This window comes from Lytechinus pictus, chromosome 8, assembly GCF_037042905.1.
Source record: "Lytechinus pictus isolate F3 Inbred chromosome 8, Lp3.0, whole genome shotgun sequence".
Taxonomy (NCBI): Eukaryota; Metazoa; Echinodermata; class Echinoidea; order Temnopleuroida; family Toxopneustidae; genus Lytechinus; species Lytechinus pictus.
The window spans coordinates 37,100,628-37,162,426 of NC_087252.1; the positions used below are offsets into that span (position 1 = coordinate 37,100,628).

The following is a 61,799-nucleotide window of genomic DNA, read 5'->3' on the forward strand; positions in this document are numbered from 1 at the left end:
CTTCAGGATGTCTTGCTCCCCCCTCCCTCCCCCCCCCCCCGTCCCAGGCGCGTAGCCAGGGGGGGGCGGTGGGGGCGGTCGTCCCCCCACAACGTCCCCAAAAAGAAAAAAAGACGGGGAAAAAGAGAGGAGAAAGGAAAAGGGAAGGGAGGAAAGGGAAGAAACGTAGCTTTGTGTTTTTTTTTTTTTATTCTTTATTTTTTTTTCTCAAAAGAGAAACTCCTTCACTTTTGCTCTAAATTTATATATGAATTTTGCTTCCGCGCTACGCGCGGTTAAATGACAATATTGAAGATCTCCATTGTTTCCCCCACCCTTTCTCTAACCCTGTTTTTCCACCTCAGCTATATGTGTTTCTTGCCAGTTAAAGTTCAAATGTATACAATTTGCATTAGGGCATGGAATTAGAGTAAGGTTAGGCCGAAGTATATGAAGTTATCTTTTTTTTTAATTGATCGCGCAACTTCTGGTCGGGTCGGCTCCGGGCGGGTAAAATCCTTACATCAATTTATGCCGTCACCTCCATAAAGTCAACTTCTCCCGCTTTTCAGCTCATTACTAAACAACCATAATTTTGGGGCAAACAGGTTCCTAATTTAAAAAGAGGAAGGTATAAAATTCGTGTCGTATTAAATAAAAAAAAAAAGTACAATTTTTTTTTATCAAATTCTATTAAACTTCATGTCATTTCCCTGCACATTCATATCCTGTCCTGTTTTGCGCCCTCAGTTTGAAATTTTGAATGACACTTAAGTTTCTTTATAATTCAAAATGAAGCGCTTCAGGATAAGTCCAAGAAATTAGGCATCCTTTTTTTTATATAATTTCAATAAATCACAGAAGTTTCAACTTTTTGCGCACTATTTTCCTTGTAATGAAGTTCAATAATCTTAGAAAATTAATTGAATTAGAGCCGATGGGGTATTGGAGATATCTGCATTTGATGAAACGTCCGCCCTTTGAAATTTCAAAGTTTCGTTGCTCTGCGCGGGGAGGAATATCTTCCTCCCGGCATATACACTTCTTCTCCTCTGTTATGCGAGTTAAAGATATGCACTGTTGCCAAATTGTTTGTAATCAAATCTTATCTTTCCAAGGGAAGTATTCAATATATCTTTGAGAATACCGTTTTCTCGGGACCCTTTTCATGGCAAAAAAATGATAAAACGCTTTAGCTTCCGCGCTTCGCGCAGGGTTATTATTATTTTAATTTCCTCCATTGTATTCCTTTTTTGTGCGTTCACAATCTTTTTTAAAAACAAGGTTCAAAATCACAATTTAGTCAACTGAATTGGAGCTGATATAGGTACTAGAGACAAGAGAGACGGCTCCTTTTCATTTTAATTTATGAAACACCAAAAGCTTCGCGCTTCGCGCGGGAGGGGGAAACTCCCCCTCCCTACACCCACCCCATAGGGAGCGCGCTTCGCGCGCTCTGTAAGTGTTAGCACGCTTTGCGTGCATTTACCGTCCCCTCCAAAATGAAATCCATCAAAATACTCCAGTTGGGGTCGTCACGGAACATTTCAATAGGATGGTGTGACAGCGATATACCCCAGGCGAGTGACGCGATATCGATCATTGTGTGCGGTATAATTTGTTAACCTTGTTTTCGCGCGCATTAGCTACGTACGCCCTCCTTACTTGCGATCAATTTCGGCAGGGTAATTATGAAGTTCAATAGATTAGCTGAACTCACTGGTTGGATATATACGAATAGTGTGCATCCAGGACATAATTCTCTCTAATTTGCTCCATCGTATCAAGAGTTTGCTTCAAGGAATGTCAACCAGGGTTAACTCGCTCCCACGATGGGCAGTTTATTAGGAATACTGATTCTTATTTGGATTTGTCATATTTTTCGATTTACACATGGAAGTGGTAAGTTGTATGTTTTGGGGTTTATTTTCTTTGTGCTTCGTGTGAGAGTTCTGTTGAAAAAAAATTTTGGTTTAGTTAGATCCGTGGAGTATGGTATGAAACACCGTTTGTAACAAAATTATATAGACCAATTATTGGTAATATAGGCCCTACGTTATTTATTAAATGATAACAATGATATAATTTTTTTTTCATTATTTCTTTATAATTTCATTATTTATAAAATATCAGTATTGTGTTCTTGTATTTAAAATAATGAATGATTTAGTTCCAAATTATTTAAAACCTTTAGTATGTAAACGGCCCGTGAAATACAGGACACGGTTTTCTTTACGATGCCCCCTTCAGCTTACCAAAGCTAGAATTGAACATAAAAGAAAATCTTTCGCATATGTCGGACCCAAATTATTTAATGCACTTCCTTCAAATTTACAAGTTTGTACCTCCTTGTTAGTTTTTAAAAAAATATGCAAAGCCGTTCATACGAATTGATAAAGAGCGAAATGATATTCCATTGATTTACAATGCTATGTATGTTTAAATTGTCACTTCCCACTCTATATTTTGGTGTTAATTGTTTCTGATGTTAGATATTTTGTATTTTGTATTTTTGATGTTGTTTGTTGTTGTTGTTGTTGTTCATAGTTATCTTGACATGTATTTTAAACTGCAGGGCGCCTTTGTAAAGCAGTTTTAAGAACTGAACAGGCCTACCCTGCAGTATAAAATAAATAAAAACAAAATAAATAATATAAATAATAAATGAAATACAAAAAATCATTATTCATAAATAATGGAATGTTGAACTGCTATTGTTTATAAATGATGAAATGATGAAGTGAGACTTGTAATTATATAGACCTTATAAATAATGAAAAATGTAGGTATTATTTTTAAATAATATGTAAATTTTATGTAAATAATTGTTATTTTTTAATGAATAATGATTATATAATAAATGATTGGTTTATATAATTTTGTTACAAACGGCGCTCATAGTATGGTAGCAATCATATAAAACTTGTTTGCATTTGATTAGTTTGTTCGTGGGGGGGGGGGTGGACCAGGGGCATGGGTGTCGATCACGGGGGGATGGGGGGATATATCCCCCCAATATTTCAAGTGGGGGGATGGCCTGTATTATCATCCCCCCCCCCAATAATTTAGGGTAGAAAATTTATAATAATGATGATTAAAAAATATAAAGGTTTGATCATGATGATTATAGTGATGATTATAGTATGCCATCAATCAGTTTGTTTCCCTCGCAATTTGTGTATATTGTTATTAAATAAAAACATTCTTTTCCAGGACTTTTAAACAGATGGGTGGAGGTTCAAGATGAAAAAGAATGAAATGTTTACGTATATGATATTTTTTAACGCATGACATAAAAGGACCCCGACGAAAAACAACTTTTGTTTACCAGTGGTAATATGATCATATTTTTACAATTTTTTAATAAGTGAAATCAATTAATGGTTTCAGAAAGAATAATCATTCATTTCTCCTTAAGCGTATCTTCGGATATGAACATCGGATTTTTTCCCATGTTATTCTTGTTATTGTTATGGACTTGAATAACTAAACTTGATTGGCTCTTTCTTATTTTGGCAAAAAAGACATCTCTTTTGAGTTTGGAAAGGGATGACAGTTTTGCATTCTATATGAGCACACTCATGCGGTACGTAAATTTCATTTTAACACATATATTAGCTGATATTACACACTGATGGTTCAAGAAAATGTTGGAGAAATATCATAACATGACATTTGAGTTTTGATTGTTTTTATGTTTGTTTTTGTTTTATGCACTTATAAAGCATTTAAAACATGTTAAAATCCAGGGTTAAAATCGTCTAAGGAATTAAGGTAAGCCCGATGGCGCACGAGAGGTTCCATGACAATTGCTCCGCCGACATTTGCTCCGCCGACAATTGCTACGCAAAATACGACAACTGCTCCGCCGACAATTGCTCCGGACAGTTGCTCCGCCGACAGTTGCTCCGCCGACACTTGCTCCGCCGATATGTGCTCCGTCGACACTTGCTCCGCCGATATTTGCTCCGCCGATATTTGCTCCGCCGACATCTGCTCCGCCGACATCTGCTCCGCCGAAAATTGCTCCGCCGACAATTGCTCCGCCGATAATTGCTCCGCCGACATCTGCTCCGATTATACGACAATTGCTCCGCCGAAAATTGCTCCGATTATACGACAATTGCTCCGCCGATATTTGCTCCGCCGAAAATTGCTCCGATTATACGACAATTGCTCCGCGACAATTGCTCCGCCGATATTTGGTCCGCCGACATCTGCTCCGATTATACGTCAATTGCTCCGCCGATAATTGCTCCGCCGACATCTGCTCCGCCGTAAATTGCTCCGATAATGCGACAATTATTTTTTTATTTTTTTATTCGTACTTTCATACGCATAACAATTGTAGCACAGGCTGAAGGCGTCAATTTACCATGGAGCATAGCTCCATGAATTTACAAAGTAAACTTAAACTATGCTTGCATGATATATTACATGTCATACACAGGGGCCGCGAAACGGTTTTCAAAGTGAGGGCTGAGTCAAAAGTGGGGGCTGTCCATGCTAAAAATCACAATCATATGGTCATTCTTACGTTTTTTGTACACGGCTTTGGAAAATTGGGGGGCTAAAGCCCCCCAGCTCCGCGGCCCCTAAAACATGCATATAGAAAGAAATAGAAAAAAATGGGTAAGCACAAAGGAGGGATAGATATTCTTAATGCTTATTCATGGTGGGGGGGGGGAGCATTTGTGTAAGTTTTATTACGTGCCTGGCGATTAAAATATAAAAAAAACGCGTTTTCATGTAATTATTATAACCATATAGCTCCATGTTATAACAGTAGAAACAAATTAGACATACCCCATTCTTAGCGTCAAAATCGCTCAGACTGGCGAAATATGCTCCGAAGTGGAGACATTTGCTCCAGGTGAAATTCAACGGTATACCCCACCTTATTTTGTCGAAAACCTGTACTGTAGTCACGCAAAATGTTTACTGTCGGCAAATTTTGTGCCACACAAACATGACCAAGACATTCAGTAAGTAAAAATTAATATTCAAGAAAATACCAACTTGTGAAAGGCTACATGTCGTGTCACCTTCTCGGCACAACCCTCCACTCTGGTTTCCATATCCTCTCGTACACACAGTGCTCTCAGTCTGGTCTCCACATCCACATCATGTCATACACACCGTAGGTTTTTAGATTATGATAATACTGTATATAATAGTGAGTTGCTTTTTTGTTTTATGTTGATCATGATTGTTTTCTTCACTGATAGAAAAAGGATAATTAAATTTTTAAAAATAATCAAAAAATAAAATCCATATGTTCTGTTTTATATAGTTATTAGTCAAGGTTACTTTAGTTCGCATTAGTTCTCATTGTTTGTACGTTCTAATTCTTATGCATTATTCCGATTATATTGTACTTTAAATTTGACTATGTATTGTTACTTTGATTTTGTTGTGCTTTGTGAACGGAAAATGAATAAATCTTAATCTAAATCTAAATATGGTCCGCCAATAGTCGAATTATATTCATTATGATGTTATAATGTAAGTAACAATTTGTTGTTGATGGGGGATATAATTTTACACGTAGTTTCAAAAAATAAAAAAAAATCAATCAAACAAGATTTTCTTCTATAAATGATATACCTTCATGTGTATATGGCCGCCTATGTATTTTCCAAGAATGAACTATATGAGAAGAAAACGTGTGTTCATGTACTTATTATCATTATCATTGTACCACCATTATCATCATCAGCATCATTATCAGCATCTTCATCATCACCATCATTATCATTGTCGTCGTCGTTTTGCTTATGCGGAAATCAAACAAAAATGATTGTGAAAAGGATTATGGAGGGAAAGAGAGAGAGAGAGAGAGAAAGAGGGGGAGTGAGTGAGAGCTTGAGGAAAAAAGGAGGTGTATGACTTATTATTTCTGAATATCGCGATTTCTGTTTATTCATGGGATTGAAATAGAAGGATAAACTTAACAAGTTCTTGTCATTATAATTTTTTTATTTGATTCACTGATCAGAACATGAGATAAATGAAATCATGAAGACTGTACGTTCTCGACAGTTTTATTAACGTTTTCCAACCAAAACTACACTTTAATGACTGCAAACACCTTCATTTTCACACACTCACAACTATGGACACAGTATACATGTAATTGAGAGTAGTGTCATTTTCAAAACCTTTCTTAGCTGCAAGGAATACTGAATCTCATTTCCACAATGTGCATCTGAATGCACAATGCCTGTGTTTCTAACATGTACCCAAATTACAAAATTTAAAGAACACATGTTAAGATCTAATGAATCAGCAAAATAATCCACATTCTATCATAATCAGCAGGCATAACAGCATATATACTCTTCAATACTTCAATTACAGTTTGTCGAAAGAAATAACATAAAGAAAAAGAAATATATAGAATTGTAACTCTGGTAAATATATCAAAAATATTCAATTAACGCATCGTGCTCTCATTTCTTTTACGAGATATCTCCCCCCCCCCCCCGAGATATGCTTCATGTTTACAATTTAAAAAAGGCGTATAAATGTCCCCTTTCCATGTCAATAACAGCTCGTGCTTTGTGCTCGCATTATAAATTCAGTGAGATGCGTATTGGGTTTCATGAATTTGTAACTATATTATTGCTGGTATATATATTATTGTCTTTTAAAAATAACATTATTTGTTTAGACGTAATGAGAGAGATACATACATATATTCATTTATTATGATATATTTATATTGTCGCTATTGCACAGAATAGAACAAAAATACAACCGAAGTCTAGTTTTATAGTAACTCACCAGTAGCGTCATGAGCCAACAACAAAAAATGGAGGGGGCGAGACAAGGATGACATTTATTTTCCTTTCCTTTATTCTTTTTTTTTCATTGGTAGGGAGAATGGGGGGATCCGTGACCCCTAGCACGCCCCTCCCCCATCTGTACGCCAGTGATGATCATACTTTCGTTTGAAACAAATTGAAGGAAAAAAAAGTGCAAGGGTAGATAAGGCCGAAGACGTAAATGAAAATTATTGATAAAAATATTAATAATTATAATACTGATAAATATACAATAAATCAAGCGGTCATCAATAAAAATAAACAACGTGAAAGAACAAAACGAGAAAGAGAGATAGAGAGAGCCCGCGCGAATGTATGGTGTATAAGTTGCTGGAAAGCAGAAGAGATATCGTGTCCAGCACCCCCCCCCCCCAAATTCTCTCCCCGCTCAAGACCGGAGTGAAACCAATGATAATAATATATGAACAAAAATCCAGATTCACAATTACAATGGGGAGTGGAGTGTGTCATTCCCCTTCTCCGTTACAATTTGTCAAGTGGCAGCGGCAGGGATTTGTTTTGTTTTTTAAGCAGAAAGCTGTGATGATAGGGGGAGAATAAGATAAATAAAACATTAACGAATAACAAGAACAAAACAACGACAAAACAATTTGTATCAGGATGAATTTCTTATCATTTAACATAGACCAACTTGGAGAAATAAGATGTTCATGCAATTGTCGTATAATCGGAGCAGATGTCGGCGGAGCAAATAACGGCGGAGCAATTGTCGCGGAGCAATTGCCGTATAATCGGAGCAATTTTCGGCGGAGCAAATATCGGCGGAGCAATTGTCGCGGAGCAATTGTCGTATAATCGGAGCAATTTTCGGCGGAGCAAATATCGGCGGAGCAATTATCGCGGAGCAATTGTCGTATAATCGGAGCAGATGTCGGCGGAGCAATTATCGGCGGAGCAATTGTCGGCGGAGCAATTTTCGGCGGAGCAGATGTCGGCGGAGCAGATGTCGGCGGAGCAAATGTCGGCGGAGCAAATATCGGCGGAGCAAGTGTCGACGGAGCACATATCGGCGGAGCAAGTGTCGACGGAGCAACTGTCGGCAGAGCAATTGTCCGGAGCAATTGTCGGCGGAGCAATTGTCTTATTTTGCGTAGCAATTGTCGGCGGAGCAGATGTCGGCGGAGCAATTGTCGGGTCACCGCACGAGAAGCCACACAGTTTGTAATTTGTGCTAGTCTTAATTTGTCCGAATCTGCATTTTATCATCATGCATTAAGAAGAAAAAAGATATCGCCTGTCGGGTTAGATTTAAGAGAGAAGTTGTATACATCATGTCCAATAAACAGATCACTTTGTACATGGTCCAGACAATTTTTGTCATTTTTTCTTTCGTATGAGTTTAGAATAGGCTTACTTGTAACACAAATTGAATTTTCAAAAAAAATGTATAAGTACAGTACACTGCAATAATGAAAGAATTTCCAAGAACACAATGGCGTTACTACGGGGGGGAGGCATGGGGGCACGTGCCCCCCAATCGGCTGGCCCAAAAAAAAACGGGGAAGAGGAGAAAGGAAGAGAAACGTAGTGGGAATGAAGAAATTATGTTAAATTATAATAATGTTATGTTATAATACATAAGAAACATTTTTTCATAACTTTATTTTGCTCAGGCCTAGTTTTCTTCATTGTTCCCGGTACTCGCATTGTCTGTTTAACGTTTTTGTCTCGCCTGCATAGCAGAGCGAGACTATAGGCGCCGCTTTTCCGACGGCGACGGCGACGGCGGCGGCGGCGTCAACATCAAATCTTAACCTAAGGTTAAGTTTTTGAAATGACATCATAACTTAGAAAGTATATGGACCTAGTTCATGAAACTTGGACATAAGGTTAATCAAGTATTACTGAACATCCTGCCTGAGTTTCAGGTCACATGACCAAGGTCAAAGGTCATTTAGGGTCAATGAACTTAGACCATGTTGGGAAAATTATTTTCAAAATCTTAACCGAAGGTTAAGTTTTTGAAATGACATCATAACTTAAAAAGTATATGAACCTAGTTCATGAAACTTGGGCATAAGGTTAATCAAGTATTAGTGAACATCCTGCTCGAGTTTCAGGTCACGTGACCAAGGTCAAAGGTCATTTAGGGTCAATGAACTTTGGTCAAGTTGGGGGCATTTGTTGAATTACTATCATAACTTTGAAAATTTATGGATCTAGTCCATGAAACTTGGACATAAGGTTAATCAAGTATAAGTAAACATCCTGCCTGAGTTTCAGGTCACATGACCAAGGTCAAAGGTCATTTAGGGTCAATGAACTTTGGCCAAGTTGGGGGTATTTGTTGAATTACCATCATAACTTTGAAAATTTATGGATTTAGTTCATGAAACTTGGACATTAGGTTAATCAAGTACCACTGAATATCCTGTGTGAGTTTCAGGTCACATGACCATGGTCAATGGTCATTTAAGGTCAATGAACTTTGGCCGTGTTGGGCGTATATGTTAAATTACCATCCTAACTCTGAAAGTTTATGGATCTAGTTCATAAAACTTGGACATTAGGTTAATCAAGTACCACTGAATATCCTGTGTGAGTTTCAGGTCACATGACCATGGTCAATGGTCATTTAAGGTCAATGAACTTTGGCCGTGTTGGGCGTATATGTTAAATTACCATCCTAACTCTGAAAGTTTATGGATCTAGTTCATAAAACTTGGACATAAGAGTAATCAAGTATCACTGAACATCCTGTACGAGTTTCAGGTCACATGACCATGGTCAAAGGTCATTAAAGGTCAATGAACTTAGGCCATGTTGGGGTAATTGTTGAAGTGCCATCATAACTTTGAAAGTTTATGGATAGAGAATGAATGAAATGTGGACATGGGTGTAGTTGACAAGTCTTAAGTCACCGTTCAAATGTCATCTATGGTCAATGAACGTGGTATTATATCATTATATGAATGGTGTTTTTGTGAATGATTATTTTATAGTAGTTTTCAAAGTTAGCACTGCTGCTATGTTAAATTGCGTAATGCAGGCGAGACTGCCAGAGGCGTTCCACTTGTTAAGTCAATATACACCAAATATATTTCCTCGCACTTCGAATTATTATTGTTTTATGTAGTGACATATGGTTCTTTTTCATGACTACTTAAAGTGATTGCCCCATTTTAAAGGGGAATCCAACCCAAATAAAAACTTGTTTTTATAAGAAAAAGAAAAATCAGACAAGTTGATAGGTGAAAGTTTGAACAATATTGGACAAATAACAAGAAAGTTATGAATTTTTAAAAGTTGTAAATATTGGTAATCACTATACCCATGGAGATTTCAAATTGGCCGCTTATGTGATGTCATAGTGATGTAAGGCAAGGACTACTCTTCCATGTACTCCAATACATATTATGGCTAAAATGTCATTTTCCCCAAAAGTTTTATTTCAAATTATATTTTTCTTTTATGAGGACATTAAACAATATACTACCTGGGTTATATTTAGATCACTGCCCCAGGGGAATGGGTACCACAAATCCCTGATAATAAAGTACATGGCCTATGGGAAAGTTGTCCTTGCCCCTTATCATAATTTATTTACCCAGTTGCCAATTTGAAATCTACATGGTATTAGTGATCTCAATTTTAAAGCAGCTATAACTTTCTTATTGCTTGTCCGATTTCTTTCAAACTTTCACCATTCTGTTTAATTTATTTTTCTCCTTCCCAACACAACATTCTATGGCCAAGGCTGGATTCCCCTTTAAGGCGTTAATATAAAACATTTCCTGTCCGTGCTTACGTTCGCACTAGTAGATTGGTGAGATATGACTGCTCTTCATGAATTCCTAAAAATCAGTCCTTAAAATGTCCCTTTTTCTGATCTGAATATCAAAAATTTTCGATCGCATCATTTGTTTAGTGAAATACGTATCGTATGGTCTTAGTGAATTCTTACAAACAGGCCTTAGAATGCCTCTCTTCAGGTCTGAATATCCTAAATTTTCAGCTCGCGCTCCGCGCTCGCAATTTTTGATGAGTGAGATGCGTATTATCATGATTACAATGACTACAAAAAGTGCTTCATGTGTTTAGATGTAGCAAAATCAGCAAGCGCTTTGCACTCGCATTAGATGACTATGATGAGATATGTATACTCTTAATGGATTCCTAAACTATAGTCCTTAACATGTCCTTGTTTGGGGTAAATATTTACAAAAATTTCAGCTCGCGCTTCGCGCTTGCATTGTTTGTTTAGCGAGACAGGTATGTATCATGATTACAAAAATTTGCTTATAATGTCCTTTTTTGGTTTGCATATCAAAAATTTTCAGCTCGCGCTTCGCGCTCGCATTATTTGAGCAGTGAGATACATATCCGTTTAATGGAACTGTCCTTAAAATGTCCCTATTAGGTCAGTATACCTGGCAACTGAGCGCGCTTCGCGCGCTCACTAAGTGACTCAAAATTTTTGCTGGTACCCCCCCCCCCCAATGCCGTGACTCACGGTACGCCACTGCAAGAACACCATGCATATCAACCACTCCCACATGTCCTAACTTGTGATTTTAGTGGGGGTAATGTTGAAAGATCCCCATCCACAAGAACATTTGTGTCAATGATCCCCCCAACCAAGAATACCGATCGACACCCATGGCCAGGGGTGAGTGTGGGTGTCAGTGTGTGGTCGTGTCATTATTTGTTCTGAGGCGAGATGCGGTGGCCGAGTGACTACACAGTTTGATTCCCGACAAGGCTCTTCAGCAAGGTATTTCATTTATAATTCCATTGTTTGAGAGCAGGTAAAGACTAACTATTATCTTGTCTAACATCATCGGATGATACCAGGGCCGTAGCCAGAAGCATTTTGTTGGGGGGGTGTACCAGCTAAATTTGCCAACTAAATTTGGCGTGACAGCGCCAACGTGAGCACAGGGGGAGTCTGATGGGGGATGTGCCCCCCCCCCCTACAATAATCACATGCTAAAAGATTTTGAATTTTTAGAATTGAATTAGTGGCATTTGGTGAATACTTTAAGGTAAATTATACAAAGATATACAAAGATATTTGCACTTAAAAAATAAACATTTTGGATCAAAATAGAAAGGCTAGTGTGCCGTAGTTGCTAACTTGCAGTATAATGATATACCCTATGCATTAATAATATCAAAATCAAAGATTTTTTAATTTTTAATTGACCTTCTGTGCAAGATGTCTCAACTAAAATTTCAAGAGTGCTACCGATAACAGTGGCGTACCGTGGGTCACGGCATGGGGGGGGGGGCACCAGCAAAAATTTAGAGTCATTAAGTGGGCGCGCGAAGCGCGCTCAATTGCCAGGTATACTGACCTGATAGGGACATTTCAAGAACTGTGCCATTAAAAGGATATGTATCTTAGTGATCAAATAATGCGAGCGCGAAGCGTGAGCTCAAAATGTTTGATATTCAGTCCTAAAAAGGGACATAATAAGCAAAGTTTTGTAATCATGATACGTACCTGTCTTACAAAACAAACAATGCGAGCGCGAAGCGCGAGCTGAAATTTTTTGTATAACTTAACCCTAAAAAGGGACATTTTCAGGACTATCTTTTGGAATTTATGAAGTGCGTACGTATCTCATCATAGTCATCTAATGCGAGCGCCAAGCGTTTGCTGATTTTGTTAGAATTACACTGGCACATGAAGCACTTTTTGTGGTCATTGTAATCATGAACATGATACGTATTTCACTAATTAAATATTGCGGGCGAGAAGCGCGAGCTGACAATTTTAAAAATTCAGACCTGAAGAGGGGCATTCTATGGCTTGTTTGTAGGAATTTACTATTTCACTAATTAAGTGATGCGAGCGCGAAGCGCGAGCTGAAAATTTGTTATAATTAGATCAAAAAAAGGGACATTTTAAGGACTGTCTTTAGGAATTCGTGCACTGCAAAAACGCCGGTGTTGATTTAACACCAGCCCGGTATCTATATCGGTCCACACCAATGCGAACGTAAGCACAGACTAGAAATGTTTTATTAAGGCCTTAAAAGGGGGCAATCACTTTAAGTATATAGTCATGAAAAAAGCATACGTCACTACATAAAACAATGATAACTTGAAGTGCAAGGAGATAGTTTGGTGCATAATCTTTATGGGCTTAAAATACAACAGGACTATATATCTCATTAGTCAGACAATGCGAGCACCAGGAATGATGCAACCCCAACCTGCCCCCATCCCCACCCTAAGCACCTTCTGAAACCATAAATTAAAAAAAAAGTTTAGTAAAAATAACTTAGAACATTTTTGTGTTTTTTGCCAACTGCAAACTTGTAGACAAGTCTACAAGTTGTAGACTTGTCTTCATGAATTTGCCAACTTCAAAGTTACCAGTTTTTTTAAGTCATGTGTTCTGTTCTTTTAGTACTTGTACATCACTTTGCTGACTGGTAGGGCGTATAGTGTTCTGCCACTTTAATAGGCCCACTTTATAATTTGCCAACTATACTTTGGCTTTGATTATTCAACTTAAACCTTGGAAATTCATCCCACCCTATATTTATGTAGCTAGCTAGTCTTGCCTCTAATTTTACAAAACTAATGTGTTTGTTAAATCGTCAATAATTGTGGTATAATTTGCAAACTAACAAGCTTGTTCATATTGGGGGAGGACCGGGGGCTTACTTTGTGTGTTATTATAGCTCCATCTGTTTTGTACTTAGTATTTTGCTGACTAGTAGGGCTCTAAGCCTGGCTACATGGACTTGGATTTGCCAATTGGTTGTCTTTACTCTAAAAGTCGTAACCTTCTTCGAAGTTAGTACCCCTATTTTTCTTTCCTTTTCTTTCTTTCTTTCTTTCTTTCTTTCTTTCTTTCTTTCTTTCTTTCTTTCTTTCTTTCTTTCTTTCTTTCTTTCTTTCTTTCTTTCTTTCTTTCTTTCTTTCTTTCTTTCTTTCTTTCTTTCTTTCTTTCTCTCTTTCCCCCCTCTCTCTCTCTTTCTTTCTTTCTTTTTCTCCCCTATCCTCCATTTTGCCAACTGGTACATGATTTTGCCGACTGCCACGAATGTTGGGGGGTGTCACACCCCCCCATACCCCCCCTCTAGCTACGGCCCTAAATTCGGATCCCGGGGAGCCACTTACATTGACGAGTGGATACCATGCGCGACCAAAAAAAAAACACGTAAAAAGGATGTCTTTTTCAAGATAGGGCACGTTACGTACGTAACGTGATAAGGGTGTCAAAAACACAAAAATATTGAAAAAAGGGTATCTATTTCGCTCGGAAAAATATACGTGTTTAGGGTCAAATATGCGGGGATGATAGAACAAAATCAAAATGTTTTATCAAGGATGTCCTTTTTGCCCCAACACTACGTGTTTAGAGTCCGATTTGCGCGAGGTGTGGAAGGTGGGGCCGTACTAAACCAAAATAATGGTGTCTAAAGGTAAAACCGACGACCGACGGACGCGTGACATAACAAGAAATATCTCTGTACTTGTTTAGGGGTTCATTTCAAGGAATCGTTTTGTTTCCAATACTTGTTAAGGGGTGCATTTTCAGAATATGGAAAATACATCGCTGTACTTGTTTCGGGGCTCAGTCCTGGGAATACTTACCAATAGTATTTGTTTCCAACACTTGAAAATACGTGTTTAGGGTGCTTTTCAAGACCTCGTGGTCGCGCATGGTATCCACTCGTCAATGGAAGTGGCCCCCCGGGCATCGGATGAATACTTGAGTGAGACGGAGAGCGTCAGACGCCTGACCTATACACACTCCGATGATGGATGTCTAGGCTACATGAGAGGCCCGGTTTTCTGGGTTCTAAACCTAAAATGCCATATCATGAATTCGTTGAAATGTACGAAACACATGCTACATCAATTTGAAATAGCGAAAAAGAAAACTTTGAAAACTCCAATTTCCAATGCAGATGAGTAGATGGCGTATAAAACTTGGCAAATACATACTAAATACTCCTGCCCGGAAACGTAATTTCGACCACGTAATAATGGGCAGAGTTTTCAACTGTGAACACGGTTTTTTTTTATTCGGTTTGCTTTAATTATTTTATATACCCCCGTCCTACGGGACGTATTATGGTATCAAACTCTCTGTCCGTCTGTCCGTCCGTTAACTTTTCCTTGTAAACACGATAACTTCAGTTTAACTTAACCTATAGGCGCATTATAATTTGGTGTGTATGACACTAGCATGGATCCTAGGAAGCCTCTTGATTTTGAGGTCAAAAGTCAATGTATCAGTGACATGCTTTCATCTTCGCCTTCTGAAGTCCTTGTAAACGTGATAACTTCAGTTTAACTGAACCTAGGCTCATATAATCTGATGTGCATGATACTAGCATAAATCCCATGCAGGAAGCCTATTGATTTTGAGGTAAAAGGGTCAAAGGTCAAGGTCACGGTGACATGTTTTCAAGTTACCGTTCTGAAGTCCTTGTAAACTGAAGTCCGTATGATACTAGCATGGATCCCAGGAAGCCTATTGGTTTTAAGGTCAAAAGGTCAAAGGTCAAGGTCACAATTATATGTTTTCATCTTACCTTTCTGAAGTCCTTGTAAACGTGATAACTTCAGTTTAACTTAACCTAGGCTCATATAATTTGGTGTGTAGTATGCTACAAAGGATCTCAGGAAGCCTATCAATTTTGCGGTCAAAAGGCAAAGGTCAAGTCGCCACCTTACACTTTTCTTGCTTGACCAATAACTCCATTTCCGTTTTACAGGCGAACTATGTGCTCGCCCCAGCGACAGACATTCTTGTTCTGATTTTCAATGTATTTTCGTAAATCAGGGCATGGAAGTTTTTTTTTCATCTTGGTTTATATTGTTTTCATTGTTTGTTTGGTATTTGTTTATCATTGGCGGATCCAGGGGGGGGGGGGCACAGCCGGCCCGAGCCCACCCCCCGCCCTTTTTGAGAAGCAAAATTAAAATTTGTAATGTAAAAATGCCGTCAAAACAAACTGTGCCCCCCCCCCTTTTGAAAGTGAAGACTTTTTTTTCTTCTTTCTTTTTCTTCGCTTGTCAAATATTTTTCGAAAACGAAATATCCTTAATTTTTAGTCAAAAACTTTTTTTTCCTTTTTTTTGCTTGTCAATTTTTTTTCGGGGACGAAATATCCTTCATTTTTGGTAAAAAAAAAATATTTTTTTTTTTTGCTTGTCCAATTTTTTCCTCGGAAAATTGTGCCCCCCCCCCTTTGGAAAATCCAGGATCCGCCCCTGGTTTGTATTTTTTTATTTGTTTGATTTGGGTTTTTAGGGGGTAGGGGTTATATTTATTTATCTGAACACCCCACCCCTATCTCGATAGCTGCATTAGTACAGCAAAGGTGAGGAATAAAAAGCTCCGAAACTGACAGCTTTCTTTTCCAAAGAAAGATCGGAAAGGTACATGTAGGAAAAGTCGATGTATTCATTTGTTTGTTTGCTCTGCGATAAGTTCGACTATAACTTCTTATGTCGGGTAATATAAGTTTAACGGGAACATTTCAGCAAATTATGGGAACAAGTATAGGTTATGCCGTGGGGCAAGTTAGAAGTCTAGAGAATCAGCTGCATAGAAAAACGATTTTTTTTTTTTTTTTTAAATAATAGAAATATGTCATATCACATGAGGGGCTCTGTATGCAGAGGTGTATACATAGGCCTACTTTACCATCTACCCCGCTCGCGTGTTCAATATTGATCATCTATACCCCCCCCCCCCCCCCATGCCGGATATAACGAAGATGTACCCGCTCAGAGAGTTTTCTAGTTTATTGATTTCATACCCAAGCATAAAGGATTTCAATCAAAGAAAATAAACCCTTTTTTCATTATTTTTTTTAAATGACCAAACAGAGAGTTACATCGATAAAATAACACTCTCTTTTTACAAATTAACAAAATAGCAAATAAAACAAGCAAAACAAAGGAAAACATTCAAATTTATTTATTTCACTTCCATCAAACAAAAACAAATTGTATACCATATATAAACATAAATATTTTTATCCGTTGCAAAAAAAAAATTAATAATACACATGTTGTGAAGAAGAAGAAAAAAAACTTAGACAATTTGGGCAACACATTGTAGGTTTTAAATATGTATACTATTTTTCAATAGAAATTAAATTAAAATGGAAATGGAGGGACCCACTAAAAAGCAATGCTTGTACAATGTGGGCCCCTCAAAAAATAGATAACACAACAAATAACAAAATCACGAAGTACAAATACAGATATATGTAATCAAATGAGAAAAAAAGAGAGAGAAATAAATACGAAGTTATCAAAAAATATAGTTTGATATAGGACAAAACAACCCGTCCTAAAATATATCCACCCTTCCCCATCCCACCCCCCCCCCAGAAAAAGAGAAGAAAAAAAAAGAAAAAGAAAAAAGGGGAGAATGCGCTGAGAAGATGGATGGGTGCTGCTGAACGTAGGTAGAACATATGACATCGTGGACTCAAGCAAACTGGATTCAATGATGTGTATAAAAGGAGAAAAAATATATAAAATAACCTGGAAATATAATGCACGAAAAATGTGTTTGATGCCGTGAACAAATAACCGGTAGGAAGGCGGATAAGCGGACAGGAAAGAAAGAGAAAATATGACACTGTATCCTGTCAACACCTCTTATTATTGATTACATGTCATTTTACAATGTATAATTCATGAAATAATCGAAACCAAATGTAATTGCCAGCTGTAGGCCTATTAAGATCTTATCATTTTGTAGTATATTATCCTTCATGTGGAACGAGGGATATGGCCGTATATCAGTTTTAATTTCAAGGCCGACAATTTAATAATTATATTAGGCCTATCACAAGAAGTGCATAAGTGCAGGGACACGTCCCTGATAAGTGGACGTCGATTTTTTTTTCTAAGCACCGCTCTGGTTACCGGTTTTAACAGACGATTGTTGTTCTATGTTTGTACAGGAGATCTTGTTATGGAAATTTTAGACAAATTTAGAACGAGGTGAGCGTGTAAAATAACATGATCATCTAAACCGGTTGGCCTAACATACCAAAAGGGCGCTATGATTTCGCTTACAATTTGTATTAAAGCTAATAAGAAACAACGGTTTTGTTGTACGGCGCCACTTCGGGTCCTCATCTACTCAAATCTCGCCAGGCTATACCCACAGTGCAATGTTGTTGTTGATGTGGGTTTGAATTTGAATCGATTAACAAACTTCATTCATTTGGCATGAACATTTTGTTTTAAAATATATAAAATACCATAAACAAAAACATTCATAACTGTATGTCACATAAATCAGTAGTCCATCAACAGATTTTCCATAGATTTCCAATTATTATACAGATATACATCTGTATACCAAGAAAAATTTCCAATTGAAATTTAACATAGAGAAGAAAGAGCATAATGAAAGATAATATATTATCGAAAACAGAAGGCGCGAACCATTCCGATGTGAATATTGATTGATTGATTTTATTCGTCAAGAATATCACAGGAGATTACAATGAAATTGAGGAAATACCTTGACAGGATAGCCCATGAAAGCCGAAAGGCTTATTTCCAATGGGGTCCTATAGTTAGTATAAAACATTAACATATTGTAACAAAAAATATAAACTACGACAAGTACTGGAATATTGGGGGGGAAAAAATAAAATACATACAAACATATCCATCAGTCATATAATTTGAAAACATCTGAAGCAAACAATAATCTTCCTAATATGTGAAACAAGATTATATTTTAACATACCCTAATGTATACATTATCTACAATACTAGAAACCAACTGTACAAAATGTGTTATTTTACTGGTAATGCTGTTCTCGGGCAGTTTCCAGTTTTAGGTGATTTTTTAATGCACTCTTAAATTGACAAAAGAATTTAACGGCTTTTATTTTATCAGGAAGAGCATTCCAAGATTGGATGCCATTAAAATAAAAAGTGTTTCCAATATGTCCTTCACGTTTTGGTAATACGAAATTAAAATTACTATTTCGAGTATCGTACCTATGGATATTTGATACCCGGGTGAAATTATTTGCTATATAATGATCTAATTTATCCGAATAGAATATTTTATGCACGTGGTGTAATACTAATTGTTGTGACCTGTGATCTACATGAAGCAATCCTGCCTTTTCAAGTTCATTATATCCGACATGTGCTCTTGGTCCTAAAACATTTATATATCTCACAATTTTATTTTGAATTATTCTTAGCTTTTTCTTATCCGTAACACCCAGACTACCGTACCAAGCCGCATTAGCATAGTCGAATAAACATTGTATTAACGCAAAGCATAAAATACGTCTAGACTTCATATTCAAACAGGTTTTATATCTATACAAAAATTTCAAGCGTGAATTAGCCTTTTTGGCGATTGAGTCTACCAGACCCGTCCATGATAGGTTACTTGTTAAATTAATTCCCAAATATCTTACTGAATCTTTTCTTTCAATTACCTGATTATTATATGAAACCTTGAAATCGTGTGTATATCTTAACTTTCGTTTAGAACAAAATAAAATGCTTTCCGTTTTCCCAACGTGTAAACTAAGCTTGTTGTCAGACATCCATTCGATGCGATTAGCCAAATCAGCACTAAGTTTTTTTATCAATTATCTTGGGATTTGTATCCGAATATAGCAAGACACTATCATCAGCATATAAAATTAATTTAGATTCGTTAATACAAGTACACATATCATTGATGTAAGACATAAAAAGAATGGGGCCTAAAATGCTTCCTTGAGGGACTCCGCATTTAATAGGCAGTGAATCAGAAAGAACCGTCTGCATGGTAACTACCTGATGACGGTTAGATAAATATGATCTAAACCATGTCACACATGCAGGGTCTAAACCCATCACTTCTAATTTCTTTAAAAGTATGCTATGATTCACAGTATCAAAGGCTTTTTGTAAGTCTAGGAGAACCATTCCAACCATGCGCCCATGTGAAATTTCATTCCTGATAAAATCTGTTAAATGTATTAAACAAGTTTCAGTGGAATATCCGTTACGAAAGCCGGACTGAAATTTATATATTAGGTTGGTTTCTTGGAAGTATTTCTCCACTTGAGCATGAACAGATTTTTCCAAAATCGTCGACACTACACTTAATACACTTATTGGCCTATAATTACTAACGTCAGTTTTATCTTTCTTTTTATGTAGCGGGGTAACTTTTGCGAATTTCATATCATCAGGAAAGGTAGAAGACATAAGAGATAAATTAATAACATAATTCAAAGGTTTGTACAAATTTCTTGCCCCATCTTTTAAAAATCTTGCAGGTATCATATCTAAACCAGTACTTTTTGATATTTTCAACCTATTTAGTTCATCTAAAACAAATTTTTCTGTAACAGGGGAAAAATGAAAACTACCTTTTGAAATACCCTTTTCTTCATAAAACTTTTGAAATTGGTCACTTTCTGCATGAAATTTGTTTGTATTTACTGGTAATTTACAAACTAACTTGTCGGCCACAGTTGTAAAATAACGATTAAACTCATTTGCAATTTTAGCCTTATCGTGACTTAATTCACCTTGCACATTAATAACTGTTTTTTGATCAGATTTCCCTTTACTTTTTAGACCTAAACCTTTCAAATTCTTCCACAATTTTCTAGAGTCATGTTTGTTTTCTTCGATTTGTTCTTGAAAGTATTCGGTTTTGGCACTTCTTACCTTCCTTTGAACTAAATTCCTTAAAACTTTATATTTCCTTTCAAGGTCTAAATTGCCAATATTCCTTTTCATATTTTTGTAAGCTACATTTCTCTCTTTAATTAAAACAATAATTTCATGGTTCATCCATTTTTCAGTTGATTGCTTAATTCTTACCTCTTTCAGAGGTGCGCTCATATCTATAATTGACAAGAATATAGATTTAAAATTTGCCCAAGCCATATTTACATCTTTACATTCAGTTACCTTGGACCAGTCTGATCGGGATAAATTTAAGTTGAAATCATCTACATTATAACCTTTTAAGCTCCTGATGGATACGCCTGATGGATACGCCTGATGGATACGCCTATAAATGGTTATTCGTACTTTGTGTTAAGAAAACGATATTGGTCATAGGTAGATTCTTCATCCCCTCCCGGTGGCGGTTCTACGGGGGAGGGGCCTAGGGACTCCGAGCCCCCCCCCCCCCACACACACACACACCCATTAATTAATGTATCTCTGTGTGCATAACAATGCAGTATCTTATCCATGTCGTCAAGAGCTCTAAGCACTTTTTTAAATCTAAAAAATATATGTAATTTTACTCACCACACGACCCCTTGTAAAATATATCATACCTAAAAACAGAAATGCTCTATTGAATTGCGAATATAAGATAATTATAAAGCTATAGGCCCGAATTCTGAAGTCAGGTTTAATTTATACCATGGTCTAACTCTGTGCTAAAATTATGGAAAGCCAAAAGTGTCAAGATTTTTAGTAATTGTATGTTTCTTATGTTTACTGTGCTCTTTCCTGATTCATCGATGGTGAAGACAATACTCTATTTATACTTCCTAGACAATTATGAATGTTTTGAGAACTAAAAGAGCTGAAATATATGATATCTTTACTGCCAGTGATTTATGTAACGAATGGCTATCCATACTTAAATCACAACTTTAAACCTGAGTTTAAGTTAAACTCGACTTCAGAATACGAGCCATTATGTTTATCCTGCACGTACAATACAGTAGACTGCCGAATCATGTTGGCTGAGATTGAGGGTCAGTAATTTCAGGAGAAATTCTTCCTTTTTTTTTTTCAAAATCAAAATACCAGCCTGAAAGAGAGGTTTAAAGGTAAATTCCAGTTCTGGTAACGATCTCAAAATGACTTTTTACAGAATCTAATACAATGACCACCCAAATGTCTGTTCGTATGAATAAAAAATATGTGCCAAAGGATTCTGGAAGAAATTGTGTAATTGCTGAGAAATAAGCAAAATAAGCGCGGATTCGGTCACTTCCGTCGGGTCTTTATTCCAGCAATAATAATACACTGTCCCACGTGTGCCTATCTGTGTTGGCGATCTTCAGTGTGATCGTATTTCAGCTTAGATTTTATGATTTCACAAAGTTCAGTTTATGTAATTGTACCAGATCTAGATTCTTGGTTTTACAGACTTTCTCACGAAATTAGTGTTTTACTGCAACTACTTTCATTTAGCTTTAAACCTCGATTTCAAATGCGCTCCTAGTCTTTGACATTCTTTTCGGTTTAACTCCGTGCACGCTGAATTATTTTGGGGGAATGATGCTGACAATGGTTTCCATGTTATTATCTTTAATTCAAGATTTCCATATTGCACCATTGATACTGTATTATTAATATATAGATGTTATGTAAGAACTATCACCTTTTATTAGCTTATCCAATTTGAAGGTAGGGGAAAAACTAATTATTACGATTGTTGAATTTAATTGTACGAATGTGCAAGATTGCAATATCAGCCCCCTACACTGTAAAAATGCTGTTTAAAATTCTAAGCATGTTGTTTAAGCCTGTCACTCTAACAACTACTGTTTTGATTTTTTTTAAACAACTGTTTAAACTTTTTTAAACAACTGTTTAACTTTTTAAACAACTGTTTAAACTTTTTAAACAAGTTGTTTAAAAGTTTAAACGATTACAAAAAAGTTTAAACAACTTGTTGTTAGAGTGACAGGCTTAAACCTGCTTTTTTTTTTTTTTTACTGTGTAAGTGGAAAATCTCGCGGCTCGGTCGGTGCGTTACCCGACCTTTTAAGAATGCAGCTGTGTGTTTACTCTGGACCCTATTCTGTCGAATACCATTATTGTGTAGCTACAAAGTTATGCAGGGCTGCTTTCCCGGAGGCATGTTCCTTTAATAGTGCACCAAATGGGAATTACTATTATTATTATTATTATCTATTCATTTGACGATAAAAAGAAAGAAAGAAGATGTAAAATGAAGTGGAAGTTAAGATGTGGGTCAGGGTTCACACACACGCACACACACACCCCCTTCACACACCCTCATACACAAATTATTCCTTTTACCCGTAAGCATGTAAACCTTCGCATCAAACTCTGGATGGTGAATAGCCATATTGCACAATAAACATGATACATGTACATCAATAGTAAATACATTTCGAAAGATAACAGATACATCGTAAAAACGTTGTTGATTAAATGAAGTCTACACTAGATGTTTAATAGTTGAATAAGTGATTAAAATCTTTTAAAAATTCAATTTTGTGACATTTTTTTCTTGGAAAAATAAGCATTGTTGTTAAAACTGTTAAACAGATAGTTAACAGCGTTGTATAATATGTTATCAGCTGTGCAAGGAAATTGAATTATAAAATACAGAACAACAAATGCAATTATCAATCTGGAATTAACAGCCACAGAAAAGCTAAGAAGCTGTTTGCTCCATGACATCCCCCCCCCCCTAAAAAAAGAAACACGACATTAATTCTAAGTAGTTGAAAATGTTTTAGGCCTATATTATTGTGTCACTCGGTTGCCTCACCTTCTCGCATAACAAATGCAGTATAGAACCTTCTTTATCACCAAGCCGGAGAGACGGTCTAACATTACAGGCATCAATTCCAGCCTGCTTAATAACAACTCTCCCAGCCAAGGCAGTATTGAATTCAACAACGTCACAAATCTTCAAGCCTCGAGAACCACAACCCCCTCCCCCCCCCCCAAAAAAAAAAGAGAGAGAGAAAAGTTCCAGGTTCAAACACTCATTCTTAGAATGTCAGATTTTTGCTCGCTCGCTTCACATTTTAGATTATTACCCAAGCCAAATTCTAACAATTGTAAAATGACATTTTTATATAGGGGGATATCAATTTATAATCAATTGCCCAATGAAATTCGTAATGCACCAACTTTAAGTTCCTTTCATACTCTGTTATATGATTGTTTAGATTGAGCATTTGTATTTCTTTTTTCTTCTTTCTTTTTGTTTTTATAGTTTTAGTAAGTTTTTTTTTTAATAGTATTTTTAATGATGTATATTACTTTGTATGGTAAATGTAGGACCCCAAGGAAGAACAGCAGTATTTTGTAAATACAGCTGAATTGGGTGATCCTCCGTTATTGTATATATCTCTCTTGTATATTGTATATTTTTCTTTTTTTATCTGATTTCGGAAATACAAAAAAAAAAAAGATTATTACCCCCGCCGTACGCGAAAATGTTCTGCCCCTCCAAATGTGTGTGAATCATTACTCCCCTACGTGTTGGGTACATTACATAAGAGGAAACATTCCAAGCTTGTGCTAATGACAGATGCTACCCCCCCCCCCCCCCTTAAGGCCACCGCACACATTACGGCTGTTCGCGATCCGATTTTGGAACAAATCGCATTTTGCTCATTTTCTGAAATGTGAATGGAACATATCATTTGTTTGAGGTTAAAATTAATTGAAAGAATACTGATATAACCATTTTGAAAGATTGCAAGCCTTTATTTTCAAGTAAAGGCCAAATTAGTTTCAAATCGTAGCCAATCTTACGACTGCTATGACGTCATTACGACTAGATATTAAATTTGATTTTATTCTAAGAAGAATGATAGCATAGTCACAGATTTGAACATAGGTATTCGTACGATGATTTGGAACATAACACAGTAAGATATTCCAAGTCTCAATATTAGCATCAAATTCTACTACGTTTTATTCCAAAATTGAGTCGCAGACCAATCGTAAGGTGTGCGGTCGCCTTTAGATAAGAGGAAACACTCAAAGCTCTGAAATCTAAAGCAGAATTGAAAAAAGGTCACTTATACAGCAACACGGTCAAGTGAAAAGCAACTACACACACAACATTTTTCAACACTTCCAGAAATGGTGATTCCATGAAGGGGGGCGGCCGAAAAGGTGGCAGAATGCCAGTATTTTTGTCAATGGGCGAGGGGTGGGCTAAAGGGACGAGTGGAAAATGCCCCCCCCCCCCTAAATTCACTATTGACGTGATCTAAAATAAATAAAATGCACATGGTACGGTAATTTAAAGACTTTCACATTCCCCTTGCATGGTCACTAGTCTACCTCCGAGAGAATGGCGATTAATATTTTTGCTTGTCAGAAGTTTCGCTATAAAGTGATGGTGACCTTTTCCCTCCTTCGCAGAAAAGTTTGCCCCTTTTTAACCAAGCTTCACCAGTAGACTATCCATGGTTTTAACTATATTGATTATCTTCATGCCCTTGAGTGTTTGGACATCCCAACCCTTGCCGATAGACGCTTTCTAAATTACTTACAATGTTTGTCAGGTCTTTTGTACAATCAAGGCATGCACGCATGCTTCCACAGCGTAGAGATGCCTTGCCAAATTTCCGTCAGTTGAGAAATTCTGATCCTCTTTGCCGTATACCTTGCCGTACTTCTAGGTACCAAAATTCATTCCTACCTCAAGCAGTAAAGATAATCAATGATTTGAAGCTTGTTTGATTTCACTTCTAACTTGTATCTTTTGTTGATAAACAGTACTTTTATTTTTCTCTCTCCTCTTTTCTGTCCTCTTTTTTCTATTATTTTCTGTTCTGTCTTCTGTTATTCTTTCTTTTCTCTCTCCTCTCTTGGATTTCTCTGTCCCCCTCCTCCTTGCTTCTCCTCCTTTCTCTTTGTTCTCTCCCCTCTTCCTCTTTCTCCCCTTTCCTCTTTCTCTTTCCTTTTCCTTTTTTTTTCTTTCTCTTTTTCCTCTCTTCCCTTCTTTTCTCTCTCCTCTCTTGGAATTCTCTGCTCCTCTTTGCTTCTTCCCCTTTTGTCTTTCCTCTCTCTCCTTTCTCCCCTCCTCTCCTTCATCTTTCTTTTTCCCTCTCTTTCTCCCCTTCCTCTTCTTCCTTTTCTTTCTGCCTTTTCTCTCTTACCTTTCCTCAGGAATTTTTTTTTTTTTTTTTTTTTTTGGGGTTCTGTTTCAGGTTTTGAATTTTAGATGGTTTGCAATTTATCTACTCATGTGCAATATCAACACTGCTTCGACTTCCTTCGGGAGTCTATTTCCTCAGCTCTACTTTTCCCTTTTTTGTGCTCGTTTCGATGCAACTACTACTTTATTTACTTGTTACCATTGTCAAATGTCTTGTATTGCATAATTAGTTTTTTTCTGAAGGTTGCCTCCTATTCTCTTTCAAATTCCACCTCTTGCTTTCCCTTCTCTTTGTCTTATCCCAATTTCTTTCCCTTCTCCCACCTCTTTTCTCTTCTCTCTCTTTCTTCTTAATCTTTCATTCCTCTTTTTTCTTCCTTGGTGACACTTTGTAGTACTTATGGCCTTTTGTATTTATTTATGATACATTTCTTTTTCATTTGTATGAATTTGTATTGTATTTGATATTAATTTATAATGTTTACATTATATTTTATTATGATTCTATTTGTATGTAAACATTCACTTATTTCAGTCTTTGACTGCTTGTGATTGTATTTTGATAGTTTTTATTGCAATACAATCCAATATATATGGGTTCCGTATTTCTGTCATGACCTCGTCACACTAATGAAAATACCGCTGGAGACATTCACAAACAACGATTGTGATACATGGTATCGTGCAATAAAGAGTCGGGTTTCTTCCAGTGGCTTTCAGATAGGGGAGGGGGCTTGAGAAAGTGCTTGCACCCCATCACCCCCCCCCCCCCCCAACAAAAAAATAATAATAATAAATAAATAAATAAATAATAAAAAAACCACGACCAAAAAAGAGAAGAAAAGAAAAGAAATTCAATTCAAAAGAGAGAAGGGTAAAATATGATATTTTCTTAATAAGCCTATCATGACAAAATCTCTGCCAAAATTTGATTTTTGTAATAAAAATCACGAAATTTCGCATTTTTTACAAAGTAAGTTTTGCCCGATACGCCATGGCACGCCACATGAGCGTCAGCGCAGAGGATTATCTTTTGCTTTTGAGGGGGGGGGGCAAATGCACAATAGTCCCCCCCCCCCCATGAGCAAAAGGAAATCAAAATCTTAGCGATCAGTGTTCAGGATAGTGATAGGGCATTTGAAATCGAAATTCAGTCTAGTTCGAACCTCCCTGAAGCAGGGGCGGAAATCTCTCCCAAAAGGTAGGGGGGACACAGGGGCGGATCCAGCCTTCGCCAATAGGAGGGGGGAGGGGGCGGCGGAATTTTTTTTCAGCCATAATTTCCCCGATCGGCAGCTCGAAGATGATTTTTTTTTTTGAAGGGGTAGTCCTCATTAGTCACTTCTTATCTTTATTCTTATAAATTAATACATGATATCATAATCCCTATTTATATGATGCGAACGCGAAGCGCGAGCAAATATTTTGGAAATTTATGTTTTTTTCCTAAAATTTGAACATTCTGGGCAATGTTTGTTATCCTGAAAAAGATGTGTATGCAACTTAATAATTACTACGAACGCAAAGCGCGAGCACATATGAACTGATGGAAAAGATACCTGTTAAAGTAGCATTAACTATCAAATAATGCGAGCGCGAAGCGCGAGCTAAATTATTTTTGACTTTTTCACCTAAAGAATGGAAATTTTAAGCACTTTTTGTAACTTAAGCAGAATAAGTATATAAGTAAACAATTGATGCGAGCGCGAAGCGCGAGCGGAAAATTTCGAGATTTAGTCCTATAATATTTACTGAACGAGACACTCTATTCATGTTTTGTAAATCATGAAAAGGATGAGTATTAATAATGCTAGCGCGCTAGCGCAAAGCGCAAGCAGAAAATTTTCATATACGTTTTGAACTGGCACCTGTTGAAAAGGTATAACTGTTAAGGACTGCTTGCACTTAGCCATGAAGGCGTTACATATTTCAACAATAAAAAAATGCGAGTGTGAAGCGCGAGCTGAAAAATTTTGAATTTTCTAAAGAAAGAATGAAAAATTTTAATAATCAGTTTTTGTAATCGTGAACAGGATAGCTAAATAATTTAATAATTGATGCGAGCGCGAAGCGCGAGCAGATCAAAATCGAGATTTAGACCTAAAAATGGGCCACTCTGTTCATGAAAAGGATGAGTAATATGAGGTCTTCCTACATTAATAATGCGAGCACAAAGCGCGAGCAGAAAAATGTTGATATTGTGATCTGAAACTGGATAATGATTTAAATAGAGAACAAGTCGAGTATCTGAATAAACATGCGCGCGCGTGTTTCATATTTAGACCTAGAATCTAGGCATTCTAAATACATCTTTAATCATGAAATCATGAAACTTTGATATTCCGTTCTGAAAAGAGTCAATTTCAGCTTTATATATTTCAAGCACTTTGTAGAAAAATTGTAAGGTGGATATGGATAGCGCTTAAAAAAGGGCTGATATTTTCATTATTATTACTTTGAGTTTTGACATTGGACCGGGACATCCTTACGACATGTCATCATATGAAAATGATGAATATCTTCCTATTCCTCTTGCTAAGCGAGATGAAACAAAAGGGACAATTTGATTATTAAATTAATATATTTATTAATGCCTAATAAGGGCGCGAAATCTAATGATATTATAGCATAAAAACTGGACATTTCACTTTGTAATTATGAATAGGATGCATCAGTTAATATATTTTTAACCATTAATGCGAGCGCAAATCGCGAGCTAAATTTTTTGATAAACTGTCATCAAAAGGGAATTTTAAGTAGTTCGTTGTATAATCAATATTGAAAAATATATAACTCGCCAATCAAAATGCGAGCGTGCAGCGCGCTAGCTGATACGTCTTAACAATCAGACCTGAAAAGGGATATTTTGAAAACTTTATGAAATACACGAAAATAATAGGTACCTGATAAATCAAAATTTGCGAGCGCACAGCGCAAGCAGCAAATGTTAATATTCAGACCATAAAACTTACATTTTTACAGAGCACTTTTAAAAATCTATTTGTAAATCATACAAAATAATGAAAGTTCGATTTCCGAGGTGAAATATGTTTTGTATATTGACTTCCAAACTTGACATTCGAGCTCCATACTGAACAAGATATGTAAGTCATCTAACAGGCAATGCGAGCGCGAAGCGCGAGCGAAAATTTTATATAGTGGCACGAAAGATTCTTTTTATTTTCCAAGTCTTCCTCTCATCTTATTTTATGCACTCGTCGTCCTTCTCTTCTTTTTCTTTTCTTTTTTTCCCTCCTTTATTCCTTCTTTCTTTCTTTCTTTCTTTCTCTTTTTTCCCTTTTTTTTGCTCCGCCAAGAGGGGGGGGGGGTGGGCCCCTCGGCCCCTGGTCCGCCTACGGGGACAAGGGGCGGGCAAATTTGACAAGCAAAAAAAAGGTTATCATCCGAAAAGTAAGGTCATCACGTCCCAAAATACATGTTTTATTTCGATTTAGAATGATGTATTTCTTACCATCATGAAAGACCAAAAATAGTAGGGGGGACATTTGATATTGTGTCCCCCCTACTATTTTGAGTAGGGGGGACACGTCCCCCCTGTCCCCCCTGGGATTTCCGCCCATGCCCTGAAGGAATATAAGTAAATTCAAGTCCAAATCGTATTGACGTCATCATCGGCTGCGACTTGAACATGTTGAAGCCGATTTGGACTTTACCCTGACCACGTACAGGACTTGTCGCAAATCAAAATCATGATTTTATTATTCCTAACATTATGCCAAACTTAAAATGAAATAATCTTACTCCTTTGAACTGTAATATTTACTGCAAAATGCGATTTATTAAAAATCGCGTCGCATCGGATCGCCTGGTGTGCGCTGTGCTTAACAGCTCGATCCCGGCGGGTGAACAACTCGCGAGTATCCGACTACCGCATTTACAGCTCAACCACAAAGAGAAACCCGACTCCAGACCGACCAAATCTATTACGTTATTCCCAATGGCAAACTATCGGTCGGTTAGGAGTCGGTTTCGTTGGTGTAACTGCACCATTATTCGGAATCGACAGTCACACTAATCAATCCGGCTACAGACCAATCAAAATCTATTACGTTATTCACAATTGCAAACTATCGATCGGTTTGGAGCGGTTTCGTTGGTGTAACTGCACCATTATTCGGAATCGACAGTCACAATAATCAATCCGGCTACAGACCGACCAAATCTATTACGTTATTTCCAATGGGAAACCATCGGTCGGTTTGGAGTCGGTTTCGTTGGTGTAACTGCACCATTATTCGGAGTCGCAGTCACACTAATCAATCCGACTACAGACCAATCAAAATCTATTACGTTATTTCCAATGGGAAACCATCGGTCGGTTTGGAGTCGGTTTCGTGGGTGTGACTGACTCCAGACCGAGCAAATCTATTACGTTATTCCCAATGACATGCTATCGGTCGGTTTTGAATCGATTTTGTTGGTGTGACTGTATATTATCATGAACCATCCACTTACAATCGTTTTCAATTTCAATTTCACTTTTAATTTCGTGCCGTGGCCGAGTGGTCTCTAAGGAGCCCGACTACACAATGAAAAATCAGGGGTTCGATTTCCGGCAAGGACCTTGATCGAAGCATCGTACATGTACATTGCTCTTTTATCTCGCATCAAATAAATGAACATTCTTTATGCATAATTAAAAAAAAAAAAAATATTCGGATTGTAATGACAGCGCAAGTGCCGTACGCGACCATGTTGTCTAAGCTGAGGGGCCTGACTTGTCATGAGGCATATACTATTTATAAGTTGTTTCTCTTTTTGGCGAAATACTGTTTTTGTTTATCCGCCTATATTCCTTGAATTGTATGTTTGTTTTGTATTATTATGTACTTTTTGGTTTGAACAAAATATTGGCGAATGCCAGTGACGTTCTAATAAATTCAATTCAATTCAATTCATATGAAAGTTCGGGGTTAAATTTCTGCCACAGCACTAATATATCAGTGAGCAAGGCATTTAATCAGCAGCTATTTTTATTCAACATCCTTGGTAGCTATAATATGTGCACTTGTTAAAAAAATAAAGAGACAAAACCTAAAATTGCCAGCAACGTATTTGTATAATTTGTCACAAATAAACTAGAAACACTGAGTAAAATTTTACCCAATATAGGGTAGAAAGGGAACATGGATGTTAATTGTTGGGTATTTTTGTGTTAATCCCATATTGGGCTATTTCAACGCAACATTTCGTAAAATATATCTTTTTACCAAACCAACATGCATGTTCCCATTTTACCCAATATTGGGTAAACCTTTTTTAGAGTGTATCTTGTTTTCTTATATCTACTATTATAAGGGTTGAATAGAATATTAAGATGTGTTCTTTTATACGAATTCTGTTTTTATATGAAGTCACCTTCTTTTTTCACTAGCTAGACATGCTAGAGGTCAGATTTACTGATCCTATCAAGTTGGGTATGGGCAGAATGTTTTCCCAGAATTTGTAGTAAAGAATCTGAAGGGTGCCATTTATATGTAACACAGACATGATAAAGGGCTCCTTATGGTTGTTTACGGTCATGAAACTTTGAAAGGTGAAATTAAAGCCCAAATTTAGTTTTGGTAAATCTTCCAAAATGCATGTCACTATTCCAGGGGCGGATCCAGCCTTCGCCAAATAGGGGAGGCCCGGAAATTTTTGTCAGCCATATTTTCCCTGATCGGCCGCTCGAAGTTGATTTGTTTGTTTCTTTGAAGAGGTATTCCTACTAGTCACTTCTTAACTTTATTCTTATAAATCAACATAAATGTATAATAATCTCATGATCCTTATTTAAATATTGCGAGCGCGAAGCGCGAGCTTTTTTTAAATATTTTTTTTAGTGATGTATTTTGTCCTAAAATTTGAACATTCTGGTCAATATTTGTTATCCTGAGCAAGATGTGTAGGCAACTGAATAATTACTGCGAGTACAAACTGATCGAAACGGTACCTTATAATGGACTGCTTGCAGTTAGCCATGACGACGTTACATATTTCAACAATCAAATAATGCGAGCGCGAAGCGCGAGCTGAAAATCTTTGACATTTCTACCTAAACAATGGAAATTCTAAGCACCTTTTGTAATCGTGAACAGGATGGGTATATAACTAAACAATAGATGCGAGCGCGAAGCGCGAGCGGAAGATTTCGAGATTTAGACCTGAAAACGGGACAGCCTATTCATGTTTTGTAAATCATGAAAAGGATGAGTAATTGCAATGGGGATCTTCCTACATTAATAATGCGAGCGCAAAGCGCGAGCAGAAATTTTCTGATATTCTAATCTGAAACTCATCATGGTGTTTTAAATTTATAGAACAAGCTGCGTATCTGAATAGACATGCGCGTGCGTGTTTCAGATTTAGACCTAGAATCTGGGCATTTTAAATACATCTTTTATCTTGAAAATCAATAAAGCGAGCGCGAAGCGCGAGCTTAAAATTGTTGATATTCCAATCTGAAAAAGGGTCAATTTAAGCTCTATACTTCAAGCACTTTGTTGGAAAATTGTAAAGTGGATATGGATCGCACTTAACAAAGAGCTGATATTTTTTATCATTATTATTTTGAGCTTTGACATAGGACTAGTACATTATAAGGACATCATGTCATCATGTGAAAATGATGACTATCTTCCTATTCCTCCTCCTAAGCGCGATATGAAACTTGTCGATATTCCATTCTGAAAAATGAACAATTTAATAATTAAATCAATATATTATTTATTAATCCAATAAGCCCAATGAGAGCGCGAAATCTGTTAATATCATGGCCTGAAAACTGGACGTTTGAAGCGATTTTGTAATTATGAATAGGATGCATTAGTTAACATATTTTTAGCAATTAATGCGAGCGCAAATCGCGAGCCGAAATTTTTGATAAATTGTCATGAATAGATATTGAGATGCACCAATCGAAATGCGAACGTGATACAATTTATATAGTGACATGAAAGATTGTTTCTATTTTCCAAGTCTTCCCCTCCTCTTGTTTTATCCACTCATCTTCCTCCTCTTCTTTTTCGTCTCTTTCCCCCTTTTTTCTCCTTTTTTTGATCCGACAATAGGGGGCCGGGCCCCTCGCCCCCCCCCCCCCCCTGGATCCGCCTATGTATTCTAATACCTTACAAGACACAATAGATGAAATAAATGCATGTTCGCTATGCGGGTCTGTATTTTGTGTTTCAAAAGATTTAATTTTCTTTCATGGACGTAGAGTTAGAGGCGTAATGACCCAAACATTTTGAGAGGGGCAAAATATGACGTATCGGGCAAAATGTTATTGCAAAAACGCCGGTGTTAATTTAACACCAGCCTGGTATCTATATCCGTCCACACCAGAGAGGCGTTGAAACAACACCAAAGAGATATTGGTTTAACACTAATTGGTGTTGCTTAAATGCCAAATTAGTGTTAGCCTAACGCCAAACCGGTGTTGTTTCAACACCCCTCTGGTGTGGACCGATATAGATACCGGGCTGGTGTTAAATTAACATCGGCGTTTTTGCAGTGACATTTTGCGAATGGAGATGCTCTTTAACCAACAGTTGGTATAGGTTCGTACGTTAACCAACCCGATAAAATTTGATAAAGTGATAACTCCTTGGTTAAAACATTCCTGAGAGTTTATGTTACGAGATTTTGATAGTGTTATGCATTGTATTTATTTTCACTGACGTTGTACAGCAGGTTATGTCTTATTAATCTAAAAGTATATGTATTTATTATTCAAACGTTTGTCATTTGACTATATACCGCGATTCATTCATTTATTTATTTATTTATACCTCAATAAACAATTTTGAATCAAAATAAACAAATAAATCTCATATCGTTTCGAGGTTTGGTATTTTGTGAAGCAAAATAACAAAAGGTATTCGAAAAAACTAAATATACAGTCGAGACTGAAGAGGAAAAATAGTCAAACGAGTGTCTGGGAGAATAGGAATCAGAGATTAAAGGGTAGTGTCCGGAAATTTTTATGACATTGAAAGTGTCTGTATCATCTGAATACTTGTCTGAATAAAAATAACCAGTTGGTCCAATAGCCATTTAGTCCATACACCATTTGGTCTAATTAAACTAAAGTGTTAATTGTGCAAAATGAAGGAAAGGAAAATGGGTATTAGACCAACTGGTTATTAGACGAAATGGTAATAGACGAACAGGTGATTAGACGAAGTGATGATTGGACCAAATGGTTGTTAGACGAAATGTTGATGGACGGAATGGCATTAGACTAAATGAAGGTAGACCATGTGGTGAGTGGAGAAGTTGGCAGTAGACGAATTGTAGACGAATAAATAAATAAATTTCAAATCGTTTCGAGGTTTGGTATTTTGTGAAGCAAAATAACAAAAGGTATTCAAATAAAACTAAATATACATTCATTCATTCATTCATTTATTTATTCATTTTTCCAACAAAATTTACAATGCAATAATTACAATAAATAAAACATAACATCAGAAAATATAAATGACATAAATATTCAAATAAACCAAATATAAAGAATATACACCTGATACAGAAGATAATACAGTCGAGACTGAAGAGGAAAAATAATCAAACGAGTGTCTGGAAGAACAGGAATCAGAGGTTAAAGGTTTTTTTTTAGTGTCCGGAAATGTGTAAGACATTGAAAGTGTCTGTATCATCTGGATACTTGTCTGAATGAACTTGTGTTTCAGAGGCCATATTCTATGGATACTATCCCATGGACATGATTGGCAATGCGACCAATATTTGTGATATGACACAAGTCTAACTCTCCCCATTTACTCTGAAAATATACGTCAAATTTAATACGTCAAATGCACGTTAAGAACCCACTGTACTATTCGTATAAGAGTAGGGGGAAACCCCGGTGTAGTGGTCCACCTGCATTCCCCCCAATCAGTTATATCGGGAGGAGAGACCTGCGGGTCATAGTGATTCAGTTCGCTTTCGCCTCCCAGGCACAGGTGACACCAAACAAATACTAATAATAATAATAAATATATATATATATATATAGTTTAGCTTTTTTCGTGATAGTTCGAACTATTTGTCCATGATAATATCTAATGTACATTTTTAATGATATTATATTTGTACAGGGCCCGCTAAGAAAAGACTTTAAAAGAGCTGAATGGGGTACCCTGGGTAATAATTAAAAATTGTTAAGTATTATTATTATTATTTGTTTTTCTTTATTTTAACTTCTCTCACCAATGTTACAATACTACCACTTTCAGGAAAATAACAATAATAATAAAATACTTATATTCCCGCCTTGACGGTTTACTATTTTTCACTTTCAATGTTTCATATTTACAAAAAGGCCAAGAAAATGCCCCTCGTGTGTGGTAACAAACTTTGTATTTTCTTGATTATCATTTTTGTTTTAATAAGCATGGGGAATGGTGGTATTTGGTGCATGTATTTTATCATTATTATTTGGTGCATGTATTTTATCATTATTATTCCTAATCAAATCATATTTCACATTTTTCTTCCCCTCTTTTCGCTACTATCATTATTTTAATTATGTAATTGAATATTAATGAATAATTTGATTTGAGGGGTCCACGATTTACAAGCACAGCTTCACAGTGGACCTCTCCATTTCCATCATGTTATTTTCAGCCACAAATATTTAATGATCCATATTAAGTTTCAAATGTTTAATTAAGATTGCGTTACTTGTTTTTGTATTACATTTCAATTGTTATAACTGTATTTGTGATGGATTTTGTTTACTGTTTTGTTGGAAATGAGGAAAACTGAAACTGAAACTGAAAGGCATTGTTTCATCTTATTCATATTTACAGTTATTCTTCATGAATTAATTACGTTGGAGTTGGAGGAGAAAGTGACAATACTCTCACCGAACGGTACGGGAAACAACACGTATCCGACCAATGTGAAGATTTCTTGGCTTGTATCCGGACCAGCGGATACCCGGATTGTCGCAACCTTCCGAACCTTCCGAATTGAACCAAACTTCGATTTCTTAACAATTGGTACAAAACAATCGTGGTGATAATGGTGGTGGCGGTGATGACAATGATGAGGAATAATAATAATAATAATTATGATAATAATAATAAGAAGAAGAAGAAGAAGAAAAAGAAAAATAAAAAGAAGAAGATTATGATGATGATGATGGTGATAATAACGATAAATTGTTGAGGCCATAACTCCTCCCCTCTTTTATTAAGTTGTGCATGCATCTGATTGATTGATTGATTGAACGATCGATCGATTGATCGATTGGTTGGTTGGTTGATTGATTGAATGACGATTGATTGATTGATTAATTGATTGATTGATCGATCGATAATTTGAATAAATTGCTGATTGATTGAAAAATTGATTGATTTGATTGATTGATTGATTGATTGATTAATTGATTGATTGATTGATTGACTAATTGATTGAATAATGACCGACATAATTTATAGATATTAACGTTTTCAACCTGAAATCAAAATAAGGTATTGGTCTTGACGCCGGGGACCCCAAAACACTATTAAGAGCTTTGTCTGGGCGATCTCTTCCTGATGACGTCATTTCATTGACCAATCAGATGTGGCTTCACTTCGTCTCAGATTCCAGCATCACAGACCAAGGGTTCAAGATTGATATATGGGTGAAAAATATTTCAGGTTAGCAGAAAACTCGTTAAAGGACAAGTCCACCCCAACAAAAAAGTTGATATTAATAATAACAGAAATATCCACCAAGCATAACACTGAAAATTGAATCAAAATCGGATGTAAAATAAGAAAGTTATTTTAAGTTTCGCCTAGTTTCACAAAACAGTTATTATGCACATCCTGGGGGGCGTTTCATGAAAGGACTTGTCGGACGTTTTATCCGACAAGTCCCATTTTATCCGACAGTTACCATGGGAACAGTGTCTCTCAGCCAATCAAAATCATGGAAAGATGTCAGATCTGACAACTTGTCGGATGAAAATATTGATGAAACGCTCCCCTGGTCGGTATGAAAATGAGGAGACTGATGACATCATTCACTCACTATTTCTTTTGTATTTTCTTATATGAAATAAGAATTATTCTAAATTTTCTCCTCATTGTCCTGTGAGACAAAGTTTTATTCCTCCCTGAACATGTGGTACAGTGTATTACCATTTTTATAACATCTTATGGTTCAGTTAAGTTGCTCGTTAATGTCAAATTGGTAAAAATCGAAATATTGTATAATTCAAGCAATTAAAAAAACCCAGAAATAATGAGTGATGGACATCATGGACTCTCTCATTTGCATGACACTGAGTTGCAGTGGCGTACCTAGGATTTTCCACAGGGGGGGGGGGCAAAACCGTCCGCCAAAAAAAAGCAAAAAAAAAAAAAAAAGGTCTTCAATCACAAATAAAGGATTTCGTAACAAAAAAAAAAATTGACAAGCAAAAAAAAAAGTCTTCAAGCTCGTTAGGGGGGGCAATGAAGGTATTCAAGCTGCTCGTCAGGGGGGGGCAAAAAAGGTCTTTCAAACTCGTCAGGGTGGGCAGTGATACGTCCTTCGCATGGGTTGTGGCTTGTCAGGGGGGCAGACTGCCCCCCCCCCCCGTAGGTACGCTAGTGCTGAGTTGTGCATATCATTGTTCTTTAAAAAAAATAAGCGAAGCTTTAAAATGTCATAACTTTCTTATTTTACATCCGATTCCGATCAAATTTTCAGCATTATGCTTCTTTGATTATCTCTATTGATTCAAATCAAATTTTTTCTAGGGTGGTCTTGACCTTTAATGGAATGTTACAATATAATGAAACTTCCCCTGCAAGCATTTAACATTTCATATTTCAATGTCCATGGCGAAATGCAAGTAAGATTGAAAAATCAGAGGAACTGGTGGCTTTGTTCTTATGCCATCGTGACTGTGTCATGGACCAATAATGACCAGGTGGTATAGTCGCGGCCCGGCAATTTGTAGATGAGAGGTTCAAATACTACTGGTTTCAATTTTTTTTTCTAACTTATCAGATCGATCAATGCGATCTTATTATCTTTACATACTGGTCATGGCCCTGGGAAGTGGGGATGTTTGTTTTTTGTCATTTTTTCCAACTCAGCATCCCCCCCCCCCCACCTTTGACAAAATCGCTCCCAGACCCCCGATACTGATTTTGTTTTTCTTGCTTTTTACGTTCCATAACATTATATCTTGTAATAACGATGATAATAATAATAATAAATAGTAATAGTGATAATGATGAATGATGATAATAATATGCAACATTGATATAACGCTTGATACACATGTTTCTAAGCGCTGCATACTATACACATTGCATAATGATAACTGATTGAATATGTCTGATAAACTCGGGAAGATCTGTTCAAATTATATAAATATTGTTTCATGATGCTTTGAAATACAATAATTGTGTCTGTTTTTCGTGGTTGTATCACATACACAAAAACATAATATGACATCAGGTTTTTTAATGTTATATGATCATGTATGGATTGCCGATTCATTATAAAATCATTTTAAATTATTCTTGTAGATTGTCACCAAGTCAGACTCGTGAAATAAACATCGTCGGATGAATTCAAGAAGACTTGCTGGTATAGCACTAACGCTTTAGAAATATAGTATCATATTATTTTCATATTAAAGAAGGGAACTGAATAATTGATGTACCAGCCATTATCGAAATTGGCGGCATTCGTCTGAAAATTCGAAGCAATTATTGATACCGGTTTTGCGCTTCAATGAATGCGCATGCATTAGTTAATGAAAGCGTGTACCTTAAAAAGAATACGAACCAGCATCCCCACTTCGGTTACACTTCGTAATTCCGAAGGTTCATAATTCCGAAGGTTCTTTATTCCGACGGTTCGTAATTCCGAAACACGTAAATTGCCTATACCTCGATGTTCGTTAATCCGAAAACGTAAAAGGGTTCGTTAATCCGAACATTTGTGGCGTTATTCCGAAGGTTCGTTATTCCGAAGGTTTGATAATCCGAAAACGAAATAAGGTTCGATGTTCCGAAGGTTCGTCAATCCGAAAACGACACAAGGTTCGTTGTTCCGAAGGTTCGTTAGTCCGAAAACGAAATAAGGTTCGTTAATCATTAGTTTTCGGACTAACGAACCTTCGGAATTACGAACCTCATTTCGTTTTCGGATTAACGAACCTTCGGAATTACGAACCTCACTTCGTTTTCGGACTAACGAACCTTCGGAATTACGAACATCATTTCGTTTTCAGATTAACGAACCTTCGGAATTACGAACCTCACTTCGTTTTCGGACTAACGAACCTTCGGAATTACGAACCTCATTTCGTTTTCGGACTAACGAACCTTCGGAATTACGAACCTTCGGAAATACGAACCTTCGGAATAACGAACCTTCGGAATATCCGAACCTTCGGAATTACGAACCTCATTTCGTTTTCGGACTAACGAACCTTCGGAATTACGAACCTTCGGAAATACGAACCTTCGGAATAACGAACCTTCGGAATAACGAAGCTTCGGAATTACGAATGTATGCGCCCCAGTTCAGGTCCTCAACTACTCATATCTGGCCTGGTTGGTTCTTTACCCTTAATGCAACATTCTATGCATTGTATTCTTTTATTTTGAATTATAACTACTCGATACATTCATACCGCTATCATTATGTTATCATTTAGCAAAACGGTACTTTCCCGTGCAAAAGCATTTTAATTTCTCAACAGAAGTAAGACTATAGGCCATTGTATCCTCTGTATTGCTAATCTCTTGTCTCAAAGGAAGGTATATTGTAAGACTAGATATTTATACCACACAGTCAATTCTAAAAAGACAACACGCAGTGAGTTGGTCAATTCGCACTTCCTTTAAAAAGAGTCAGTTCTTGAATTAACCCAGACATTGACACCAGTAAAAAAAAAATTCTTTGAAGTATAAGGGCGACCGTATTTCATACCTTGGCCCCCGTCTTACGAAGAGTTACGATTAATCCGATCAATCGCAAATCTATGGAAATCCAGCATTGTCACAATATTTTTTACAAGAAATTTAAAAAAACGGTCCTTTGCAAACAAAAAGAAGCACACTGAATTCTCAAGAAAACCATGGATGCATGTTGACGTTGCTGGCTTTCCATAGTTCTAGATGATTGGATCAATCGCAACTCCTTGTCAGACGGGACCCAGTTTTTAATTTACTTCAGATAGTGATATTCTTTAAAAAAAAAATTAGAAAAACGCTTGTTCATTGTATTTTTGTTTATTCATTCCAAGACCTTTGGTCTGTAAAATTTCATAGAATTATGCCAGTACACTTTTTATTATTCACGTCCATGAAAGTACAGAGGGGGGGGGGTTAAAAGTAGGAAAGGGTGTGAATATAAAAAGGACATACTATTTGTTATTATGATTATTATAACTGTCTTTATAATCATCATTATTATTGATACAATTATTATTATTATTATTATCCCCCATATGCCCAAGAAAGATACATGGTGTACCGTGAAACCTACTACACTATTATTATTATCATTATTATAGCATTATTGTTAATTTTATTATTATTATTGTTATCATCATTATTATTGTTATTAACATTATTATTGTTATCATTATTGTTCTTGTCGTTATTATCATTATTATAATAACTATTATTGTTATTGTTGTTGTTGTCAGTATTATTATCCTTATTATTATAACAACTATTCTTTTGACTGATAAACTCAAGTTTGACATTTAGTTTTATTCATACCAAAATAACAAAGGTATACCCTGCAAGAATTTTCTAATGAAAACATAATCATTCCCAAAGATTCTTTGCAGATGCCGCTGGCATTCATCGAAGGACATTCAAATGAGGAGGATGTCTATTGCCAGCCCGCCATCTGCCCAGAAACATCTCAAGAAAGTCGAAATGGTACGGACGATTATGGCAATTATCTTCTTCCACTTCTTCTCACCCTCCTCCTAATTCTTTTTCTTCCTACTAAGTTACTGCCAAGTTATCAGAATCCTCCTATTTTAGGGGAAAGCCAATGTAATAGTATAATAGGAGGAATGTATATTAATCAGTCGGATATAGTCATTTACCTTGTCTGCGCAATCCGTGCCATCCTCGATAGTTGTCTTTAAAGGACAAGTCCATCCCAACAAAAAATTTATTTGAATAAAAGGAGAAAATTCCAACAAGCATATAATATAATGCTGAAAATTTCATCAAAATCGGATGTAAAATAAGAAAGTTATAACATTTTATAGTTTTGCTTAATTTCTCAAAACAGTAATATGCACATCCTGATTGGTATGCAAATGAGGAGACTGATGACATCGCTCACTCACTATTTCTCTTGTATTTTATTACAGGAAATATGAAATATTCTAATTTTCTCCCCATTGTCCTGTGAAACAAAGTTTTATTTCTCCCTGAACATGTGGAATTACCATTGTTTAACATTTTATGGGCTAATCAAGTTTGTCCTTATTGTCAAATTTGTAAAATTGTAATAATGTATAATCCAAACAATAAAAAAACAAAAGAAATAGTGAGTGAGGGACATCATCGATTTTCTCATTTGCATATGACTAAATTGTGCATATATCTATTTTGTAAAAAATAAGCTGAACTTTAAAATGTCATAACTTTGTTATTTCACATCCGATTTTGATGAAATTTTCAGCATATTGCTTGTCTGATTTTTCCTCTATTGATTAAAATCAACATTTTTTTAGGTGGACTTGACCTTTAAAGGTACAGGCCTAGACTTAGTGAGAGACCACACGTACAGTTTTGATCAACCGATGAAAGTCGTAAAAGTGCAATGAGTGTGAGAAAATGGAGAAATGTAACTCCAAAATGACATACATTTTTTATAGATACCTTTTTTTTGCTGGTCAAATTACTCGGGACCAAAATGATCATCATTTTGGAGTGAAACCCTTCCATTTTTGCTTGCCAAATTTACATCAGCACCCCCTGTAAGAAATGAATAAATAAAAATCGTTCCCAGTCGGGCACCTGTCGGCCACGGCACCTCCACACACACAAAAAGAGAGGGGCGGGGAGAGGGTTAATTTGATGAAAGATTATGTTGTTCAATTATTGCCATTAGAAATAATAATTACGGGTTCGATTCTGTTTAGCATTCTTTATTTATATTTTGTCTATTTTCTCGGCAGTGTCTCTGTGTAAACGCGTTACCCAGGATTGTCCGCTTAACTTGAGTAAGTATGAACACTATGTCTTAAATTGCTATGTTACGGTAATGTGCTATATACAAAGCAAATCTAATGCTACCAATTGGATGTCATCGAAAATAACACGATAGCTTTTGTCGGTATGTTATTGTTTTCGTTGTTGTGACAATAGCATTCGTATAATGAAGGAAATTCATCATGGTTGTCGCATTATCTTATGCGTTGTTATACATATCATGGTGTTGATACCTTAAACCAACGAGGCTTACAAACGAGGAACATGTTTTTTTTCCTTCAAACATTATCAATAATAGATTCATTTTGGAGACCAATTCGATTCGTTACCAAGTTTTGCAATTGTCTTAGATTTATATATGAGAATTTATAATGACTTACCTAGCGTATGAGAAAAAAAATAATCAACAGAGTTAACTTCAATTGACATTTCAAAAGTTTTTTTTTACATCCTATGATAAAAAAAAAATCATAAAACATTTTAGGATGATGCATAATGAGCTTATTTGCACATAAAGAATAAAAAAGGAGGCTGATAAAAAATGAATATATCTAAAATCCTGGTAGCATTTTGTCAAATAAGTTAGTCTTTTAGCACCATTTGTGCTTTTTTAAATCAAACTTGTTGTAATTAGAATAATCGCATGTCGATTCATAATTCCCTATTCAGCGTATTTATCACGTGGATTCGTTTTGGTAACTCGAATGAAAGTTTTTTTAAATATATATTATATTGCCAAACAAGTACTGTTTTGAGAAATCATTATTCATTCGTGTTTATCCAGACCCATTCCTAGAAGCAAACTGCAGTAACTCACATCTCGATAATACTCATTTGATGTGCTTGTAAGTAGACTTTCTTTTCTCAAACCTGGTTGGTGTTTCATAAAGCTGTTCGTAAGTTAAGAGTGACTTTAAGGGCTCACATGAGTATTACAGACCCCCATTCACTCACGTGTTAAATCATAGCTCATCAAAAAATCATCAAAAATCAATCCTTCGATAGATTTTGCTTTAATTCACTGACATTAGTCACAATTAACAGTACATTAAGACTTGATATGTCAATCGGGTACTTGTCCAGCTCAATCAAACGTTAAATGGCCTGAAATAAGACTAACCATAATTTCGGCCAGTTCATTGCCAGAAAAACCCGAACCGCATTGTGGGTAATAATAATTAAAATGAAATACAAAAATGCAGTCTAGTCTCCCCAAAGGCCTTAATTATGAAAGAGTATGAACATGACATTGTTTTTATCATTTATATTTTGATATACAAACATTTTGTCTATTTTTAATGAATTATTTTAATCAATAAAGTCATGTGATCTTTACCTACGCCTGTCCGGCATGCTTTGCGCGCGGTTGAATTACTCTCATGTGCCCTTAAGAACGACTGGTGATCATTTCTTGTGGTAAATGATATATTCATTGGCGATGGTTAAAGTATACATCCAAAGAAAATTCACGAAAGTGATGATTATAGACAAATTATATATGAATGGAAAGGTCTTGTCTTTTTATACACAAATATGTCACTAAAAAGTCTTATTGATGTCGTGGAAATGCAAGAAATGAAATTATTAGAGACCCTTCTCAGCCCCCCAGCCGCCCCCAGACAGACAATCACGCGATCAAAAACAGTCGAGAATAATGACGTCACATGATCGACTCACTCAGCTCTCTGTGCAAGCCAGCAGTACACTGATAGCTGATTCACCTTCCTGGTCTCTATTTTTCTTCGAATTTACCGTTTTCTTCATGTATTGTGATATCCGAATTCTGTTTTCGACAACTTCAGACTATAAGGGAACCAGAACTGTGTTATTTTGCCCGTTTTTTTTTATTGAATTGTGAACTGGAAATATCGATTTTGTCCACTCGACAGTCTTCGTTGTGTTGCTCTACTAACTATTGAAAAACTCAAAGCTGCACGGTCCCATTCACTTGCTCCCGATGCATGTTGCAGGTTACGCTGTTTGATCCAGTCAAAAGTCAAGGTAAGCATGTTTGGAAACTGTACTTGTTCTGACGATGCATTCAGGTCAGATGACAGATACAGATCTGATATAAGTTTAGAATCATGCATTTTGGCATAACTACTTTTAAAATTAAAAAGTCTTTATTTTAGAAATAATGTTTTAGCACAATTCCAGCAGATTTTTTCTTCAGATTTCTAAAACTGGTCAGGACTCAGGCAGGCGATTAAATCATTTAGGAGCACTGGTATGGACCATGGCTGAAAATCTGCTGTTTCAGAGGAATGTTTAAGTTTTTATTATACACAGAATTATATCACCATGATGCCGATGTCATGAAGCCAGACAAATTTTCAGCAGTGATTACCCTGATTCCTGGCCAAAATCACTCACACGTTTTGCGAGGTTAGTATTAGTATACTAACCTCGCACCACGAACTGCGTTTGGCAGTGGATTTCTAACTAGTGGGTCGCGCATGCTGGGATCTCACTTCTTGGGTCCACAACACACGACTTCTATGGCTTGAATTTTCAGTGCGCGGCGGCATGTAACCCTTGGGTGGGCCAAAATTAGAGTCTGGTGTTTCTTTCTGATTAGAGTGTTGCTGCATATATGTATGCGTAATGCCTTCAACAATGAAGATAAATGCAATCTTTGTTGTAATGACACAGAGACTCAGAGAGCACCGTACCTCAAGTGATGTTCGTGTAGTCTCCACTTCACTACTGCTACAGCCTACACTACGCTACACACCTACCCGGGTAGGTGTGGCGTACATGTACGGTAGTGTAGCGGTAGTGAAGTGGAGCCTATACAAACATCACTTGAGGTAGAGCACCAGTGTTCTGAGTGGAACTTTTCAGGTGTCTAAACCTACTATCATTTGTTGTTGACCGGGAATTACATGCCACCGCACGTCATCAATCATCACGATAATTAAATTCATACTTTGATTTGATTATTTAAACTATTTCCTTTTTTCTCTATTCTACACACAGATCTGCACACTTGCTGACTCTGGTGACTTCTGGTCTCTGCTTGCTACCTCAATCTGGGAGATTCCATCATGTCCTTTTACTATGATTTGGATATAGCCATTTTTTTCTTCACTCTTTCCAGGACCTACGGTTTGCAAGTTGTGGACTGATAATGATACAAAAGAAAAATTTTCTTTATCAATCTTGGAAACAATTTTGAGCACAGTTTTGGAGAGAACTAAGAAATTTGACTTGGACAGGAATACAGCTTGTCAAAAATAATAACACACAATTTAAAACGAAAGAACAATTTTAATGTTACTAGGGCATTTTGCGAGAAATGTTATACTCAATCACACGTCCCAAATCAAGGGTAAGTCCTTTGATTAAACATGTAGTTGAATTGCGATTGCAACTAGACCTTATTACGCTTGAATTTGAATTTAAGACTTACGCTTGATTTGCAATTGAACATAAGTTTCTTGCAGTGCCCCATAATTATGTTTTGTTATCAGATATTTAACGTGCTGATTTTTCTCGAAAGGTATAATATATTTGTCCTTTTAAACGGTATTTAAATATGGGTACGCCTTTTATTTGTTTTCCACAATATTTATTGCATGTATGAACAGAAGTGAAATATTTATTGTGAAGCACTGTAAATGTTGTGTGCTGTTGTGTGATGGTTCATCATTTTTGTTATAAGACTGAAAGCCTGGTGGATGTGAGGAAGTGGCCTGGATGAAAGAAAAGTAAACATGTGTCCAATTACTGATTTGCATATTCTAAGACAATTTTGTTTCTGGATAAATTTTGCTATGCATTCCCTACATTAAGAGTAAAGGAGAAGTCCACGCAATCAAAAATTCATTTGAATTTAAAGAAAAATAACAAGATATTGCAGGAAATTTCATAAAAACTTTGATTCAAATTTATATAATTACTATTTTAACAGTTCCGTAAATATAACCTATTGTGATCAGATGAAGAGTTTCCTGTCGTTAAATCTGCAAAGAATAAAAAACAAAATGCCACAAAAAATAGAAACGAATGTGATTTGAGTGACAACTCTAATTTGCATATCATTGTTTTTTGTATATGACTGTTTTGAGTAAAAACAACAAGGGAAATTACTCTATTCAAATAATTTTTAGTTGATGTGGACTTGACTTTTAACTCTACCCCTCCCATCCCAAATAAGAGTAGAAATAATCTAATCAAGAACGTGAAAATCAAAAGCAGCAATTAAGAAGCAAGATTTGATAAATACAGATCTGAATAGAATTTCACAAGAAAATAAAAAGAGAAAAAAAGATGGGTAGGGACGGGGAAGGAATTAAAAAAAATACCCAGAAAAGAAAAATCCGAGTTTCGAACCAGGGTCCTCGCACATGACAAAACAATGGCCAATGCATTTGGCCACAGACCATTGCCCTTTGGAAAGGCATTTTTAAGATATATGAAACAAAGTCCGCTCGCCGCTGTTGCCTAATAATACTTTGGTAATTCAACTGCAATTTCAGTCATTTCGCGATGGATATTGCCGTGTTTTTTTTTGTGGTTCCTGACTTTGCTACTTAATGAAATTTCATAATTTTTGTTCAGTCATAAAGAAGAATGTCTATGCTTTATATTGATTATAATATTAATGCGACGCAAGTGTGATTTCTACGTGAAAATATGCTTTGTTTATTCACATATATTTCTTGAAAAAAAAAATTCTAAGCTAAATATCGGTTACCAAAATACGTTAAATGTGCACTTTTTTTCACTGTTCAGTAAATTCAAACTTTTATCTATATAACAAGACCAATCTTAAGAGGAATAAACAATTCGAAGAGCAAAAAACGCTGATTGGAAAGATCGTCTCCAATGGGCTGCTGTCAGCTCAGCTGCTCACTGCTCATTGTGTGACGTCACTCAGCTGGAGCTCGCAAGAGGACCGGTGGAAGGCAGAAATATGGCATGAAAATAAATCATTTTTGAGAGCTGATTTCTGCAAACTCTGATCACTATTTTGAAAAGTGAAGTTATATATCTGATTAGTAATACTTCCCCTTTACAATGATGACCACATAAAGTCATTACAAAATACTTTTGATTCTTCGGGTGTATACTTTAAGCGCGTAAGAAAGGATCACCAGTCGTTCTTAAAGTCGCTCTTAACTTACGAACAGCTTAATGAAACGGCCCCCTGTTATATATTTTTTACTTTAACAGCAAACTATTTCGTATAATTTTTGTTGACAATTACATTTTGCGAAAACTAAGGAAATGAAGGTTGAATTATATATGAACGAATAAACAAACAAATTAATTTAGGGTAGATGAATGAATGAATGAATAATGTATGGATGAATGAATAATGAATGGAACGGATGAATTAATGCTTTCTATAATAAGTAGTAGGGGAAAATGTGTTGTAATTGTTAGAAATGAAATTAAATGAAATGAAATTAATGCATGAAAGAAATATAATATTGTTTTTTTTTTCATAACACATAGACCCCTGATACGCCGGATGATAAGATGATGAATGAACATGTTGGCACGAGTATTAAATATAAAATAACTGCATATGATTCATGTTATGCATTTTCTATCAGGGGCACTAATGGGGAAAGCGCTAAAGATACATCATGGTTCAAACGAATTGAGTACCTGTAAGTATTTCTTTTTGTTTTGTAATGGTATTTATTAAAATAATTCAGTTAAAAATCATAGTAATGGTACATTGCAAATTGTTACAATATCAACAAAAACATTGTTAACAAAAGACAAATAATTATCCATAATACAGATAATTTTACAAAATATAAGAGTATACAGGCGGATAATTTTCGTAACAAAAAAGTAAATATTAGCCATTTATAACCAATATAAGTTCACAAAAAACATGGTTTAATAGTTATACAGAAAATGTATTGCTAAACGTAAATGAAACTGAACATGCTGAATGAAGTTTATTAAAAAAAAACAAGGATCGACTGCTTTACTCCCCACTTATGCACATACACATGCATAAAGGTCGTTTACGAGGGCGGGGGGTTAGAGTTATAAAATTGAATATATGTTTTTCATACTTAAATGGAGAAGGAGTTACAACAATAATTGTGACCTTTAGGGTGACAGTTAACCTTACAAATAAATCGATCTTGTAAAATGTATCCATGTCATTTCGGGGGAGGGGCATCTTTTATGCTTGTTTTGTTTGTAGGGGAGGGCTCGTAAATAACTATTTGATTAACACCTCCCCCCACCACGCCTTCCACAATAATTTTTTTAATGGGTTTGCATTTGATAACGAATGTATCCGCATTGTAATACAATGTAAAGCAAAAGAAGTGCATCGTTATTTGTTTGTTTTCCCCTTTTTTACCTCTGAATGTTTGAAGTATTTTTTTTGTTAATTTTCCCCATAGACGTTTATTCATGTACCAGGTCAACATTATCCACGGAGGGGCCTTTTCTGCTTTATCCAACCTGACATTTTTGTAAGTATATTCGAGATTACATCTTTCCATTTATTTCCGATTGACAGATTTTGGATATATTTCAAATGATAATGAATATCATTAACAGTATCCTCATATGAGAGTATTTAGTAAACGGTAATTTGATGTAAAAAAGAAGGCCTATATTTTAATGAGATTTTATCATTACACCCGTGTATCAAAGGAAAAGTCCGAACCAGCAAAAAGTTGTTTTAAATGAAAATATAAAAATCGTACCAGCATAACACTGAAAACAAATAATCAAAGTCGGGTTAAAAATAAGAAAGTTATGACGCTATACAGTGTGTCTCTAAAAAAAGTAAACCCAACTTCAACGGCAAATTTTCAGAAAACTAAAAAATATTTTCACATTATTTTTTCATGGTTAGATAGTCCAATAAGTCTTCTGTCCAATTACATCACTTAGGTCATCTAACTCTCATGCATGACTGAGCATGATTCAACTTGGTGAACTGGTGTCAAATCATCACTGTGGCAAGTTATTTCTTGTTATTTTCATGCATTCAAGGCCTATTTGAAGTTAAACTCAGTGATTCCGTGATCAGCATACTTTCTCACATTGTACCAGATGGCCCTTTTGTTGGAGGCTGCCTCTCGGGGAACTGCACCCGAAAAGCCTCTTGAACTTCCACGAAACTTCTTGTTTCCTGGTATTTAGTTACCAGGAATACTCTCTGCTCAATTGTCAACTGTACCATGTTTGGAAAGCATGTGAAGTGTGCCTGTGTTAGGAACAACCTTTGCTGAAGTTGTTATGAAATTATAGGCCTAACATGTGACCAAAATTTAACTTCAAATAGGCCTTGAATGCATGACAATAGCAAGAAATAACTTGCCACAGTGATGATTTAATCATAGGCCTAACATGTGACAAACATTTAACTTCAAATAGGCCTTGAATGCATGACAATAACAAGAAATAACTTGCCACAGTGATGATTTGACACCAGTTCACTAAGTTGAATCATGCTCAGTCATGCATAAGAGTTAGATAACCTAAGTGATATAATTGGACAGGGGACTTATTGGACTATCTAACCATGAAAAAATAATGTGTAAATATTTTTTAGTTTTCTGAAAATTTGCCATTGAAGTTGGGTTTACTTTTTTTAGAGACACGCTGTAAAACTTTCACTTAACTTAACGAAGCAGTTATATGCACATACTGGTATGCAAATGAGGAACCAATGACATCGCCCACTATAGTAATGATGATAATAATAATAATATAATGGTGTTTCTAAGTGTTTTACAAACGATTAAGTAACATACTTTAATAAATATTGAACATTGAACAAACAAGAAAAGAAATCAAATGTGTAAAGTATTATAATATTACATATTGAAAATTAGGTAAATTAGTTAAACCAGCCTACTAAAATTGGAAAAAAATGATGATATTGATAAAAGCAACAGCTGGAATACTTAAGTTAAACATAATGAATTACCATAAATACGATATATTCGAATAATAAAGCAGTATAATTGCGATAAACATACAGACAAAAATAAAGGAATATTCGTTTGATATTGACAAGATTAAATTTAAACTTAAAGGGAAGAATTGTAAAGGTAAGTTTTGAGGGAAGATTTGAACGATTCGAATGACGTGGCATCCCTCAAATCTATGGGAAGGTCATTCCAAAGCTTGGGATTAAAAACACTTAACGCCCTTATTATTATATGAATTATGTTCCTCATTTATATAAATATGTAAAGCATGGTTAGATGTTCCTCGAAAATGTGGGGTTGCCATTGTTGCAACCTATTGTGATTCATAAGGATGCATTATTACTCTCAAATATTCACGATATGAAATATCAAGATATATATTAATGATAAAATACAAAAGAAATAGTGAGACTGGTAAAATCATCGACTTTCTCATTTGCATATCACTGTGTTGTGCATAATATTTTTGGCGTGTGTAAAAATGGGCAAAACTTCGTACGGTGATGCTATTTTACACCCAATTTCGATGAAGTTTTCAGTAAATAACATTTTGGTTTATCACCTCTTTTTTATTCAAGTCTACTTTTTGCATGGACGGACTCGACATTAAAACAAGTGATGTTCTTGTTTTGTTTTTGTACCTAATCGGTCTTATAGTATGATTGGCTTTCTTTTATTTTTAAAGGGATATATCAAACAATAATATTACTACTCTAAGGGAAAATGCCTTCTCGGGATTGACCAAGCTGTATAAGTTGTAAGTATACCTCAATCTGCACCCCATCTCATACTTAAAGGGGAGTTCATCCTAACAATTAGTTCGTTTAAAAAAAGTAGAGAAAAATATTGATGAAGGTTTGATGAAATCAGTCAAAACTAACCGAGCTATGGGGCGTATATGAATTTTTAAGTGTAAAGACAGTTGGGCGGGGGTTCGAGGTTCGAGCCATAGTCGCGTCTTTCAGCTAGTGACGTTAACCGTCGGCCCCAGAGGTAATCAGTCATATCTCTTTTAAAAGTAAATATAAAATTTCCCTTCTTTCTCGTAAAAATGTAGTTTTATATTTTCCTCTCCCTCCCCCTTTATTCGTCTTTTACTGTCTTTTGCTTTGTCTGGGTTTTAGAGGTCAAGTATCTTTTTTCTCATATGTAATTTATGTATTCCATTTTTTTTTTCATTGGGGATTGACCTTGATAGATCAATATGGCCTTTTTCAATCCCCTCCACAGTTTGATTTTGTATGTCTTTTTTATATAATATATTGTAATTATTTATACTGGTGTTGTAATTATCTATGGATGTATTTGATTATCCTGATATTGTATGTTTTTTACTCAATATGTGGAAAATAAACCGAATTAAATTGAATATCTGATTGATAAACGTCTGTAAAAGATCAGCTAATTTTCCTACTGGACAGAACACAGTGTCTCACAGTGTGTGCCACAGTGTGTGCCACAGCGTGTTCACAGTGTGGAACACAATGTGAAATCACATTCACAATGTTAACTTTGAGCATTTCAACAGTGTACATCACATATTCACATAGTCGACCACGTAAACACACTGTGGAGGTATCCACAGTGTGAAAATATCTTCACACAGTTGAATTTGAGCATTTTAACAGTGTGAATAATATTTTCTCATAGTCCAATATGTGATCACACTATGACACCGTTCTTTCCAGCAAGTTTCTTCGCTCATTAGAGTACTACGTCTTCTATTTCAAAACCTTTTTTTTTCTCTCATCTTTATACAGTATTATATATCATTCCTTAATCTATAATTTATTCTTTTTTTTTTCGTTTCATTAAAGAAATATTATCAATAATTTAATCAGGAACATTTAGAGAGGCGCCTTCGCTGGACTGTCATCGTTACATGAACTGTGAGTTTTTAGCAATCCTTTTCTGGAGGCTTAACAAACACTGAATGGAAATTATTGTATGCAGATCATAATCATTTTTATTAACATTATTTTCACGTATGGTTGTTATAGTTTAATGTATAATTGTTTTCATCTTCCCCATTACAATCATTTTTATTATTTCTTTCCTTTATATTATTATTATTATCATAATCATCATCATTATTATCAATATTATTATCATTAGTAGTAGTAATAGTATTTTGTAATTGTTGTTGTTATTATTATTGCTATTGTTATTATTATTACTATTATTATTATTATTATCATCATCATTGATATTAATATTACTATTATACTTGTTGTTGTTGTATCATTATTGTCGCCATTTCATTTATTGATTCAACCATGTAATACAGGCAACATTACAACAATATTTATGTTACAATACAACAAAATAGTAGAATTTAAAAAAATGATAAGGGAGACCTAAATAGGCATAGGGTTCCTTGCAAGTAAACAAAAGGACTAATCAACGTACTCAAAAGTTAAATGTAATAAAATTTGTTGTTCTAATCAAAATGATCATTTTATAATGTTTCGTTATTTTCATAATTATCCTCATAATTATCATTGTGGCCATCAACATTTTCGATATAAAAATTTTGATAACGTCTTATGTATAAAATGTCATCATTCATGATCATCGGATTTGGCATTTGTTCATTTCTGATAAATATACTAATTTTTTTTATGTAACCAATTTAACCGAATATTTCATGAAGGTATATGACTTATATTCTGTAAATATATATTTTCATTCAATTTTTCAAACGTATCCCGTAAAAAGCGACTTCCCCTTTTTTCAAGGTAATGAAGATAGGCATGTACGCTAGGCCTCTATATTGTTTATAGGATTTTATGTATATATTTCAAACTTATTACTAAGTCTAAAGTAAACATTATGAAAGAAAGAAATACATGAATGAACATATTTAAAAAAAACTTTAAATAAAGAAATACGTGATTGAACGCAATTTTCCATGAACGCCTCCTGATAATTTAAGAACCTCCATTCATGATCGTTGAATATTTGTGTCTTTATCATTTTCATGTTTAAAGTGAGTTGCAGACTAACTTTATTACAGACATCAATCGTGAGAACCTAGCGGGGCTTGGCAATCTGACTTGGCTGTAAGTATTTCTCAGTAGAACAAAAAGGTGTGTGTTTTTTTCGTTTGGAAACGTTGAACTCTGCTGGTACTCGGGGTTGTCCTGTCTGTACACTCGGAATTTTTTATGATGGCACAGGCCAGGGGCCCGTTTCATAAAATGACTTAACACTGATGTACTTTACCATAATGACAATTGCCATGGCAACCTGGCTCAGCAGCCAATCAATATCAGAGTTACCACGGTAGTTGTCATAATGGCAAAGTTACAACAGTTTGCAAGTCTTTTATGAACTGGGGGTGGGGCCTACCTCATGAACAGTTTGTCTTAGTAGTAGTAGAAGAAGTAGTAGAAGTAGTAGTAGTAGTAGTAGTAGTAGTAGTAATAGTAGTAGTAGAAGTAGTAGTAGTAGAAGTAGTAGTAGTAGTAGTAGACGTAGTAGTAGTAGTAGTAGTAGTAGTAGTAGTAGTAGTAGTAGTAGTAGTAGTAGTAGTAATAGTAGTAGTAATAGTAGTAGTAGTAATAGTAGTAGTAGTAGTAGTAGTAGAAGTAGAAGCAGCAGTAGTATAGGAGGTATACGATTGTTGTTGATTTTTGTATCATTTATTTCTTTTGTATAGGTACCTTCAGAACAACCACCTCGCAAACATCAACGAAAGGGCCTTTTCGGAGTTGACCGAGTTGCGAGTTTTGTAAGTAAAATGGTATGGGAAATAGGGATGAAATATTACAGGAAGTCCATGGCACTAGCACAGATTAAAGGCCATGCCCCCCCCCCCCGAAAAAAAGGGATAAATAAATAGACAAATAAATAAATAAATGCATAATATGAAAAGTAAAAGGAAATACATCCACAACCAAGACAAAATAAAAAGGCAACAGTTAAAAAAAAAGAAGAAAAGGAAAATGGTGAAATATTTTATTTTCTGTCAGAAACTTGGATTGTTGTATTACATAGGATAGTTACAAGCTCGCTGGCTTCGCTTTTTGTGATCATTGCCCCAAAACTTCGAAAGCTGTCTTTCATTTGTCACATAAGAGTCATTTCTTTGTTTGGCTTATGTGCCTTAATGATGAACTCTGATTTTCACCTAAGCCTTGGTACTTACTGTAAAACCATTGGTAGCCATATGTCAAACATTTATATAATTTAGCTCGAGCTAAAGCCGGGGTAATGATAATAATAACAACGCGCCTCTGAATAGATTGTTTCTAGATAGATGGCGCTATACAAATGCCCATTATTATTAGTCGTCGTATTGATCATATTGAAAAAGTCTAAATGTCACACGGGCCTAATTACAACTGGCAGGCAAAAAATATTCATTCGATTCTCAATTTTTAAATTTGATATTGCTGATTGACAAAAATGAATGAATATGATTGACAATCTAACACTGATTCTACGGAGGGTACCTACTGAACTTCCTTTTTCCAAATTGGAAAGATATATCACTACTTTGGAACTATTTTTTTTACTGGCAGAAGAATTTGGGCCATTTTACTCTCTCAAGTGATGAATTTGATCCTGTCAGGTGTAGTCTTTATAAATGCCGATTTATTTTTAAAATGAGCCGGTCGAGGTACCCTTTTCTGGTCAGATATGGAATGTCAGACATATATCCTGTCCACTGGTAGTAAACATTCAACCCTCGAATTTCCTCCTTATTTGTTTTAATTTTTTTAAAGTGCCACTTTAACACACGAGTTTATGGGAAATGAATTAGGCCTGTATGGATATACATTCAGCACTCCATACATTGAGGCCTGCAGGAAAAGAGTCCGGAAATGATAAGAGGAATGCAGTTAAAACAAAATTGTTAAATTGTTGACTGCCGTATTACATTCTATCACAGAGTTAGTATGTTAAGACTATGAAATTAGTATTCAGAATAACTCCATATTTAGATCACAAGTTTAACATTTTGTTGAATGTTTCATATGCTTTCACACAGTTTCCTCCACATGATAGCGTTTAAGTTACGTCATGATCATTAAATATTATTTAACTGCTTTCATGAATGTATTGTATTGTTTTATTTCTATACGGTAATTTAAATTGTATTCTTTCCATGACGATGTTGAGATGTACAAAATGTATTTACTTCACAGGTACATGTATTTTGGAATAAATGAAATGAAATAAACCGAATATGAGTTTCTTTCTTTTCTTTTGCAGGTATTTGTCAAACAATTCCATCCGGAGCATAAGGGATAGTGCATTTTCTGAACTCCATCAGCTCCTTTATTTGTAAGTTTGTTCATTTCTACATTGTTTTTAGATGGGCTGGTTAGTTATTTAGTTAATATTGGTAAATTTTATAGACCAAATAAGGCTCCTTTAGTTTGAACATAATACCAAAGGGTTAAAGGTAACAACGTAATGTGCTGTAATAACACATCCTTTAGGTGTTGATTTAACACCATAATAAAATGATTGGTGTGGTCTTCTTATATAAACACCAATTAAAACCGGATGTCAATTTGAATGCAGTAAATTACCCAAAACATCAATTATGACTTGAGACCTCGTTTGCGTTTAGATAGAAGCTCTGTTTCAAATTGATCACTTATCACGCTTTTGAAAAAAATTGCCTCTCCAACATGATAATAAAATAGTAACATTTATATAGCGCATATTACACTTTGATTCTAAGCGCTTTACATTGCAATTATTATTACCCCCGTCATTGGATCCTGGCATGCCTGCACACAATGTATGCACCTTCTCCACTCCCTGGGGAGCATTCCAACAAGCGTTCCAAGACTCAATTGCTAGGCATGGTACATAGGCTTTCGCATCCTACCAGGTACCCATTTAACACCTGGGTGGAGAGTGGCAAAGTGTGGATTGACACCTTGCTAAAGGACGCTATGCCGTGGTGGGATTCGAACACATGACCCGCTTAATCCAAGGCGAGAGTCAGAACCGCTACACCACGACGCTTTCAAAAGCATAAGATCTTCGCAATTTGACATAATATACCACCATTATGTCACTTTGCCTAAGTCCAACTTTTCAAACCTCAGATAACTGTTCGACCCTGTGATATACATCACATTTTTTACATAATGTAGTCGGCAAAAAATGCTTCTAATGATATTTCTGGTATCATTTTCTGGAATTTTAACTTTTTTTTTTTTCGATGTTTTCGTTTTCTTCAGGGACATAAGCTACAATCAGATTGCAAGGATATATCATCATTCATTCCATGGTCTTGCCAATCTTAAATATCTGTAAGTTTCTGTTTTCTGTTTCTCTTCATGGTAACTTTCGTAGGAACTCGTCAGGACAGCATCTTGCTGGTAAACGCCATGCTGGTATATAAACCAATTACCTATAAAACATTTAATGCCGATGTTAATCAGTCAAAGTGACTGACCTGATAGGTGATTACTCTCGGACCTTTTTTTAAATCAAAATGGCGACAATAGCATAGTGGGGATTCGAACCCACAACCTTGCAGTTATGAGTCCAATGCTCTAACCACTGGATCCAGTAAAATCAAGTTGAATCAAGCAGCTCTAGCAAACTAAATGGGATGTATGTAAAAGGCGACCTTGTAATGACAAAATCCACAAAAACAAAGTAACAAATGGCGGCACCAGGATCTTTTTAATTGGGGGGTTGAAGGGGGGGGGGCAACAATTCCTCATAACCCTCCTTGGTGCCGCTACTGTCCGTATCGTTTGGGGAATACATCAGTATGTGATGTGACTTAAATAAGAGATATTCTGTCACAAGTACAAAACTTAGATTTTGTTTTGGTAGAAACTCCACGATTACTTGGCCATTGTTTTTACGTTTGATTCCTTAGCGATGTTCACCTTGTTTTTACCAGGCCCTTTTTCATCTCTTTTCTTAAGTCTTCTTTTAGGTAGTGTCCCCGATGAGCTTCATAAAAATGCATTCGATGTCTTGACATCCCTGGTTGTTGTGTAAGTATGCCTCATTATATCCATTAATTTTAATAATGTGGAGCGTTGTGGCCCAGTGGATTAGTCTTCGGACTTTGAAACAGAGGGTCGTGGGTTCGAATCCCAGCCATGGCGTAATTTCCTTCAGCAAGAAACTGATCCACAGTGTGCTGCACTCAACCCAGGTGAGGTAAATGGGTACCGGTAGGAAGTAATTCCTTAAAAAGCTGTGTGCGCTATGAACGCCTAGCTTAGCCGGGTAATATAGGAGCGCCTTGAGCACCTAACAAGGTGGATATGTGCGCAATATAAATATCCTATATATATATATATATATATAATATTGGCAGCATCATGTTATACCCCAACCCTCCCCCTTCTCTCTCAATTTCACACACACACTGACACACACACACATTCACTCTCTTTCTAGTCTGCATGTATATTTCTCTATGATCGCGTTCTGCATATACAGTGAATTTGATTTTTTTTTTAATCCATGACATTAAATTATACAAATTGAAATACAGACTAAAAAAAACGAAGAGTTACGAAAAGCTAATTTAGCTCTTAAAGAGCGTGTATAGCGACTGCACTTCGGAGAGCTGATTTTTCTCGTTCAAGTTTGAACTAGACAAATCAGCACTCCGAAGTGCAGTCTCTATACAAGCTCTTTAAGAGCTAAATTAGGTCTTCGTTTTTTAGAGTGCAGAGTAAACAACCAATAGATATTCTAAAGGCATTATATTTTAGACGATGTATGAATGGCCGTAATTTTAATGTCATTGGAAAAAAATGCGGGCAATGTAAGATATATATCATTGCGAAATTCGTGTATTTATTTCATTTTGCCTTGAAAAATGTCGTGACCGAAAGGGCAACTGAATGACACAAAGTCGGTTTAGACAGCGATTCACGGCGATTTGCCAGCCTTCAAGTCTAGACTGGTCGTGATTGAGGACGGCCTTATATAGGCATCAAGGTCGCCGGCCTCATGGACAACTATGTCACCTTTGCCTTGTCCTCGGGTTCGAACATCTCGGCCCCGTTGCTTAAAAGTTACCATTATGTTAACTTTAACATCCGATGGTACTTTTCATGGAATCCTTCATTATGATTTTTATTTGATCAGCGTTTCCATGATAGTCATGATAGTTACCATCGGATGGCAAAATTAATATAATGGTAACGGGACCCTATTCTTGGCCTCGTAGGTCTCAAAACATTTGCCTCACCCTGTGGGATAGGTCCTACCGACCAGGACGCGAATTATTTCAAAATTAAGAAGGTAACCTCAAGTCAATAAATCGTATTTTTTAGTGTAAATCGTGCTGTGGAATGGGAGCCTGTCATTGACCTTGAAGACACTACATGACCAACATCATGTAATGTCCTCGAGGTCAATGACAGGCTCCGGTTCTTGTCCTTGACCTCGATGTCTAGCCCTTGGCATTGATCTTTGCCTCGGATGTCTGGAGCCCATGGCCTAGTCAGCGTCATCAGAAGTTCTTAACTCGGTATATAGGCTTGATGGGCTTCGGCTTTCCGATTTTCTGCATAACACTGCCGTTCTCCCGTCCTTGTTTTTTTTCTGTTCCAGTTCTTGTACAGATGGAAATTCTAATTTTAACTCAAAACAACTCGTTAAAAACAACAGTCTCTCATATTTTCTCATTTTTAGAATTACTTCAGACAATCGAATTTGCTGCATCTTCAAGAAAAACATCAACACGACATGCAGCAGCAATACTCCATCACACCCTCTGGACAAAGGCTGCGAAGCTCTGTTTCCCAATCATGCACTCCGAGTAGCCGGCTGGATCCTCGGACTGTCGGCTCTCATCGGAAACGCCGCAGTAGTCCTGACCCGCGTTCAGGGGAAGACAATGCGAACCTCTCCGGTTCAGAATAGTTTGCTGATCAGCCTCGCGACTGCGGATGGGCTCATGGGGATGTACATGCTTATCATTACGTCAGCAGATACATTCTATGGACGTAGCTTCTTCTTAAGCGCATCCCGCTGGCGGAAATCTGGTCTCTGCAATCTGGCGGGATTCCTCGGTTTCGTGTCATGTGAAGCTTCTGTCTTCACCCTATGCCTCATCACCGCGGACCGACTGATGAATATAACGAACCCCATCAGGGCGTATAAGATAAAGACCAGAGCCTGTCATCAGGTGATCATCGTCGTTTGGTTCTGCACGATCCTGACCGGAATCACCATTTCAATATTGCAGTCTGCAGTGAAGGGATTCTACGGATTATCAAACGTTTGTCTTGGGTTGCCGCTGCACACCGAACCAGGAAAAGTGACTGTTTTCTCTGAACCTGTAGAGGACGCATCTGGAGCTATCAAAGATATCAACACCAATTTTCATCCCGAACCAGACCAACCAGTTTGGTGGTTTTCAATCTTAACATTCATTTTTCTTAATCTACTCGCATTCATCTTCATAACTGTCAGCTACGTCGTTATGTTTATTAACATAAAGCGCAGTTCCCGCGCAACTCGAAACACCGCGCCCAGTCAACGAGAACTGCAAATAGCGCGACGGATGGCGGTTATCATAGCCACGGATTTTTGTTGTTGGATGCCGGTTATTATGATGGGTATCCAAACACAAACCGGTGCTATCCGCCTCCAGCCGTCGGTCTATGCCTGGACTGTCATCTTTATTATACCTATCAACTCCAGCCTTAACCCTTTTATTTATACATATATGTTTTACTTCGATGGTAAACCCAGTCACTATTTCGGATCATCGGGTTCATACAATCCTGGCGCCCTCAGCGTCCGGAATGACAGGATTGAAATAGGACGGAGACGAGGGAGGATGAGGGAACTTGATAGATTAAAATAGTCCACAATGCGTTAGCAGTGGACACCCACAGCACAATAGTTACAAATTCGGTTTATTGTTATTATTATTATTATTATTGTTGTTATTATCATTATCATTGTTGTTGTTATTCATGTTGTGGCTTCAATGGAACTAAAGAGGTGTTGGGTGGAACACCAATCCTTAGGATATGATCTGACCTTGTATTAACAGTTATTATGGCAACCTGGCTTTTTTCAGTCTGGGTAACCTTTCCTTAGAACACTCTCCCTTGAAACAGTCTAGATACATCCGACACTAGCATCTTTATAATTTAGTAATTTATCATTTATCGGTAATTGTGTTATTTTCGTTTTGATTTTGTATAAAGAACGCTTTGACATTTTGGTCTTAAGTGCTGCATGTATCTATATATGAATACAATAGTGTGACATAGAGTTATATTGACTTTGTATCTCTATAATACGATGCAGTTAACTCCTACAAAATATGGTGACTGTTGTTTTTCTTCAATTGCCCCTTGTCTTTTGAATAACCTAGATTTTAGCATTCATAATGCCAAGTGTGTTAGTTCAAGAGCCTACTCAAAACTTATCTGTCTAATAGATGATTTACAGTTGTGGGTCGGTCGGTCGATCGGAGGTGCACACCAGTTTTGACAATTGATATTAGTCGTGTTATATTTGTTTTTCCTTTTCTTTCTTTTTCTCCCAAGTATAAACCATAAAAAGAACACAGTTCTCTCAGAAACGCCCGAAGTAAGCTCTTATAAATGTTATGTATTATTATTGTTTTCATTAATTAAGAAAAATGAGTAACATTAAGGTCGTCTTTTCTTTCTCCCTTATGAACATATCTTTTTGCCGAACCTGCATTCACAACCTATTTTTGTGAGAAATTTTGGCATTCTAAACCATTGTTTTAACATAAAAAAATGAAAAAATAAGATTTTTATGTCTTCCCTGAAGTAATGTTCTTGAGTGGGCCAACAAATCATATTTTATCGCCAGCCTGATTTCCAACAGATTTTATGTGGTAGCATATTAGTTATTACACATAATCGCAGACTTATATTTGATTGTTTAGTCTATTATATTAGTGTATTCCACAGTGTATTTACAGTGTGTTCATAGTGTGTTCACAGTGTGTTCACAGTATGTTCCACAGTGTATAAATGATTTACAGTGGTGAGTCGTTCAATTGGAGGTGCACATCAGTTTTGACAATTGATATTAGTCGTGTCATATTTTTCTTTCCTTTTCTTTCTTTTTCTCCCAAGTATAAACCATAACAAGAATACTGTGCCCTTAGAAATGCCCGTAGTAAGCGCCTTAGAAATGTTATGTATTATTATTATTGTTATTATTAATACGCCTGTAATTTAATTAAGAAAAATGAATAATATTAAGGACGTCTTTTCTTTCTCAATTATGAAAATACATTTTTGCCGAACCTGCATTACAAACCTATTCATGTGATAAATTTTCCATTCTTGGTATTGTTTTAACATTTAGAAAATTAAAAAAGAGGATTTTTATGTCTTACCTGAAGTGATGTTCTTGAGTGGGCCAACAAATCATATTTTACCACTGATTTCCAACAGATTGTATGTGTTATGTGGTAGCATATTATTTATTAAACATACTCGCAGACTGATATTTCATTGTTTAGTCTGATATTAGCCTAGAGCAATTTTTCCATTGTGATTCTTCTTTTGTTTTATACATTTTTAAAATAAGATTGTATTCAATAACTTTAGTGAATATTGTAATTGATAATTATGTAACCACCATACCGGAAAGTGTGTTCCACAGTCTGTTCACAGTGTGTTCTCAGTGTGTTTAATTAAGTGTAATTACGGCTGCCAAGCTACAGCTGGGGTTATGATATCCAAGTCCTTTGGAAGCGCATAGAGACATTATTCATAATTGTGATATGCGCGATACAAGAACTGTGTATTATTATTATTATTATTGTTTATATTGTGTTCACAATGTGTTCACAGTATATTTCACAGTGTGTTCATAGTGTGTTCACAATATGTTCAGTGTGTTCACAGTGTGTTCCACAGTGTACATATTCACTGCGTGTTCACAGTGTGTTCCACAGTGTATCCATCAGTGTTCATGTGTGTTCACCATGGGTTCACAATGTGTTCACAATGTGTTTTCAGTGTGTCAACAATGTGTTAAGAGTGTCCATAGTGTGTTCACAGTGTGTTCACAGTATGTTCGC

At 36.1% G+C, this 61,799-nt stretch overlaps 1 protein-coding gene across 1 annotated transcript; it reads left to right on the forward strand.

Moving 5' to 3' along the window:
* Window positions 1-34,980: 34,980 nt before the first annotated feature.
* On the forward strand, window positions 34,981-60,492 carry LOC135154933 (CUB and sushi domain-containing protein 3-like). The gene is made up of 16 exons (XM_064103177.1): window positions 34,981-35,000; window positions 35,466-35,657; window positions 36,132-36,302; window positions 40,443-40,547; window positions 41,807-41,851; window positions 42,625-42,685; window positions 47,405-47,461; window positions 48,221-48,292; window positions 50,451-50,522; window positions 51,583-51,654; window positions 52,756-52,827; window positions 53,427-53,498; window positions 54,986-55,057; window positions 55,972-56,043; window positions 56,674-56,745; window positions 58,406-60,492. The coding sequence occupies exons 1-10, from the start codon at window positions 34,985-34,987 to the stop codon at window positions 51,614-51,616; spliced, it is 825 nt and encodes a 274-aa protein (XP_063959247.1). The 5' UTR covers window positions 34,981-34,984; the 3' UTR covers window positions 51,617-51,654; window positions 52,756-52,827; window positions 53,427-53,498; window positions 54,986-55,057; window positions 55,972-56,043; window positions 56,674-56,745; window positions 58,406-60,492.
* The last annotated feature ends 1,307 nt before the right edge of the window (window positions 60,493-61,799 follow it).

What these genes read in the sequence shown, in the direction of transcription:
- LOC135154933 (XM_064103177.1), top strand. An exon ending in TTCAAACGAATTGAGTACCT is followed by an intron (nt 47,462 to 48,220) that starts GTAAGTATTTCT and finishes TTTTCCCCATAG; the next exon opens with ACGTTTATTCATGTACCAGG. An exon ending in TTGACCAAGCTGTATAAGTT is followed by an intron (nt 50,523 to 51,582) that starts GTAAGTATACCT and finishes GTTTCATTAAAG; the next exon opens with AAATATTATCAATAATTTAA.